At 44.0% G+C, this 62364-nt stretch overlaps 5 protein-coding genes across 16 annotated transcripts in view; 3 read left to right on the top strand and 2 right to left on the bottom strand.

The window, feature by feature from the left end:
- SPAG9 (sperm associated antigen 9) overlaps positions 1-290 on the bottom strand; it is a 58808-nt gene extending 58518 nt beyond the window's left edge. For both annotated transcript variants that reach the window (XM_042832868.1, XM_042832869.1), the window contains exon 1: positions 4-290. In XM_042832868.1, the coding sequence (XP_042688802.1) occupies positions 4-290 (287 nt within the window). The remainder of the gene's footprint in view (positions 1-3) is intronic.
- Positions 291-4205: 3915 nt separating this feature from the next.
- On the top strand, positions 4206-6431 carry LOC122167956 (nucleoside diphosphate kinase-like). The gene is made up of 4 exons (XM_042832930.1): positions 4206-4410; positions 4901-5002; positions 5697-5809; positions 6103-6431. The coding sequence occupies exons 1-4, from the start codon at positions 4282-4284 to the stop codon at positions 6218-6220; spliced, it is 462 nt and encodes a 153-aa protein (XP_042688864.1). The 5' UTR covers positions 4206-4281; the 3' UTR covers positions 6221-6431.
- Positions 6432-7732: 1301 nt separating this feature from the next.
- LOC122167954 (nucleoside diphosphate kinase) lies at positions 7733-9727 on the top strand. The gene is made up of 5 exons (XM_042832929.1): positions 7733-7810; positions 8049-8181; positions 8567-8668; positions 8978-9090; positions 9478-9727. The coding sequence occupies exons 2-5, from the start codon at positions 8053-8055 to the stop codon at positions 9593-9595; spliced, it is 462 nt and encodes a 153-aa protein (XP_042688863.1). The 5' UTR covers positions 7733-7810; positions 8049-8052; the 3' UTR covers positions 9596-9727.
- Positions 9728-10241: 514 nt separating this feature from the next.
- Positions 10242-38468, bottom strand: MBTD1 (mbt domain containing 1). 11 transcript variants are annotated; one of them, XM_042832917.1, is made up of 19 exons: positions 38364-38468; positions 37393-37543; positions 36695-36886; positions 34393-34575; positions 31304-31505; positions 30098-30237; positions 29030-29144; positions 28856-28941; positions 24466-24583; positions 23543-23677; positions 22976-23064; positions 21520-21754; positions 20341-20396; positions 19984-20088; positions 19055-19202; positions 16724-16806; positions 16172-16406; positions 15463-15540; positions 10242-14076 (listed from the first exon to the last, which is right to left on the bottom strand). In XM_042832917.1, exons 4-19 carry the CDS (start codon positions 34507-34509, stop codon positions 13958-13960), a joined length of 2061 nt encoding a protein of 686 aa, XP_042688851.1. In that variant the 5' UTR covers positions 34510-34575; positions 36695-36886; positions 37393-37543; positions 38364-38468; the 3' UTR covers positions 10242-13957. The 11 variants fall into 11 exon arrangements, with proteins under 11 accessions (XP_042688851.1, XP_042688855.1, XP_042688856.1 ...); XM_042832921.1 differs by having other exon boundaries at positions 28856-28938; XM_042832922.1 differs by having other exon boundaries at positions 30101-30237.
- Positions 38469-39072: 604 nt separating this feature from the next.
- On the top strand, positions 39073-47186 carry UTP18 (UTP18 small subunit processome component). Its single transcript, XM_042833108.1, has 14 exons — positions 39073-39384; positions 39498-39625; positions 39723-39818; positions 40345-40424; positions 40641-40726; positions 41287-41412; positions 42214-42388; positions 42692-42792; positions 44000-44090; positions 44395-44518; positions 45236-45410; positions 45825-45967; positions 46405-46461; positions 47059-47186. Exons 1-13 carry the CDS (start codon positions 39073-39075, stop codon positions 46427-46429), a joined length of 1662 nt encoding a protein of 553 aa, XP_042689042.1. The 3' UTR covers positions 46430-46461; positions 47059-47186.
- Positions 47187-62364: the final 15178 nt, after the last annotated feature.

Raw genomic sequence — 62364 nt, 5'->3', positions numbered from 1 at the left:
CGCAGCGCCTTCTCCCGCTCGTACTGCGTGAGGAGCTGCTCGTTGTCGTCCCGCAGCAGCTCCAGCTCCACGCTGGTCTCCTGGCTGTGGGCGCACACCGAATCCAGGTTCTCCAGCACGGCCACCACCAGCGGCATCAGCTCAGCCACCACCTCCTCGTCGTAGCGCCCGATGAGCCGCTCGAATTCGCGGTAGATGGAGCCCGCCAGCCCCGACACCCGCTCCGACATCATGGCGGGGCCGGGGCCGCCGGGGTCCTCCTGGTACACCACGCCGTCCGCCAGCTCCATGGCGAGCGCCCGGCCTCAGGCGGCGGCGGCGCGCGGCGGGGCCTCGGCTGCGGCCGGGCCGAGGGAGGAACGGAGACAGGCGGGGGGGCGGAGAGCGGCGGCGGCGGCGCGCAGCACTGACCTCACCGCCGCGCCGGGCCGGGCGGGGCCGCTCGTCACGTGGCGGGGGCGGGGCCCGGCGGTGAGGTCACGCGGGCGGGGCTGGGCGGGAAGCGGGGATCGGCTGAGGGTGATCGCGTGGGCGGGGCTGGGCGGGAAGGCGGCCGGGGGCGGGGCTGGGCGCAGTGCGGGTTGGCGCTTGTTGTGAGGGGGCCGCTTTGCGGCCGTGAGTGTTGGGGCGTCACGTAACGCAGCGCGGGGCGTAAACGCATCGAGTGATTCACCTAGGGATGACTGACGTGGCTAAAACTAGTTTTCAGGGCTTAGCGGCACTGAAACGACGCTGCGTTCGCTGTTTTCGAATCCCTGATAGGAAAAAAAAAAAAAAAAAGGCCTTGTATTCTGATAAATTAATATCGGAAATCCAAACTGTTAGCAGGAACCTTCAGTGGAAAGCAAGGTCGCGCTTGCTGATAGAGATGGATTTCGTGGGATTTGGGGTGGTGAGTTCTGTGCTTTCTCAAGGGAATGCTGCCAGCTATTTCTGGCATTCGTTGTAAACTGGAAAGCATCTACAGCGACGTGACAGCGTTAGAGATCTCCGTGTTCACAATACAATCCACCGCTGCGGAAACGGCTGCCTTCCCTCAGGAAAATATCTTGCGTGTCACGGAGGGCGCCGGACGTGCGGCGGTGAGGAGCGCCGCGCCGCGCTGTGGTGGCCGCAGTGATTCCCGCTGCCATTCAGCAGAGCGGCGCGCTGTGCGCCCTCCTGGGCCGGCCGGCACGGCGCAGCTCCGCACCGCACGGAGCGCACAGGGCGCTGCATGCAGGGGATGGGCGCGGATTTCTGTCCCTGTGTTGGATTCGCGTGTGATTCGCGATGGACTCGCAATGTCGGTGCTCAGACATCACTGATACTTCACATGGAAGTGAAACCGGCATTGAACGTGCCGCAGCCGGGGCAGCTGAGAAAAGACGCGATGTATGCTGCCCTGCTCACATCTCTTCACGGGAAATTTTCATTTACATTTCTGGAAATTGCCTCTTTGATGTCGTTTCGCATTTCTCTTTAGCAGTCGTGCACTGAGAGAACGGCAGCTCCTCCCTGCTGGCTGGCAGGCCAGCTGCTATGGACAGCAGCCCTCTGATACTGCCTGCCCAGGGGAGCTGGCTGAGAAAACCTCTCTCCTTCCACATCACGCATGGTTTCACATTTACTCCAGTTGTTGGTATTGAGGAAGACGCTGAGAATTTGGAATGGGTGTTATTGCCTTATGTTTGCTGTTTTTTCCTTCCTTAAAGTGATCCTGAATAAGCCTTGCAGGAGGAACGCAGGCAGTTGAGAGGTAGCCCCTTTGGCTCTACCTGTTGGAAGGTCAATCCAATAGTGGGGATCTTCCAAGCTAGACCTCACTGCACTGTTCAGCATTGCTTCTGCGTGATGTGGACAGCTATAAACACCCACAGATGATTGTGAGGATAACAGTACCAATGGAATTGCTGCAAAGACTCTTCTGTCTGTATAGTTTTAGCAGCATTGCCATCATACTTGGCTAATTACACAAATACATTAACTCCTTTTGGCAGAGAGCAAAAGTGGGTCAAGGTGTCTGCTGACAGCCTTTAAGGGAAGGGGTCTCTAAGGATATACTATTTTTATCCTCTTTCTATTAGCAAAGTTGATAGATGTGGTTTTATTTTCAAGTAGCTGGAGTGAGTCCATCCCAGAGCAGGCAGGCTGCTACCACTGCAGTCAGACGAGGAGCACAGGGAGAAGGGGCTGTTTGTGCTCCTGTTTTATTTCTGGTCACCTGGAAGTTTTCTACTGCAGATAAACGAAGTATTTAAAAATACGAAATTTTAAAAATACGAAGCAAAACTACTTGGGGCAAAATGCAGGTGGCATAGGGATCTTGTTGGCAGTCTTACTATTTCTGATCATGTTTTATCATGCACACAATCAGTGTGAGATCGGAAAATTGGGGATGTATTAAAAATGGAGCAAGACTTGGAATTGTATCCTAGTTGCTTGCCAGCAAGTTAAGAAACATGGAAGGCCCCATCAGTTTAGTTAACTAATGGAGCATATGAAACAGCACGGAGGTGTTGCTCTTGTTACCTGAAAGCAGTGACAGCATGAGTAGAATGCAGTTCACACTCGTGGAGAAAGAACTCCTTGAAAAAGAAATTTTGTTTTGGATAATAAAATTATATTCCACATCTCTAGAAATAAGTTTCTTTGAAAGTAAATTGATTTTGATTTACCAGGGAAGACAAATCAGTTTGGGATAAGAAGAACTTAGCTGGGACTTTATCCAGAGGAAGAAATTAATTCTACAGTCCTTTTTTGTCTTAAAGCACCACGGGGTTCAAGCGAGAATCGGGTGAAGGATTATGGCTGAAATAATCAGACAATAGCAGTAAGCTCAATGGAGGGCAGTCAATGGAGGCTGGCAGTGGGGAGCAACAGGGCACAGCACAAAATGTAAGGTGGGGGAGAACTCCCAGATTTGGGGTGGTATGGAAGCAGGATTTCAGCCGAGATCTTCACAGAGCTGTGCACAGAACGAGGCTGGGAGCTGCGTGCAGATCCTCCTGAAGGTTGGAGCCGTTCACAGGCTGTTACCTCCGGCTTATTTAAAAGCCCTGGTTTTAGGTGAGTGAACAGCTGGGGCTCAGTGATGGTTATTTCACTCATTCATTCAAACTCTGTTGACTGAACGCTTCGAAGTCTCCTTTCTCTCACCTCTCTGCTTGGCTGGGCTGCCTGGGGCAGGGCAGTGGTACATGAATAACAGTTCTGTGGTGTTTTATGCACTACATAATGAACAACGTGTGCTGCTCACCACGGACTAGCTCAGAAGTGCCGAAGACGACCCCTATTTAATGAGGGTACGAGGCTTGGCAGGGGCCACACGCAGCGCTGGGCTGAAGCTGCCGCCTGCATTGCCCACCCCATGGCAGCCCTCTGCGTCTATCGCCCGGCAGCTGGGCTGTAAGCGGCTGCCTGCTGCTGCCTTTGCCTATATTTGCCAGTTCGTGGGGATCTTTTCTGTTTCTAAATACTGCTCTGCCTTTGAGAGGACTACAGCGTTAGGAGCTGTAACAGCAGTGTGAAATGTCTAAAAAAAAAAGGTCTATATATCAACAGAACGTAAGCGGAAAAACCGTTCGCTTTCAGGCAGGCCCGCGGAGCACAGCCCGAGCATCCGCGCCGCTCCACGCGCTGCTTTCAGCCGCGGGAGCAGCGGGCTGCCGGCAGACCCGACGCGCCGAGCGCCCCCTGCTGGCGGGAGGCCGCGCCGTCGCCATGGCAACCGTGCGGGCTGGATGGCCCGGGGGCGGCCCGGGGTTAAGCCGGGCTGGACGGCCGCGGCAGCGCCAGAGCTGTGCGGGGCTGCCAGCAGGTGAGACGGAGCGGCGCGGAGCGGGACGAGGAGCGGGGCCTGCCCGGGCTGGGCGGGGTCTGGCTGTGCTCGCGCGTTTACCTGTGTGCAGGTGTGTGTGCACGTGTGTGTGCTGTGCTTGAGCGAGCTGTGCGCCGAAACTGGAGAGCAGCCATTGACAGATGAAAATGATGTTTATGGATTGATATTTTGCCCTGAATCGCAGCCAGCAGTCCCTCCGTGGTCCTTTGTTTTTGTTTTATTTACAGCTCTTCTGCTCTTCGCGTTTGCTAATTGCACGGTTCTGTATTTTGCAAGCTTACTGTTGCCTAGTTACTTCTGTAGCATTGTGCCCATCGTGCAGATCGACCTTCAGGTGCTGCCGATGTGCACAGCTCGCCAGGTAAGAACTTCAGGTCTAATGATTGCAGCAGAACACCAGACCGGGGCTGGGGCTGCGCTTGCTGCTGACCCCGTGACGGTGGCTGCCCCTGGCCAGGACCATGGCTTCCATCTCAGAGCGCACCTTCATTGCCATCAAGCCTGACGGCGTGCAGCGGGGGCTGGTGGGAGAAATCATCCGGCGCTTCGAGCAGAAGGGTTTCAAGCTGGTGGCCATGAAGCTGACACATGTGAGCTGTCCTTCTCTTGTGTTCTTAATAGGAATATCAACCTGAAAACAGAGCAGCAATGATAAAGAGGAGTGCTCAGAAGAGTTAAACCTGGAATTCTGATAAGTCTTTGGGTGTTTTGGAGAAGTTCCAGTTGCCAGCTCTGGCTAAATGCTTTAGACATGCTAAGCACGCTAATTTTAGTAACTTGATGTCCTTAGTCTGAGGAGAACATTCTTGTAGGTGCACCCTATTCTCAATTGATATCTCTGGATATATTCAACAAATGCCAGGTCACATAAGCTACCTGCATTGGCAATGGAGACCTTCAGAAGTTCAGATATAGCTAAGGCCAACAATTGAAACCCACATTTACTAACAGTTCTAGGAACTTAGTAGAAATGCTGATTTCGAAGTGTGCGTTTGCAGCTAACCTACGTGATTACAGCACACTCTTACAGAAAGCTTTCTGTTGTTGTGGGGGTTTTTGATTATTTGTTTTTTAATGCAGGCCTCTGAGGACCTTCTGAGGGAGCACTACATCGACCTCAAGGACCGCCCGTTCTACGACGGCCTGGTGCACTACATGCACTCCGGGCCTGTTGTAGCTATGGTGAGTCCTTACCAATGGCGTTTAGCCGAGGAAAACATGGCGCTCAGCTGCCTCACATAGAGGCCTGTGTTACCTACTGGATACTAGCTTACCTTTAACAGAGATTTTAGAAACTTAGATTTAAACAATGTGGCTAGGAAGCATAATCAGGAAGATGCACTGCAAAGTCAGTTTAAAAAAACATATGTTTTTCCATAGTCTTTCTCACAATTGAAACAATGTGTTGAGGAAGAGGGCAAGGGGAAATTGAGAACCAAAGGTGAGAGAGTAAAGCTGCACGAAAAATCCACTATGGAATAGCATGTGTTAATCAAGCAGAGAACCGATGGTAAAATAGACATTACTTTCAAGTTAAAGTAACTTTGAAAACCTTGTTTAGTCTAATTTTATTAGAAGGAGTTTTTTCCTTTATGATGTAGTTGTGAAATAATTGAACTGGATGTCAAGATCCTCAGTGAGCAGAAAGCTTTTCTGGAAGAGTGCTTCACAGCCTGAGAGTCAAAGTCATTCTCTTCCCATGAGCATTGCAGATGGGTACTGGGAATCTCAGAAAAACTGGAGATAAATAAGCCTTGCTGTTAGGATGGTGGTTTGTGCAGTGATGGACAGCACTGCGTTGTTCTGGAACACATTATTAACTCTACTTCGTCTACAGATAAGATTTTATCATCTTAATGCATTTTTTTTCCCCAAGGTGTGGGAGGGTCTTAATGTGATTAAGACTGGAAGAGTGATGCTGGGGGAAACTAATCCCATGGATTCCAAGCCCGGCACTATTCGTGGCGACCTCTGTGTGCAAGTCGGAAGGTATATCTGCACAGCACTGATAGCACCTGAAGATAGGGCAGCGCAGCGGTGTCACGGCGTGGCAGAGCTGTGCTGCAGGCTGCCCGCCCTGGGGCACTGTGGCAGCGTCCAGAGATGGAGAGAAGGCTGCAGTGCTCTCAGTGACAGAAGCGCTGAGCAAAGCTGGCACAGCCTGCCTGCTGCTGCCTTACCGTTACGTACAGCTTCTGCGTGCAGCGGAGACCACTTAAAGACGGAGTGTTCTTTGCTTTCAGGTTGGAGATTACATTGCTTTTGTATCAATCTTTTCCTAGGAACATCATCCATGGGAGCGATTCTCTAGAAAGCGCCGAGGCAGAGATCAACCTGTGGTTCACTCCTGAAGAACTGGTTGACTACAGGAGCTGCGCTCACGAATGGATCTACGAGTAGAACTGAGGCGGCCTTTGGTCTCGTGGCTCCAGTTAGCTCCAGTCCTCCACACCACCTCCTCAAACCTGCTTCACAAACCTGCCACGTGCTCCGCTGTGAACGCTGATCGGTGGTTGCTGTTGCTTTGGTTAGAAAACTACCGAGCTGTAGATAGCAACGTGCTTTAAAAAGCGTCTCGGATGTTCATGCGGGTGATAGAGGTGAAATTAAATGGTAGAGAAGCAAAACGTTCCTCGTTAATAACACAGAAGGCGGCTTCACGAAACGCTTCGCAGCTGCAGGGAGGCAGAGAGGAGCGCGGGCGGGGCGGGGCGGGGGGCAGCGCGGGGTGCCGCGGGGCTGCTGGGCTGCGCGGGGCGGCGCTGCGAGCGGGGGGGGGGGGCCCACGGGGCGTCCAGGCGAGGGGACGCTCAGAGCCAAAGCAGCTACGGGAAAAGAAACCTCTTTATTTCTCATTCCAAAACGTGCTGTGCCTGCATGCAGAGCTCAGTGAAATGGCAACTTGCCTCCAGATTGACGTGCTTTCTTTATTTATGCACCGGATTTATGTAGCGTTTTAAGGAAGGATTATAGGTCAGGCTTTTTGAAACCCCCTTTTTATGTGAAAAGAAGATTTAATATGAGAACGGATGAATGTGATCCACTTTCAGCCAGGAAGCACACGGGGAAAAATGGGATGGAGTCTGCTTTGCTGCCCAAACTGCTAACAGCTGTGATGGCTCTGCCTGTGATGGCTGCACGTCCAGCAGCCTGCTTTGGGATGAGGTGTTTCAGAAGCGACTCCAGAATTGTTTTTTATTTAATCGTGTAAAGAAATCCATCCACAATGATGCTGAGCATCTTTCAGTAGGGACGGCTGCTCCTGCTGGGGAGAGCATCAGGCAGCAAGCATTCACTGACTGCATGGGTGTCGATGCCATTTATCAGCTCATTTATCCACAAATGAGTTTATCGTAGCATTCCTTAAAAGCAGCACTCGTGTGTCAGTAGTTGTTTGCACTCCGCAGCGCTCAATTATTTCAAATACTGAAGCACCATGGAACTGAGATCATCTCTCTATGGTCATGGAGGCGCTGAGTCCCGCAGAGGAGATGCTCCAAAGTAAATGTCTGCCTTTTCTTACGTGAAATAAAGGGTTATTTTCATCACACTGCCTTAGGGCTAATTAATTAATGAGTCTAATGAGCGGGAACAGATTAGGTACCAAAGTGCGGGTGAGGCCGTCAGGCTCTCGTGCCGACACGCGGTGCTGCACGAGGTGCGTGATGAAGCTAAATATCCTGCATCACTTCGCTTCTCACTATGGGGGGAAAAAAAACAACATTTTGTCACCTGGCTGCTATTCGCTGCTATTACCGCGCTGTCCATCCCCGAGCTCCGCTTTTCATCCCTCATTTTCACCGCAGAGCGCAGCGCTGACTGCAGCCACCGCCGCAAAGCCGCAGCGCCCGTCCCCGCGCACGGCCGCATTGCAGCCGCCCCTCCGCCCCTCCCTCGCGCAGGGCGGCTTCCGGCGCACGGCCGCCTCCCCCTCCTCTTCTTCCTCCTCCTCCTCCTCCTCTTTCTTCGGCGGCTGCGGAGCTGCGGGAGGTGAGCGCGGCGCTGCGTCGGGTCGGCGCGGCGGGAGGGGATCCGAGCGGGGCGGGCGGTTCTGTGCGGGCATCGGCCCGGGGGGGGACGGGATGGGAGCGGGGCGGGGCAGTGCGGGGCCGTGCGGGGCAGTGCGGGCCGGGCGCCACGTGGGCCGTGCGGCGCAATGGCGGAGGGGCCGCGGGCCGACCTTGAGCCGGGGGGGCTCCGATTGAGGCTGTGCGCTTTTGTTCCGCAGCGCCATGGCTGCCAACTGCGAGCGCACCTTCATCGCCATCAAGCCCGACGGCGTGCAGCGGGGGCTGGTGGGAGAAATCATCAAGCGCTTCGAGCAGAAGGGCTTCCGCCTGGTGGCCATGAAGTTCGTGCACGTAAGTCGAGGCCGGAACTGCCGGCCGAGCCCTGCGCTTTCTTTCCGTCGCCCCCGCGGGCCCTGGGACACGAGTCCGTCCCGGCGGCCTTTCGCGCTCCCGACGTCGAGTAGCGCAGCGGCGGCCCGAGCGAACCGGGCGGCCATCGGCGCTCCACCGGCCCGAAGCGGCGAGCGGCACCGCGGGGTCAGCGGGGGGGGGGGAGAGGAGCCAAGCCGGAACCGCTGTGCCCCATCGCCACCCCGCGAGGAGAACGGCTGCTGCAGTGCCGGTGGCGTTACGGGGCGCTGAAAACAGCCGCGGGTGCTAAATCTTACAGCGGTGACCCCTTGGTGGGATGGGGTGGGGGCTGCCCTACTGACATACTCCCTTCGTCCTCCCGCAGGCCTCTGAGGACCTTCTCAAGCAGCATTACATCGACCTGAAGGATCGGCCCTTCTACCCCGGCCTGGTGAAGTACATGAACTCCGGCCCCGTTGTGGCCATGGTAGGCAGCATGCATGTACTGAGGGAAAGCTTCCTCAGATCTGTGAAAGATGCGCGCTTAAAGTTCCTGCTGAAATGCTTCCCCTGTGTTAAGATTCCCCAAAACTTATTTTCTGCACAAAAAAAACCCCTTAAAGTTTGGGGGTAAAAAAAGGAGAGAAGGCGAGGGTCACTGTCCCATAGAAACCCACCTGAAGGGGTTTCTGTTTTGTGGTGAAGCCCTCACCTTGGACCAGCTGTCACTGCGCAAGGTGTGCAATTCTGCATAAGCATGGACTGATGTTGGTTTGCTGTCTTTTCTCCCCTGTAGGTGTGGGAGGGGCTCAATGTGGTTAAAACAGGCAGAGTGATGCTGGGGGAAACCAACCCTGCGGACTCGAAGCCCGGCACCATCCGTGGGGATTTCTGCATCCAAGTGGGAAGGTTGGTGCTCAGCTGCTTCTCTATAGAGATCACACTTAGCAGGGGTAGGGAAATCAAACTGCTGGTGGCTAACCTGGTCTGATGGGGTTTTATTTGCAGGCTGCAGCCTATAACAACCACTTAGGACAATGGCTGGGTACAAAACCTCTTAAAATTCAGCTGCGTGGCAGAGCTCCATGTAAGATCAAGCAGTGGCTGCTGCAGTAGCATAGCCCCATGCCCCCACCCTGCTGGGTGTAGTGAGCAGAGCTTATAGTGGAGCTGTGCAAGTGCTGTACCTGGGATAAGGGTTGTAGCTTTAGGTGCTTCATCCCCACTTCTTCCATATGGCGTTTCCACTTGTAGAGTTTTTTTCTTTATATTAAACAACGTTGCATTGGTCCACAGAAACATCATCCATGGCAGCGACTCTGTAGAAAGTGCCCAGAAGGAGATCAACCTTTGGTTCAAACCAGCGGAGCTCATCGACTACAGATCGTGTGCACATGATTGGATCTATGAGTGATGCCAGTTTCCACAATGAATTGTGCCTTCTGACTCTCATCTCACTCCAGCTAACAATCTGGGAGCAATTAGCACAGCGGTTATCTTGATGACTTTTCAGAACCATCAAAAATAAATGGATGATATAAATGAACTGCTTATGGTGTGTTCATTCTAGAACAGACCTGTTGCGCTGAACTCAGTGCGGTGCGAGGAGCGCTCGGTTTTCCTTGCAGAAGGAAGAGCTGTGTTTCAATACAAGCTTCTCCACCTGGGTGAACGGGGAGGGAAGGGATGCTGCATCTCCTGGCACAGAACTGCACTGGAAGGAAAACCCAACGCTCCCCCATGGCAATTTCCAGCGCACTGTGCAGCTATTAACAGCAGCTGTGAAACCTAAGGCCAGGAGTAAAACCTGCGTTGCATAAAGCCTCCACCTGACACTGCATGGCTCACACAAACGCCTTCCCTACCCCCTGCTTGCAGGCTGCTCAGCTGAGCCCTCACAGCACCTCCGGGCTGTAAGAAGCTCCTGGGTCTGCACTGTGAGGGAAGGAAGGAGCTGCAGTACAGCTCTGTGCCAAGGAGCAGCTCTTCAAGGAAACGACATTCAAGAACTGACTTGTAACGTTTTTATTTTGTGTAAAAAAGGCAAATTTAGTGAATTATTTTCATCTTGTACACAAAGTTATAATTTTAATGCTTTTCACATCCATGCTGAAAATCTGCGGTCTCATAAAAATGAAAGTAACATTTAATTTCTCCAAAAGCATTTTTTCCACTTATGTACATTGCATGAGAAAGTCTTAAATACTCTCTCATTGACCACACAAGTTACCAAGAAAATAAAAGATAAATTTGTACAGATATTGATTTATATATCAAATACATACAGAAATGATGTAAAAACCCCATTTGTTTCACCTCCATTCCTGCCCCAACGTTTCCCCAGGGCCGGAGCTGACGCCCATGTGTATAAATGGCTGTGGCTTTAAATATGAAAATTAAAAGGAAGAAAAATTCAGTTTAAATCACAGTTTTTAAAAATCCCTTCCCAATAAAGGATTGTTACCAAATATATTAGCACCATTGTACAAATATTGACAGGAGAGGGTATTCACATCACATAAAACAACAAGAATAACAAACAAACACTGAAACCCGTGTTAGTATCCGTAGAACAAAGAGTTGATAACCGCCTTTGCTTCCTCAGGTGCAGCAAGGAAAGGGTTTGAGCTGTGTTCAAATGACAGAACTCAAAGACCACCAGGAGGGTTCCAGCAACAGAGGGGAGCTGCACGGCACGGCGTCCTGCTTTGCCAAATGCTGCCAGCCTGACCCCAGCAAAAGCTCCGCATCGGACACTGCTCTGCCTTCCGCCCACCAGGCTGCTCAGAGCAAAGCCAAGGACAGCAGAAGCATTCTGCTGCTGATGCTTCCATGCACAGCAAAGCCTATGTCATGGGTTCCAGCAGGGACCTGCAACCCACAGCCAAAGAGACATCATCCTCTGAACACCTCGTGGATTTGCTCAGGTGTCCAGAAACCTCCCGAGGCAACGACCCGAATCCCTGACGGCTTTGCTTAGGACAGATTCCAGCACAGCTGACAATGAACAACGCCGGTATCTTCTGAGTACGGACACAAACGTCACTCCTGCCTCAACACAACTCCGACAGAGTCCCGTGCACACCAGAACGCAGGGCAGCTCACACGTAGTGTTTGATCAAAGGAAACTTGTTTTTAAAGAACACTTTAAAGACCGACAGACTTCCAACCCCATTCCTACGTTTCTCCAGCACAGGAGATGCGTTCAAAGTGCCATCTTTGCCTCTCAGCAGTCTGAGCTCACAGGTCGGCCATGCCTGGGAAGCCAGGCTCTGACCTGGGCAATGCATGGGAGCCCAAGGTTTCCTGGCTTGGCAACATCCCTTGCCATCATAGCCCAAATTTCACATCAAGAAACAAATTAATGCATGTTTTTCTACTGTACTGAAAAGCAGCTGATGAGAGAAGAAAGCAAGGATGTGCCCAACTCATTCCAGCTGCCAGTGGCAATTTGGAAGTTGTCACATCAAAAAACATGAATAAAATCAACAGCGATGTACTTACCAAATCAAATCAATGTTTGCAGAACTGGATTTTATGGCAGCATAAATGAAGAGCATAGGAAAAATAATAAAATTAAGGTTCAAAACATCATTAACAATGGTCTCTAAACCTACTCCTCCAACTCAGGGTGATCAGAAGAAATGCCCCATGAGGGTCAGGCTCCGAGAGGACGGATGTGAAGCCTACCAAACAAGAGAAAGTCCCTTTGCTATGGCTATTGCAGGGAGCCGAAGAGTCACCACCTGAAGTTCCAGATACCTATAATCCAGTAACCAGGTGCTGTCCATGTACGAAGCTGTTGTTAAAAAGGGGTCATTATGGACATTTTTACTGGTAAGGGAAAATTCCAGACATTCCTATGCTATACAGGACAGCTTGTTTCTTTTAAATTCCAGTAGTAAATACAAAACTTTACATAATTAACCCCTCTTGCATAGAATGAGGTAAACCTGTGCATATTACCAATACTTTGTACCCAAAGTTAGAGCAATATTTTAGAAAAGAACCAACTTGCTGGTTTTCAACTTTCTATGCACTTTTTTCTGTTTTTAGGTTTGGACAACAGTATACAGAAATGGTCTCCTGGGGCTCTGTGGGTTGATGTCCTTAAAGCATTTCTTAGGCTGCAGGAACACAGAAGCTAACTGTTTCGACCACCAATTTTCTAAGCCCTACCTTGTGGTTAAGAGTCAAATAATCACTGTACTGCTCTGAAGGGGACCTACTAAGATCCAGAAGCACTTATAGAACATACGCAGTTAATTCCTGAGAGTTTAGTTAATGAACCTTACTGGTAAAAGCTAAAGCTCTTGATGCACATTTTTCCAGTCACAGCTCTGCAGGGTGATTGATAATTTCACTCATCAACTCCATCAATGAAGCCATCTACAAAAACATACAAAGTCTAAAACCAAGGAAGGAAAATCCAAATAATTAAGGGCTCACGTGAAAATACTTCGTATTACGCTACTAGTCAGTCATTTGCACCCTTCTGCTTAACTTTTGCCTTTAAAACATCTGGACAGAAAGCAGGTGGGATTAATGGGATATCTGAAGCAAGACGCAAGGATCGAGGCAACAAACATCCAGCTGGTGAGTGACGTCTACGCTGTGTGCCATCCGTGTAACGTTCTCAAGTCTCAATTTCCACCTCACAACACTGCAGCAAGAAAGGAACACTGCAGGCTGTGCAGAGCTGAACATCTGGCTCCTTTTAGGTCAACCGAAACCACAGGGAACATCAGTTCTGAATGTTCAGAAATAAGCTTTTCAGATGGTAAGGAAACGAGGTCTTTCTGAATGGAAAGATACAATCAGAAGAATACAGAGAAGTTCCTTCCACCACCAAGGGAGGCCCCGGTTGCTGTCTAGGTTAAATCCATCGTTATTTCTCATCTTCCAAAGCAGGGAATCCTCTGAAGTTCCAGTTTGGCAGAGATAGGGCTCTGTAAACATTTGCTGGAGCGTTCCAAGACAACAGATATCCACGTGGAGACAAGAGAGCTGCAGTCCCAATCCAGTGCCCACTGCGGCCAATGAACACAAGGCTACTGATATCACTGGGGACTGATTCAGACCCTAAGGAACTATATATTTTAATTTAAAAAGCATCATATAAAAAAACGCATTTTAAACTAAATAAAAACACATTGAAAAGTTAAAAAATCTCCCCAGGTGATGGCTCCATTGCAGCTGGGGCTACTCACCAAGTAGAGCTCTACAGGGCGATCCTCCTCATACCATCTGTGCCTCCAGATCAGGGCTCAAATGCCTTATTTCACAATTAAAAACAAACAAACAGAGGTGTGACCAGTGCAGTTCACAAGAGTTTAAGTATCTCCCAATTTGTACCAAAAAGGTTCATTTGTCGTGACAGTTCATTTGTATTTGCAACTGCATCTTCCTCCAACGCTTCCCACGATCGTGCTATTTAAACTCTAATCTTACAAAAAAATTAGATTTTCAGTTCTTGTTAACAATGCACAATAGATCTGAACTTGAAAATATTACAAAACTCTTGCAAAAGCTTCAAATGCAACACAAAAAGTGTCCGCTCTCGTTTTTAATAAATTGAAAAAATCTTTTTTCACTAAAATAGTTTCCCCGTCCTTCCAAAAAATTCTGAACCGAGTCTAGCTCATCTACAGATAGCAAAGTGCCCCCGGTGCAGCCATCCACGCTGCACCATCAAAGCGGGAACAAAACCAGTCAGACTTGGAGAAAGGCTCCTTTCCTATCACCAATCCTGCGCCCCTCGCTTCCTTATGCTGCTTTATGGTTCTTGCTTTATGTAGAAGCTGGCAGATCCGTTGCTCTCCTGGTCAGACGCTCCTTGCAGGAAGCTGTACTCCTCTCCATCCAGCATCTCCTCCTTCAGCTGCAACGAAGTCACTGGAAGCAGATGAACAGGTAAAGTCTGTAACATCCCAGTAAGCACAACTCTTCATTTTACTTCACATGATTTAAATTGGGAACAGACATCAGATTTCCCATTTTAGAGATTCATCTTTTAATGCATGGTATCCCACAGAAGGCAGATGCTTCCTGATCCTCAACTGAACCTTAAGTCCTGCTCCAGGGTTTTTCCCTCAGTAATTCAGTATTTTAAAACCCTGGTTTAAGAAAGCTACAGAAAATACTGCTAAGAAGAATGCTTACTTTACTGTTGTTATTTCATTTTACTGCCCCCTTCCAAATTTAGTCTTCATCCAAGTAAGATGAATTACTTGCCATTTACAATCAATCACATTGTCTAATTACTGTAAGCAGTCCATATGAGACAAGAAAAAAACACTGACAAAAATTTTCCATCACAGCCTCAAACTGCTAAAAGTCCCTGAGAAAAATGTCATTCAAGCAAACCATTTTTTGTAGTTTTAATCTTCTTTCTTTTGTATAAGGAAAATAGAAATGTGATCAAAGGCAGAAATACTGATGTTAGGAGAGCAATAATGCCACAACTGCTCCTCCATTTCATTAATGGACAAGGAAATTACCAAAGTATGGAGCAGAGGGAAAAAAAACACTGAAATAAATGAAGCAGACCAGCACTTCCTTTAAAGGTGCAGTACCCACATTTAGGGGTTGAGCATACAAAAATATACAGGATTTTGCATAAAAAATTCTCTCCTCAAGTCAAATTAGAGGACGGTTAAAGATTTCTGTCATCCAGGATTGCTGACTTGCACTTAAAGTAACTTTCAGCATCCAAGACATTAATTTTTGCTAGGCTGTCCCAGCAGAAAATACCTTGGCACAGAAGCCAAGCAAATTGCTGAATGGAGACAACACATTATAGACCTTTGCTGTAGCTGATCTGTCCTTGTGCTGGCAGCACGAAGCACTGCATCTTTGCACTCCACTCTTCCAAGACAGCACCAAGAGAATGAGTCAGCAGAGCGAGCTGATGCTCCAAAAATAACAGACATAGTTGGGTTGCCTGGAATGAGGTCATCGACTTCTGTGAAGACAAACTACTCACCCCTGCGTGGCAAAAGAGCTGCCACAAGTTTTTAACTGGTTCATCATTAAAAACGCTGTGGCTCTTAGCAGGGCTGAGGGCTCACCCTGTGTGCTCAGACTGCTACAAGTTATAAAGAAATAATTAAAAAAAGATATTCTGGGTTATTTACAAAATTCCCTTCATGGCACACTGCACCTTTTAGCTTAACGCCTGCTTTACATAGAAACAGCACTTCTAAGTAGAAGAGAGACTGAGGGAGAGACCACAAGCTTTTTAAGCAACAGGGAAATGGCAAGCACTATTTTGTCACCCACTTTTCTTATGTCCTTTGTACTGTTGTGATTTTGACTTTTTCTTCTGTTTTGATGAACTTGACTGGTTATCTCTTGATGCTGCAAAAAAGCGTGGAGTACAAAATTTAAGTTTATTATTTTGGAAATACACTTCAGAACACCACAAAGCTTTTCTGAGAAACCTGCCATTAAACTGCAATCAAACTGCTATCAGTAGTCAGCACTACTAACAGTACTGGCATTACTCTTCCTACCTCCTTTCCATTAAACAAACATTCTTTAAAGCTATCAATTACCATAAGAACTGGCCCAGCACGCCAAGTTTTGATGAAATGTAAATGTCCTAAATGAAATGTAGCCTTCCCACACAAACACTTCTGCACAGCAATAGCCAAGCACACACTGAGGGCCGTCACATTCAGCACGCAAAGAATATTTGTTTGCTAACTTCAACCACTACAAATTCTCTCTCCAGACTTGTCAGGTCATAGGGCTTTTTTCCTACGTGAAATAAACATCTTCCAGTAACAAAACAGAAAACTGCTGAGTTGCCACAGAAACGCCCAGAAATACTTTAAGAGTCAAGGTGGAAGAGATCAGAACTGCGTACTTCTAAGCGATAGCAATGATTTGTTCTATTTCTGTTACACTTAGTGACCTAACCTAAGAAGGACGAAGGCAGGAAAAGCATCACATGCGATTAAGGATCAGCGCACAATGCAGAACTTACACTGTGGTGCTGGAGGCTGCAGCTGATACCCAGTTAGCTGACACCATCCCACAGGGTAGAGGTCTGGGGACTCGCAGTCCACCCACTGGTCGTACTCATCTTCCCAGCCATCAAAGTGTATCCTCAACAGACGATGGATAATGCGAGTTACTGTGGCCACGCAGACCAAGCGAGGTTCCATCAGATCAACGGCCTCCAGTTTCATTCCAACATGAAACCCATGGTTTGGAACTTCCTGGAAAAGCAGGCACATCAAGGCACCAACCACGTTAATGAGATCAGTTGAGCACACGGTGCTGAAGCAAACATTTCAATCGCTTTAGCTTAAGACATTTTCAAGCATCATTTATGAAGTTCCGTGCAGTCCTGCATTTAACATTCCAGAAATACTCAGCCCCTAGAAATAAGGGCTGTTAAATTATATTAAAATCTGTTGGCTTAGTTTTTCCACAACTGTACTTGAAGAAAGTGGGTCAATCCCATAAGCACACAGATTGAAATGTGAAGAAAATCCTAAATTAAATTTCAACATGGATGCTTGGTGCTTATTACCTTATTGAAGAGCTTTACAGGTGCTGCTATTGAGTCAGTTTCCCTGAGGTAGTCAAACCATTTGAACGGGAGTTTTGTATAACCTGTGAATTTTAAACAATACTTTCATAAATCAACTGTGAGCTTCCTATGTTAGAACATCAACAAGAATACAACAGTGGCACTGTGCTATGGCTAAAAAGACAAAGAAGCAAAACATTAACATCAGAAATCTCCATTCTCTGAGCTCTGGTCTAATGGACAACACAGTCAACTGGACACTGCCTTTGTGCAACAAAGATGAATGAATTTCTGGATAATACACAAAGCATCATTTGATGTAAGATCAACTGTCGACACTGGAAGCTCTCTGCTCACGTAGATCCTTCATGTCTACAATGCCCCACACAAATGACCCAGAACACATAACGTAATTAAGCACATCCAGTGTCTTTCCTGTGGGGAAAGAGCTCCACTACTGAAAAATTTGATGCGTTAGGAACAGGTTCATGGAACAAGTGTGGATATGTAAAACCTTAAATAATAAAGTTAATGTTAGCAATAGAAGAAAGAATTACAGGATCTTTTTTCCCAATCTTTTAAGTTATTGGAAAGGTAAAAAACCAATTTCTTATATATTCAGCTTTGGTTCATCTCCTGAATGTGCCTAAAAGTCTTATGAGTATTAAAGCATCTTCAGCTTCTGCTGGTCTCAGCAAGAGATGAAGATATTAGAAAGGAATAAACCTAGCAGCACGAATTGCAGGGGTTTAACAGCAACTTATTTAATGTACCCACACTGCTGGATGTAATCTAACAAATGGCGTTCACTTGTGGTACATAACTGTCTGCAGGAAGACATGCAGCAGGAAAGCTTGGGTCATCTCTAAGTTTTGAGAATTAATGCTTGTGAATGTACAGCTCCTGTGGCTGGACTAACATACACAAGGCCCTTAGGCATTAAAGACGTGCACGTGGTCCTAATTAAACAGCCAAAATTAAGAAACTGTGCATTTGCAAGCTCATAACTTGGAGGGTAGAAGATACCTCTCATAAAAGCTAAGATGCTTTCATCACTTCAATCTTATTAAATCAGTAATAAAGCTGTGTTAAAGGGCCTTACGTTCTGTATTTTACTCCTAACTTCTCTCTCAAATGACTTTTAGATTATTGCATGGGTGATTCTGTGATTTTAAGATTCAGTCATCTCTCAGTGGATGATACAGCACTGCTGTGGAAAACTGCAATATAAAATGGGCAATAAGGTAAACAAAGCTGCCAAAATATGAGAAACACAACAGTATGATAAACGTGGTAACAGAATTTGCACACTGTTGTGTAAAGTCTTTGAAGAGTGAAAAAAAGTTTCATCTTAAAAGGGAATTTGATTTCTGTATCTTTTAGCGTAGCCACTTCTAAATTAGCTGCTGTTGATATGGACACTTTTTGCCCCATGCAACAACTACCACAACTGCAAGAGACTCCTGCAGCACATTTTGCAGGTGTGGCCACGCTCATGAGTTTCTAGGCAATACATTCACTAGATGAGTTAAATGGAAAATAGTAAATCTGCCTCAAATGCACTGAACGCATACTCAAGGATGACAAATTCATTCGTGTGCAATAGTAAAAGTAAGACATTCCTCATGTTGTGTTATGTAGTTATTACCTAGAAAATCACTCAATAAATACAGGTAGAAGCCAGCAAGGAGAATGAAGAAAAACCATCTGCTGCTACATGCCTAATTAAAATCCTCTCTACAAGCTGCTGGACCTCAATAATACAAATCAAAAGATGGAGGCAGTAAGAGCCTCCTGTAGGCACCCATGTGGTGGACAGACAGCTTATCCTCACAGAAGGGATTATGTGGCAAACAGCTCCAATGGCCACTTCCCTGCAGGTCAGGTTTGTGCACACCCTACAGAAGTTTACAGCTTTGTCACTATTCACCCAAGTCTGAGATTCTCTACAATGTCCATTCAACCCTCTGGAGGTCTGGACTCGCCAAGCAACAGCAATTTATGAGCAGACCATGCAGCGACTTGCATATTTATACTTCCCATTCACATCAAGCTATGCTGCTCAACTAGTGGCTGTCCTCAACTTACAGCAGTAAAGGCAAATTATTTTAGCCAGTGTATCATAAGGAGGTTCAATTTCCCTTTTTCTCAGAAGTTTGTCTCTGTTTTGAAGATTACTTTCAAGTTGCACTGTTTTATTTGTTTCTGACTGGAGAGTGTCCTAAAAAGTGAAATGAATTTTGTAGACTGATTTAAAATACAAAGCATATGGCACATACAATATCACTGAAAAATATTCAAAATAAAATGTGGTCAGAATTCTATATGTACCTCTGGGTGGAGTTAGTTCAATCATGTTAATTTCACAGAAACCAACAGGGAAAATAGAAGGGGAAGTGGCATGGTAACAAAACCAATCAGACCCATCTGCTGCTTCTGAGCCATCAATCCCAATCATAAGATAGCCATCTGCTAAAACCTTTGTAAAGAAAAACAAAATTTTACATTAAATACCTTTAACTGTGTGATAAGGCTAGAAAGAAAGCATGCCATGTTTCAAGAGTGAAAAATAACTAATAATGAAAGTACTCAGAAGAACATTCAATTACAATAAAACAGGAAAAGCAAAACAAACTGAAATCATACCTGTCTCCAAGATTGTGTGCTCTACTGTCAAATGTACCTTTGATAACTGCAAAGTTATGAGGTGAACATTTCCTTTTTCTGAGCTCTAGTTTATTTTTTGTGAGTATATCAGTTCTATCTTAAAGCTTTATGTTTCAGTTTACTCTAGCTTGAAAGATATTCTGCACACTATTAAGAAAAAGAGATTTGAAATAATGACCACACTCATTGGTAAGGTTATGCAAAGTTGCTAAGCTACTCTTTTTGTCCATTCTCTTTCCCTTTTAATAAAGACTTAATGTTGATGAGATCCCTTTTAATCAATCTAGAAAAAGCTTATCTTCATAGATTCCAGCAAGCAAGCAAGATGAGGCTTTTATTTTGAATACAATGGCAAAATACTTGGGATAATTAGCAGTAGACTGTCTTGAAAATTAATCTCACAAGCAAAGCATAAATTAAACGTAAGGCTGAATCTCCAGAGATTAAAATCAAACATACATGAATATGTTCTTCTTCACAGTAGTTGTATATAACTTAATGGATTCATTTCCTGAGCTTTGTTTCTAACCTGAACAAAGGTGAATGTAAAATGGTCCTGCCTGTCTTCTGACAACAAACACTGGCCTCCTTACCTTCCTAATAGTTGCCACACATATTGCTGAAAGGTTTAAGGGGTCTATAGCTTCCAGTTTCATTCCTTCTTTAAACCACTCTCCAGCTGTGTCAACCTCTTTCACCTAAAAAAATAATCATGAAGTCAGATGACAGCACCAGAAGCTCAGAATCCAACAGCCAGACACAGCACAGGAACAGGGTGAAATACCTGCACTGTCACCTCTGCTTACGACAAGAAGGACAGATTATTAAACTGTGTGAATTAAAATTCACCAGTGCTTCTGCTGGGCATATTTCCACGACTTCCAGGTCTGTTTCACACACACCAGGTCCTCAATCGACTGACATAAGAACATTCTTGGTAGCAAACTCACCTTCATAAATAAATGTGAGGGTGCATCAAAGTGTCCTTCCTGTTTCTTTGTAATATCTGTAAGGAACAGCAGTGCATATTAACAACAGTTTTTGGTAACAGAGCAGGCAATACTTTTTTCTTAACATATTAACTGCTGGAGTGCAATCACCTGTTAGTGTGGAAAGCCTACGATGAGACTCCACACAAATCTGGGGAGCACTCTCCATTCTCCCCACTGACTTCCATCTGAAAAACCTCTATAACACAGCCTCATTTACAGAAAAAAATCCAAGACTGCTTAACTGCATCACCACTTTGCTACCAACATATAGAAGCTTTAAAAAAAAAAAAAAGGCAAGACTACTTCTTTTCTAACAGATTACATTTATATAATCACAGTTTCTACACAGTATGTCTACTCTCTGCACACATATACAGCTTATTTTTGCCAAGTGTTGAATCCCACCTTGCAAGGGAAGTCCTTGAAATCCTATTAGAGACATTAAGACATTACTTCTGGAAAACAGCACTGTTCTTTCTGTCTCTACTCTTGCTTATAAACAGCTCCAGTGAAAATTTAAGTAGTTAGAAAACTGTCTTGAAGGGCTGCATTGGGAAATCTTCATGGAAATTCTGTTTCTGACAAGGTGTACATTCACAATGAAAGACAGAAAGATTCAAAAAAACTTTTTCTTACTATTTATGGACCTTAAATATTTCAAATTAAAAGTATTTGAGATAACAAGGATCTAAACCATACACCATCTATTAAACCATCGTCTTCCCTGCTCATTTCCTAACAGCCCCTACAACACCTAGGTCTTGCAATACAAAAACAGAATATTCCTTACACTTGGAGAGACAGAAATTAGTATCCCATTGCATACTTGCTCATGTTGCAGTGTGCAAAAGAGACAAATGCAGGAAGTAGTAGAGCAGAACAGTATAATTCCAGGTTCATTTTTTTCATAAAAAAATGAAATTTGTAGCATGCTTGAATATTGCAGTTCAATTTCCTGCAGACCAGTTGTACACTGAACTGAAACTCTACAAAGGCAGTGTAATTGGTAAAACCATTAGGCATCGTTAGAAAGTAATTAGCCAAACTAGTTTTATTAACTGTATAAAGCAACAGTATTGCTTAAGTCTCCCCATGCCACTACTGCCCACAGACACCTCTGACAAGCAATAGGCTTACCAGATCTTTTGAACCTGTGTCCTATGCTTCGAGACCAACCAATGTGGTGGATGAGTGGACTGTACATATGGCACCAGAAATCATCCGTTTTGTCTTCGCTCTCTTCATACACCAACCTCAACCTTCCCCCAATGACATTCTCTACAACAGCCACCCTCGTTCGACACAGGTGTGTTTTGTCAACGACTTCCACTCTCATGCAAGTTTTGAATGGATACTGCATGCTCTCAGACACCTTAAAATAACAGGAAAAAGATTCTGTAAAGATATATTGTTTTGGCTTAGTGATTTGTCTTCTACAAAGCGCAACATTAAAGAACTTCCCATTTAATTCAGGCACTTGCTAAGCAGCTGGCACAAACGACACGTGATTTATCTGCCACCTCCTTGCAACCGCAGCAAGATGCAATATTTTAACAAGACTAACCTGAATAGATCCTACAATGGCATCATTTCATTTAAGTACAGCCTCATACAGCTCTCGTGGGGGTTAAATGATTCCCTTGGTTCGATGAAAGCTTGTTCAGTTAGTAACAGATTAAATTACCTTGACCAACAATTTCAACAGATTTATTTCTTTATTATCCACTCAGAACATAGCTCTTCAAATGCAAGATCAAAATATTTTAACGTATTAGCAATGAAAAATAAAATTCAAACATAATGAAAGTTTACCACTCAAACATTCCCCATCGTACACCAAAAATAAAGGAACAGAATGACAGAGCGACTACCCTGCACTGTGAGAACCTATTTTGTTTAAAAGTGCTTTCCAGTCAACTCAGCATTTTGTAATCTCCACCAGTGCTTGGGCCTTGCCAATTTGATTTGGCTTCCACTCAGCCATTTTTAAATACAAATGAACATCTTCAGAAAAAAATGGGGAGGAATACTAGCTGCAGAGCGAGACAACAGTACTTCTTAGATTCCCATTGAAAAAGCAACATGCCATCTCACAATATCAATAAATAAACACAGAAAACATTGTGCAGGCAGCTATCATACATAACAAAGACAGCAAACAAATCTAGCTGGGAGCAGATGAAAGCTATTAACATTTGAAAATATCAGCTTCATTGCATCGAGACCTGCGCACAGCAACAGATGGTTCAGATCCCTGAAACACTTCACAACTGAATCATTGCTGATTTAGAGAAATCAGATTTTTTCTTACATATTACAAGGTAGCTTATTAGCATTTTTGAGTACTTTAAAATTAAAACAGACTAACTAGTTTTTAAAGAAAATTACTTCTGCTAGAGGAAACAGCTTTCCAAAGAGAACCGCCTTCTGATAAACATGGAGATAAATGGAAAATAGAGATTCCTGTGAAAACTGCACTAAGAAATTATCATCCTCTCTGCAGAAGGAGCTAACATGCCACTAACAAATACAGCTCTTCTCTCTGCACTGCCCCTTTGTTTGCAGTACATCACTGATACTGCACCAGCCTTACCTTCTGAGAAAAGTCCGGAGGAAGTGTTTTGGCACCAGTAAGTCGTTTCACTAGAAAAGCTTTCCAGTTTGTGTATTTGTGTTGGATGGCTGTTGCAAATGAAGGGGACAAAATAAGCCACTGGTTTTTTTGTGTGTCCATTAGAGACAATGTTACAGTCTGGAATAGGTAAATAAGAAATCCTAGATGACTTTAAAAGTCATCTTTAAAAGCTTTAAAATGAAACTTTAAAAGCTCAAATGAAAACAGTTCAGTGAGGAGTCAGAAGATTAAATGTATGGGTATGTTTGGGCAAAGAGTTCAATCACAAAATATAAATAAAACTTCTGGATATTCACAACACTGATTAGCTAAGCAATTCCACCTTGATCTTAAAAACAAAGTCATTCTGGAGGGGTACCACAGGAAGTGCTTTAAGTGTGAGTCAAGTCCCTGTTTTTCCATTAGATCAATGATTTATGAACAATTGTTGGCAGAATTGCTATGGCAAAGAATGCTGATATCAGAACCACCAGCAAATTAAAGAAGACTTAACTGTAGCAATCAGTAAGACTACTATTTACATACTTCGAGGAGGGACTAAAGGCTTCCCACTGGTTGCACACCAACCAACTGGGTGGATATCAGACCCACAAACGTTGCACCAGAAGTCAAGGTTTGAATCATTTTCAAAGCCTTCGTATCTTAGCAGAGCGTTGTAGCCTGAAAGGAAAATCACATGAAAAACGTAAGATTTTAAAAAGATCAATTAAAACTTACCAGTCATAACAGATACTACATTAGATTTTCTAGACTAGAACTTTCTAAAGAATGTTATTCTTAAGGCACATGCTGCATGTTATCAGAGCATTTTAACTAAAACTCTTGTATCATAAACCTTCACAAGTTACACACAGGCAAAATCACAGGATTGTAGGACTTGGAAGGACCCCTAGAGAACGCTGAGTCCAACTCTTTGCTAAAGACTACAGGCCACATAGTTGGGCGCCCAGATGAGTCTTGAGCATCTTCAGAGGAGATTCCACCACTTCCCTGGGCAGCCAGCTCCAATGCCACATCATTCTGACAGTAAAGAAATTCTTCCTTGTGTTAGCATGGAACTTCCAATGTTCCAGATAAGAATTCCTTTGTTACTCACAGCCTCTGCTTTTTGATATTTTAGCTATGTGAACCTTGAATTTTCACCTTCGCTTTTAGCCAAGGTAGTGATTTTTCTAACGAGACTTGCTTGCTATTTTTCAATTTTTTATCCTTCATCCAGCACCATTACAATGAAATCTAGCAATAGAAAAACAAACCGACCAACCCAATGTGAAGATATTGTAAAACAGCTCAACAGTGATAATGGTGGAAAATACAATCTTGTGATACAGCTCTGACCTCTTAATGGTGTCAGCATTCTGTTAACCAAATGACTGCTGACTACACTATAAGCTACCTTTGCATAATTATTTTGACTACTTTAGTAATTGCAATCAAAATATATTCACCTGCTAATTTCACAATTCCAGCTATCCAGAAGACTTTGGTAGGCAGGCTGCAGTCCGTGTTGGGAACCTCCACTCGCACTCCTTCTGAGATGTCACCCCAGCACGTCCCCATAGGTGCCTAGCATTTAAGGTAGGAGGAAAGTAAAGAGCTCACCACTCTGCTTACAGCACAGGATTTGTTGTTGATGTTGCTGATTATTGTTTCATAAGTGACTTAAAAAAGATGACTATCAACATACATGATAACAAACATACGGCAAGAAAATAGCCTATGGAAATCTAGCTTGGTTTTGATCTGAAGCTTGTGCATAGTGCTGGTTTACTACTATTACAGTCTACCTTCTACAACCACCATAGGCTTTCAAGGTCAAATATCCATAAAGCACACATTTTCATTGGTACTCTTCCTTCCACTATGCTCTGACTACATGATACCTACTAATTTTAGGTAGGAATGGTATAATTCCTCTGCAGTTCTCTTAGCAGAAAATTTTGGCACTTAATCCATTCCACAGACATCAAAACATTTACGTTCTGTAAATCTGTAATACGTCTGAAAAAATGCTTAGAAGTTATTTCTCAAATCTATTCTGAAGTTTTATTCTGATGGGTTTTTATCACCCATAGTTCACACCCTCTCAGAGCACACAGGCTTCCAACTCACCTGCATGTCATCATTCTACTAAGCAGCCAAAAAGAGGAGGTAGAGTTCTACCACTTTAATGAACATCAAAGGAAAACGCCCAGCTAAATTCCTCACACACTGTCATGAAAGCTTAGACTAATATGTTAACAACAACAAGAAATACAAGCTCGATAAAGTCTGAAGTGTTTTTGGAAACTGGAGATAAAAAAAACAACATTTAGTTTGATTTCAGGAATTTTTTTAACAGAGCATCATGAAAAAATTGTCAAAGATTCTATAGTAGAGATACCAGAAACACAGTGTTCAAGGATCTAAAACCTTAAAAGCTACTCAGCTGAAGCTAACAGTAACAAAATATACAGTGAGCCAGTCTAAATGAAACTCCACCAAGAATGGCAATGCTTGGATTTTGGTTATGTTAGGACAACAGTCATAAGAAAGATTTCACATTCTGAGAAGAGTCCTGATCAATCATTAGAACATCCACATAAAGGGACAGCTGAAGGAATCTTCTGGGATTTTTTTTGTAGTGGGCAGACAGTACTGTACGGCCATGTTTTGTTACAAGGCTATTTGGAAGCACAGAGAACTGACAGCTTTCTGGGAACAGCCTCCAGCTTCATAGATTTTTTTGCCTGTTACCCACAAGTGAAGAAAGCTGGATTAATACTTCCTGAAAGATTGGAAATTACAATAAGGGAATTTTGCTGGAATGTCCAACTTGCAGCTCCAAAGTCTTTGAGGGGCATAGCATCCCCTTATGCAATATTTGAGGTTAGGCATGCAAAACTTAAATCAAGTTTTAACTATTAAAGGAAAAATCAGTCACAGCAAGTTTTCTTATTCTTGAAGCCTGGTCTCTTCATGCACTGCTATGTCCCATCTACACCAGCCCACCCTGCAGAGCTCTTTTCTGCCATCTGGTAGACAGAAAGAAAACAACTTTCAAGATGATGGTTTATTTTCACACACAAAGTATGCAGATGCAACTTCTTAATCAAGTCCTATTACATTTCCACTATCATCTCTAAATTGACACTTGTGGCTTTTTGAATTGAAATGGGGAAATAACTTTTCAAAGAGCATATTTTAGAAAGTCTGGTTGCCTTGCATAGAGCCACAAATCTAAATCAAAAATAGCAGAGCTGAATAATTTTCTAATCCAGCTGCACTTCACTAAAATAAACGTTACTGCCTGCTCATCTACTCCATTGATTCAGAGGAAGAGTCTTTCAAAGCAGTTCTTCCCCCTTCAACCGATTAAAAAATGTCACAAATGCTTTTATTTCTAGAACATGGATTGGTATAGAGGGAAATAGCAGAAAGTTAAATTTGTCCTTGTCTGTGAAAATATTGGTTCTGCTAGTTCTCCTACACCAATCCTTATGGCTCACCCTTCAGAAGGAAGCCATCCTGTGTAGCATCACTACTGAAAAGCCAGATAACATTACTGTCCTGAAGTGATGGTATACCTGGTATACTGTGCACAGTAACTACTCTTAAATGAGGAAGACTGGATAAACCAGGGCTGTAACAGCCATCTTCCTTAATGTCTTCTCTGTATTTGTGCAATTAAGCAATTAATGTTTGCACAATGCTTTGGAAGAAAAAATAAACTAAAAAAAATCAAAGTACTACATAAGTGTAAAGTCTTATTCTTCTGCTGGCTGGCAAGGTAACTCTGAAGTCTGGATTGGCATAGCATGAACTAGCAGAACCATAATTTACAGGTAAGAACAAATTTACCTTTCCGACTTATGATGAAGAGATCCATTTCATGTAATTCCCAACAAGGAAAATCTGCTTCACTGCTTCCTGCTCCAGGAGAGGACTTGGGAGGGTTTATCTGTGAGCAGCAGCTGCCTTCTCTGCAAGGTAAGTCGTAATCAGGAAGGTTCAGTTGGACAGGGTTTGAAAAGAACGCCTAAGCACTGCCTATTCCCATATGCTTGACCCAGGAAATCTTTGTTCAGCTAAATAATTGACTCCTAATGGCCTTGGATGGCATCAAAATTACCACGACTCCAGATTTGAAAGCAGACTCAGAATTTAAACGGCAAAGAAATTCTACCAGTCCCTGAACCATAGGGATACTCTGCCACTGCAGCACAACAGTACCTGCACCTCTGGCCTTACCATTGAAGACAATGTGAAAGTGATGAAAAATTAAAGGCAAAGCACCGCCACCTAGTGCCAAACCCTGGAAATGCTCCCCTCGAGCAAACTAACAACAAAAGAAATCAAGAGAAGAAAAATACTGAAGGTGAGAGGAAGAGAAATATCTAACAAGAGGAGAGGACCAGTGTGCTTCCAGATTCTGACTGGTTTGGACACGTTTTTCAAAGACGTGGAATAAACAACACTCATCAGCATCCACTGCCATACAGCTTGTGAAAGATTTCAAGGTAGAGTACAAACACTGGTATTGTGCCCACTCACATTACTGCTGTTCTACTCAGGCTAATGAGTGAAGCTGTAAGAAAGATAAGGCTCCTTTTACTACGGAATGTTTGGGCTCCATTTATCAGTGGTGTTACTGCTGTAGATGTATCCTAGTTAAGGACAGGGGAAGCATTTGCTGTAATAGCACAGGTTACAATATCAAACGTGGCCTTTTGATACACACTTATGAAATTACTTGTTACAACACGTACATAATTATGAAAGCAAAGTGCAAACATGCTTAAGCACATGAAATTCAATACAAATTAACAAACCTATCCTAATGCAAGACTGTTCTGGGCTCTGTTAAGGAGCATAAAGGGTTCTGTCAACTGCCAAGAAAGAGCCCTTGCTCTGATTTAGGAACAACAGGGCTCAGCATGAATTCCAGAGCTGGAGAGAATTTCTCTCTCTTCTCCATTATGAAAAACTTCTAGGAAGCAAGATTTTTAACTTGATACAAATTTTTAACAGATAACTGAGCAAAACCAAAACTCTCATTGGAAGCCACAATACTTCATCTTCCCATGTAATGAAATAAACAGTATGATGAGAAGTGAGACTTTTTCAGAATGTTTTTACTTATGAGATGATTTTAGACAATATGTTAAACAATACCTAATAAGTAGATTTGAACAAACACATTGAAGACAGATGCTGGCAAATGCTTTCCTAATCCCCAAGCTACACTCTGTCATGATTTTAATAGCTGAGGACCTTTTGTTTGCCATTTCACAATTGTAACACAAAGGAAAGCATACTTTTTAATTTCAGGTTTAGGAAGAGGCCCCATCTTCCTTCATTCCTACACTAGCCAGCAGCAGAGCTGACAGGGAGAACTGACTGAAAACTAATAAAAATAATCCCAAACCAAAATAATTAATGAAAAGATCAGCTCTATACACTAGAGCAAGTCTGACTTGATCTAAACAGCATTTTGTAACTATACAGCATAGTGTGACCTGGTTGTGTGATACCCTAACACTGTACTCCATGCTTTTGTGCCCTGAAGTGAGGAAAAAAACAACAGTATCAGAAGCATTTGAGACTCATCCTATATTTATGAAAGCAAGCATGATGAGAGTAACTCACAGCATTCAGAATGGTTTAAAGAACAAACAGAAACACAGGTTTGTATCTATATGATAGTCATACTAGCAGAGTTTACAATAAAAGTTTCACAGTGTGAAGCTTTAAAATGTTTAAGATGTGTTTTGTGAAAATGAATTTAAGAATTAAGGTGGATCCTCTCTCTGATACAGACATGCACACAAAAGGACAACGCACTGAAGAAGTACTTACGTGCTTAAAACAAGTGACAGGAGCTGCTGTAAAGCTATTGCTATTGATGTAGCTACCCCAGCTGAAGCCTTCCACGGGGACAGCTGCTGAGAGAAAGTTACTGCATTTAGGAAACTGCCAGTGACACCTATTTTGTATTCCTAGAAGTGTTTCAGCTCTTTTATTTGACCATACCTGCTTTAGTCTTTGCCTGGTTTTGTAAAGTTGCTTGGTACTGAGCATAAGCTGCTAATTTAGCCACCAGTGGCTGTTTTTGTAGAACTTTAGCCTTCTTTGTTGGAGGTTTGCCCTAAAACAAACAAACAAAAAAACCATAAGTAAATAAAACCTTCCCAAACTCCCAGCAGAAGGATGTCCTTATGCTTGACAAAACTATTTAAAAGCAAACAAAAAAAATCACTGAGAAACAAACAGCTGCCACTAAAATAACTAAAAAATAATCTATCAAATATTTTTTTTCCAGAAAATTCAACTAAAATTGGCACAACACAGAATGGAGTTGATCAAGAAACACAAAACTATATATATAATATGGAAGATGATTAAAAATCAGCAGCAAAACAGTCTCCAAAAATTTACTTCTCTAAGAGTACTCCAATGTAAAGAGCATACAGACTCACTGCTCTACCTGAAAAACAAAATAAAATCTTTTGAAAGCAGGTTAAGAAGGAAGATTTTTCTTTTTAAATCTGATTTATACCAATGCAATTTCCTGGCATGTTGCATATGCAATGGAACATGAGATAGGATATAATGATATTCTTTTTATTAAACGTTACATAAACATTCTCACGATTATTTGCTTCATATCCTAAGTGAACAGATCAAACCTCATTTCATGTATCAGCATAGTTAAGAAAACCCTCAGAAGCAAACCAGCAGTGCCAAATAAACCTTTATGCTCTCTAAAGCCAGAAAGCATCCTGGGGATGACATGCATGGATTTTCAAATCATACAAATGTAGGTTGAAAGTTTTTTCTGATCTTTTCATTGCAGGTGAAAGTGGGGCACTGCAGCAGAAATGAAATAAGGAGTCAAAATTGGGTGGAATTTGCTCTGCTCAGCAAGGTAACGTGTGATCAGTGATACAGCTTTGAGTCCTGTCTCACAAAATCATGAGAGAATTTTACTACATTAAGAATTTTGACTTAGTTCTTTCAAAGCACCACAGTCGTTTTACAAACATGCACATTTTACAGACACAGACAGCAATAAGTATAAAAAGAAAATGGTGTCTGTACCGCTACCTGAAGTCTGGCCAGAATGCTGGCCTTCTTGGAGTTGGATGAATAGCTTCTAGAGCATGATACACTGCAGAAACGTTTTGTTTTAGAGTAAAAGGCATCACGGACACCAACCATTCCACACATCTCGCACGTAGCTAAGCAGAGGAGAGAAACAACACGGTAAGAGTCTAAGAAAAACCTCTAAAAATTCTGAACAAAGACGGCGTGACGAAGGTCCTGTAGGTGGCACCATCAAATCAATTTCTTACAGCTTTACCCTGAGCAGATCTGCACCAAAAGCCAACTAAAAGACAACCGCCACCACCATCGGTGATACGGTAAGAAGCCCAGGTTCACAGGCAGAAGTGCCTCTCCACTTTCCTGCCTACCAGTTTCACCACTGAGGTCAATCATCAACCCAAAGCCAATTTCTGTGTCTTAATGGCTCTCAAGAAAATGCCTACTTCGAATCAGAGCCAACCAGTTCCTGTTTTTCTCTAAATATTTAACACTTGCAAACAAATAAAACCAGATGTTTTTCTTTAATCTTAAAATTGGAATACATCCAAAGTACCTTTGCCTACCAATAGTTTCACCTATAGCTGGAGTCATATGCTTTAGAGGTTGATGGCACAGTGCACTAAGTTGTTCCATGCTCAGTAAGAGTTTGAGACCAACTCACCCCAGCAAGACATACCAAGATTCTACCCAGAGGGATCCAGTAACCAGGCCAAAATATTTTCCCCCCAAGGGCTAAAGCAATCTCTCTGCCTCTCCAATCTTTTATTTTTTGGTGTATACCACAGTCAGTAGTGAATACATACACACTGACGAGAATTATAAAGTAGTGGGAATGAAGTTTTTTTTTCCCCTAGTATAAGAAATATTTTTCTATATTGTAAACACACACAAAAAGAGACAATATGCTTTTGTGTAAGAGAGCACAATGACATTTTCAACAAAGCTCAAAGAATAAAAACAACACGCGTGAGAACAAGCGTGTGTATTATACACAACATACACTAGATAGGGAGGGTATTCATATAGTGCTTTCCTGATAGCAGGATTCAAATTTTATCATATTTCAGTCTGGCAAAATCAAGAAATCCACTGTATTGGTCCATTTTCAAGGGGACCAACAGTTGGGTCTGGAACCCCACAAAACACAGTGAGGGCAGAAAAAGCAGCATCAGTGTTTGTACTCACACACCACATACTCACCCATGCCAGATTTACCATCTGGGTAAGTATAGACCTGTCCATTGTTCTTTATGATTGGGAGACTGGATGGCAAAGGAGAAACCTCTTCTTCACTCTCATCTGAACTGGAGCTGCTGCTGGTGTCCTCACTACAACTGTCATAGCCGTCAAACATCCCGAATGAATCACGTCTCTTCCTTTCTGTTTGTGAAAGATGATTTGTCTAAAAATTAAAAAAAAAGCAAATAATGAAAGCAAACAAAAAGAACACCAGAGCATCGTGAACACAGCTATTTCAACAGCAAACTTGAAAATTAAAGGTCAGCCCTCAAATGGAGATACACTACAAACTGCCCTATCGGCATATAAATATCAGCACGTATTACAAATCAAGTTAGTAGAGTCAAAACCAGGTAACATTTGGTATTGGTATAAACAAAACAAGCTCAGTCCACTGAGCATACACAGTAGCAGTCCATACATTTTTTCCTTGGTTTCTCCAGAGATCATTAATCCTGATGTTCTGATCAATGACAGCCACGCATCTTATATGCAAATGAACATATTCCAGATGGCTGCAGCCAATTTCTGTAGAATTCATTCATTTGAGAAAGCTCAGCAGAGAAAACAGTGCAGCGAGGAGGGCACTGCTCTCCAGGAATGGAGCTGAGCTGCTCTGGGCCATCAGTGGCTCACAGTGCTGGGGATCCAGCTCTCAGCTTCTTCAGGATTCAGCTGCTCACGTGCAAAGCAGAAACACTTTTCCACCTCACAGGGGTGTTCTGAGGATTAATACGTTAACAATTATGAAGAGCTCAGTTACTATGGCAATAGGGTCTGTATAAATGCTAAAAGATAGAAAGGTGACTAATTTGTAGGAAAACTCTATTATGTAACAGGTTTCTGTACGTGGCAGTGGCAATGAAAAATCTGAGGTCGAGTGCAAACACTGCTCTGAAAAATGCCCAGCAGCTGAGCACTTTCCAAAGACAATAAAGACGACGACAAGCAACAGATTAACTTTTTTTTTTTTTTTTTTTTTTTTTTTTTTTAAATGGATAACTAATAAATGCTTTTTAATACAGGAACATTTTTACCTTTATTGCCACCTGACACGAGCCTACTGCTACATAAGCAAGCTGCTCTCATTAAGCTAAAAAAAGAAATCTCAAAGTATTTATATTATTCTTAACCATGCCTACAAAGGTTGAGAGGCATTAATAAAGCAAGAAAAGACATACTACAATGCAAGCACAAGTTAAGAGAATATAGTACAGCAAGAAGAAATAAATAAGAAAGCCTGTGCCTCTACTTCCCTCTCCCTTCAAACCCAGGAGTAAGTTTTATCTCAAAACCGTAGACAGAAAATATGATTGGACTTGTTCTTAAAGTGCATTTGGATTCATAGCTTTAAGACTTCATCACAATAATTCCCCAAATCCCCTTCCTGGAGAGTATCATTTGAACATCTCTATTGTTACATCTCATCCGAGCCTTCCTGTGCCACATTATCACTTTATTATAACATTCTCTATTCTCCTTTTCAATCTAAATCTTATTTTAGAAGACTTTCCTCATAGTTAAGAGAGAGAACTGATTCCTACACGGACCCAATCCCAGCATCCAACTACAAAAAAAAGCGCAAACAGTAGAAGGTTATGCAACAAAGCAAACACCTGTAAACACTAAGAACAGCTCTGAAACGTTAAATCGGCAGTGTTAATTGTGCACACACCCCATAGCCAACCATATAAAATTACACTAAAACAAATCAAAACTTAGGGCAGGGCATGACATGACCTCTATTCCTGAAGTAGGCAGAACAGCAATTGCAATCATTAAAGGAACACTAGCGGAAGGCAGAACGAAACCCAGCCCTGACCTGTGCCAGGAACGAGCCGTACCTGCACAGCACTGCTGGTACCAGCAAGATGCTGGCTGCGTTGTGCACGTGTGTGCAGATTAAGGCAGAAGCTGAACACATTGCCATGGATACAGAGTTCTGCAAAGTGTCAGCAATTCACACATGAGAACATGAAGACCTCGTCACAAACTCCGTAGTGCCTCACAGTGTTTTACCTTCAGTGACCACAGCCTAGGAAATAAACTGCAGTGCCATACTAACTACTCACAGCAGAACAGCCTGCTGCCCCCCACCACCGCACACAGCAGCTGACTGGATTTCCCTCAGGGACCAGGGCCTGGACCCACATAAAGAAGGACTGGAAGCCCCTCCTGGCGGTGCAGCACCAAGCAGCCCCAGCCCTGCTCTTTCCTTCCAGACCAAAGACCTCAGGCCTACACAGCAGCTTGGCTTCGCCCAGAACTCCATTGGTAGAGGCCTGAAGTGCTGCTACATCTCACAAGAATGAAGAGAAACAGCCCAGTCCCAGTCCTCCCATTCCCAAGGGCACAGCAGACACTGCCCTCCCAGCACCGCTCTCCCTGCACAGGAAGCAGCAGCAGAAAGCTGAAGGCAGGCTGAAGCTCCTTTGGCACACAAAGGAGTCAGGCTGAAGCATGGCTCAAGATCACAGTCACAGATACCATGACAATATGTTGGCTCTCACTTTTTTTTTTCCTTTATCACAGATTTAGAATCTCAGCAGCACTGCCAAGGCTCTTTGCCAAAATATCCATAGATGAGAAAGAAAATATTTCTGCTTTCTGTAGGAAATTACGGACTCAAAAGAGAAAAATCATCCTTCAGCATTATAGAGGCTCCAAAGTCTCCAACTCATCAAGAGTTTGTTTAGCTTATCTAAACCAAGGAAGTCTCACACATCACCTTTCCTTCACTTTACATTTAGTCACATTGTCCCAGCTGAAGTTATGAGCAACTCAAACATGTAAATGTGTAAAACAACCCTCTAGTTTTTATAAAACATCTTTATGTGAGTGCTTGCCAGAAGATGAGCATGTTTGCCAGACAATTTACATAGGATGTTCCTGGTGTTAATTTATAACTATTATTTGGATTTTAATTCTTGGGAAATTTGCTCAAACTGCATTTTGTGCAACTTGGAAAAGGTTCAGATTTTCAGTACAAAAATACAAACTGCTTTGTTCACAAAGGCAGGTGAAAGTCAGGGCAGAAAATACACAAATACCTTCGCTGGAATTTTGCTAGAGCAGATCAAAACATTTCTATTTTGATAATAAACACCAGTAAGATTCTTTTCGGCCCATGTTGAGGCAGCATTTGTAGAAACAAGCGAGTGATGCATGGAACCTCTGATAGCCCTCCCTGCAGATCTCAGCAGTCCTACTCTTTTGTAAGCCCTGTCTAATGCCTGAAACAGAAAACAAGTGGGTTACAAGTCTGGACTCACAGGTCAAAAATCACAACCTTACACAAAGGCCGATATCTGCCTCAAACAGAACCACAACTAAGGACAAGTTGCTGCCTCAGCCACAGCAGCAGCTTGCAGCTCCTGCCCAGCTCCTGCCAGTGATGAGCAGCAGCAATGCCATCAGCTGACAGCGCCCAACTGTGGCACCTGCAGGGCCTCTGCACAAAAATGCAGCCCTGCATCCCCAAACCCATCACAACTGTTACTGCACCAAAGCGTCCTGTTGTGACCACAGAACTGCGGGCTACCATGGGTACAGCGGGGATGGATTATGTGTAGTTTTCACATTCACACACTTCTATGACCAACATTAGGTGGTGACTCTCCCAGAATTTGTTTCTGGCTATCGCAGACAGAAATAATAGATTGAATTATTAATTTAACAATTACAACCCTAAGATCAACCCATGCATTTCACAATACATGCATAATGACAAAAACTGCCTGCTGCCAGGAGCTGGATTTAGCATGAAAAGCCACATTAGGGTTAGCATTTATTTAAAACTGAAATAGATGAGCGCTCTTCGCCTCCCCGCAAAACACTGAGAAGGAGCCTGGCTCACTGCAGAGCTTACAGCTGTGTAAGTGGCCAGCAGCAGAACAGCAGCTGTTCCACCTCACGATAAGCACCACTCATTAAGCAGAAGCAAGGCGTATGCACACAGAACAGGCCAAACTTCTGTGCATACTGGGCAAGGCTCATTTTCCTAGTCAGATTACCAGCTCCTCAATAGGAAGGATTTTTAGAGCGATACAAAATCGAGGTAAGTGAGACTGGCAAATAAAAGCCTGGGTCACTACTTGTTTAGGGGATTTCTTGCATGGCTCTTTTTACTGAAGAGATGGGTGGAGAGAGGAACTTTTAAGAACTGCTTTCTTATTCCGCCCAACTTCCCATTTTCCTGTTCTTCCTCTCCCCCTTGTGAGCACTTGGCAGCAACGTATTTTTAAGAAATATTCTTAATTAACCATTACACAAGGCAAATGGTATGATAAAAGAATATCGTTAAGGAAACCGGTTTTCCAAAAAGCTGGAAGGCAACTCCAAACAAATACGATTAACAGCCACTTTCTCACTCCTTTAGCATACACAGCTGAATTTGGTCATCACATCATAGCTCCCTGAAAATAACTGCTCTTCCAGCATGAAAGGTTGGTCACAAAGGATGTACACTGCGTGGCCAAATTGCAAAATAAAACAATTTAACCTTAGCTGGGCACGAAATGCTCGGGAAATTGTTTTAGTATATCAATGAAAACTATGCTCAAGTGTTGGCAACACTTAAGAGAAAGCATTTCAGAGGTGAAAACTTGCAACAGAAAATACCCCGTATTATCAAGCAGCCAAACTGTGCCTCCAAGTCAGCACATCCTGACCAAAGGCAGTTGGTATAAAACCATCAGAGAAACGTTTCAGCCTGCTCAAATGGGCAGTCACTACCATTCAATCAGCTTGGTGCTTAAATTCACTAAGACAGCAGTTTAGAAATACAAGAACTGCAGCTCAACCAATGTGTCCCAGCACCTCATGCAGAGAGGCACCAGTTTCTACACTCAGCGCTCACAGAAACATGACAGAAGTCACAAGGCAACCACCAACTTCCAGCCACGGGTGTCTGATAGAACATTTACTTTAATCACATAGCCTTAACAAAGCATGCTTTTCCAATAGTGTACTTCAAAGTCGGTGTTAAATTTGATACAATAGTTTTGTATTTGAAAGTTCATTAATGTTTTATGCCACGAGTGTGGTTTTGGCTCTGGATGTCAGCATTAATGCACCAAGAACAAAAAACTCGTTGATTGCAACCCTTCTGAACTTAAGCTGGCCAGAACCACCCTGTGCAGAAACACCAGGCCACCGCCCGCAGAACTGAAGCCCTGCATGAGCCTCATAGCATGGCAAAGCAGAAAAACTCCAACATGGTACCGATTTAAAGAAAATATACTTTCAGCTTTCATGAAAAACAAACAAACAAAAAACCCCAAAGCTAAACATCTTGGGATTCCTGGAAATCAGAACTAGCCAAACTTAGTTTTTTATATATAAGCAACTCACCTCTATTGGGAAATGTGCCTTCCACTCTTATTACAAGTAATATCTCAGCTGGAAAATTACAGAAATGTTTTTTCCTGTCTCTTCATTTGCTACGTATGACAGCATTTTGTCTGAAGCCAGTTTCTGCTGTTTGCCAATGGTTTTGTCCATAGCCTCTTCCCCAGGGGGTTTCACACGAGAAGAGGGGAGACTCTTACAAAAAAATATATCAAATTAGCAGGCAACTTGGAGGGGTGGGGGTGATGTAAATATGTGAAATATTTTCATTTGAATAAAATGTGTTTACATTAAAAACTTCATTATGTTTTTACAAAGCCCTTACACATAGGAGCACCTGGAAGAGGCAGAGTCTAGAAGTCAAATACTTGGTTCAAACAATTCTGTTAACATTATAAACAACGACAAAACAACAGTAAAATAACTCCAACCCCAAGCCAAGATTTGCTACACCTGAATCCCTCCTGTGTGCTTAGGGGCAGATTCAGGAAAATATCACAAGTCCAATGTGCACCAACTTACCTGAGAAACGAAGGTGTGCTGCAGCAGTTTGCAGAAGGTATCGAGAACGTTGTGAAATTACATCAGGTTTTAAAAGGCAAGAGAAAGGAAGGCCAGCGTGGGATTTCCTTTCCCCCGAGTTACTGTTACCACCACAGCTATTTAACTCTTTAGGGAACGACAATGAAGATAATCCTTACTTTCAGCCTACAATCCTTGTGCGCTCACAGGTCTCCGCACTCTCGGGAACAAGAGCCAAACCATGCACCAACAACAACTTCCACCCAGGAAAGCATACACCTCTGCTGTGCCTCCCTGCGGCTTACGTTACACACTTCCTCAAAGCGATCCCTAGGCAGAAGTAACAAGCACAGATTACTGCCTACATCTGTTAAGTCCCACGGATCTCGTAACGACTGCATTGTTTTGGTCCCCGTTTAAAGGTCCCGATTAGGATCTCCTTTAACCTTTTCATTCCGTTCCGTGCAAGTTAAAACCGGACCGTTACGAACAAACGTAACCAAGCAGTGACTGAGCGCAGCCCCTCGAACACGCAAAACTTTCGTTTTTTTTTTTTTTTTTTTAAAAAAAAGACAGAAAACCGCCCCACAGCTTCCAGAGCCTTAAAGGGAACAGCGGCGTTACGGGCACCGTTCTCTCCCATGAAGCAGCGCCGTGCAGCGGGACGCTCCGCAGAGCCGCCGCTCCGGGACACGGCGCGGCAACGGCCCGAGCGGGGATCGCCGCCCGCGCCGGGAAGCGAAACGCGACGAACGGCCCCGGGACGAGTAGACCGTGCGCATTCCGGAACGCTGAGCTCGGGCTGGAAGGCGGCAGCGGCGGCAGGGGCTTTAACTCGGCAGGAAGGATACAGGAACGCGGCTCCGGCAGGGTGACGCCGCGCCAGGGCTGCCCCGAAACTTCTCGCTCCGAGAAGGGCCGGCGCCGCGGGACAGTGCGGCACAAAGGGCCCGGGGCCGCCCCACGTGTGGGCTGTCAGGGCCGCCCCGGCCCGGGATCGGCGGAGCGGAGCCACCCCCGCGCCCCGGTGCAGCGCCCCGGCGCAGCTCCCCGCCCGCGCGGCCGAGGGAGGCGCAGCCCCCGCCCGCCCCTGGGGGCCCGTCCCGCCCCGGCAGCCCCTCCGCCCGCCCTGGAGCCCAGCGGCACTCACCGGCTCCTTTGTGTTTTCCATCAGGCCCTCGCGGGCAGGAGACGCCCAGCCGCCGCCTCTGCCCCCTCCCCTCGGCTCGGCCCCCTCCGCCCGCCGCCTCCCCCTGCGAGGGGCCGGGCCCGGCGGGACGGGAGGCGGCCCGCAAAGTTCAGCGTCTCCCTAAGAGAAAGGAGCCCCGCTCCGTGCGCCGGGACATCAACAACACGAGCATCGCCGCTCTGCGCAGGCGCGGCGCCCGGCCCCCCGCGCGCCCTCATTGGGCTCCGCGCCGCTCGGGGCTCCTCGCTCGCCGTACCCACCTCGGGGGGAAGCCATCGGGGAATGGGGCGGCTCAGCGGCACGAAATGGGCCGAACGGGGGCGGCAGCCCCGCTAGAAGCTGTTTTGCTTTGTAACGGACGGCGCGACAAGGGAGGGGGCTGCTGGGTCTCGGCTGAAGGCAGCTCGCCGTCACGTAAGGTAGAGGACGTCCCCCCTCCACCCGTGCGGAATAGAGAGCGCCAAGTCACGTGGAACGCGGAATGGGAGAAGGGGAGGAAGGAAATAAGGCGAAGAAAGGAGGTCACGTGACAGTTCGTGCGGACAGGGGAAGCTCCCGGCTCACGTGGTGCGGGGAGGGGCGGCGGCCTCCAATCGGGAGAGGGGTGGGCACGAGCGCGGCCGCGTGGACGCTCGGCCACATTTCCGGTTCCGGCAGCTCTGCGGTAGCGATGCGCGCGGCGGCGGCGGCCCCGGGGGTTCTGGCTGCGGCCCGGCGGCGGCCGGCGGAGCTGAAGCTGACGGCCAAGAAGAATAGTAATAAGAATAAGAAGAAGATGGTGAAGCGGGCACGGCCGCGCGCCAAGGAGTTGGAGGCGGCGGCGGCGGCGGCGGCGGCGGAGGAGGAAGCGTCGCGCCGTGCCCGGCACTTGCGAGCCATCTCCGGCGCTACGGCCGCTGAGCGAGAGCTAGAGGAGCTGGTGTTCGGCGATAGCCTTGTCGCGGAGGAGGCCGAGCTGCTGCAGCGCCTGGCCGGCCCGCAGGTACGGCTCGGACGGGGCGGCGGCTTTGGCGCTGCGGGGCGGCGCGGCCCCGGTTCCCCTGCGGGAGGTGAGCGGCCCGCCCCGCGCTCAGCGTCCGTCCCGATGCGTTTCAGACGAGCGCCGCGCGAAGCGGGGCACAGTCGCGCCGCTCCAGCCATTCGGAGTCGGAGAACGAAGTCACAGGGGGATTCCCGTCTAAAAGGCCCGCCTGGGTGGATGAAGACGATGAAGCCGAGGAAAGGTGCGCGCAGGGCACGCGGCGGCGGTCGGCCGCGTCGGAGCGGCTGCGGACTGCTTCCACTGCAATGAGTTGTGCGGCTGTTGTGTTCTTGCTCTAGGGTTGACATGACCCACAGATACAGGAGGGAGCTGATGAAAAGCGATGCCGAGAAGATACTTACTAAGAAAAAGCTAAAAGCAAGACTTGAAGAGCAGTAAGTTCATTGATGCTTTTGTGGTAGACTGTGCTAAGACGTCTATGGATGCACACGGCATTCTGAGTCCCTTTTGTCTTTTTCCCCCCTAACTGCTTCAGTCCTGGAGCTGTTCTTGCACTCGGAGGCACTGTTCAGTTAGTGCTTCTTACAGTGTTTATAGAATCTTTAAATCTGGAGTAATATTGTTATTTGATTTTTTTTTTTAATCGACTTAATGCTTGTTTACTAATTAGAAATTACTCCATAAAACATCTGAGGTGACGTGCTGTTTTTTAGTTGGGTGATGGAAAATGTTAATTTGATACATATGAGTGATTGAAGCATGGATAGAGTTGGATGCTGTAGTAAAAATTCAGATCTGCTGGGGTTGCCTGGCTGTGGAGTGCACTGCTTAAAGAAGTCGGAGTCGTCTTGTATGAAATGACAATGTAGCAATCTCTTGTAAGTGCCTACTGGGTAGAAAGAAATGACTTTGTTAAACAAGGTGTTCCTTTCTTCTCTCCCCTTCCTCTTCTCTTGCTAGATTTCAGCGAGCTATGGGAGGAGTTCCTGCATGGGCTGATAGAGAAAGCAGGAGGAAATCCAAGCAAGCTGCAAGTGATAGTAAAGAAACCTTTTACTGCTCTAATGCGATTTGCTGTGCTTGTCTATTCAACTTGTGGAAAAAAGACTTGTTTTGGGGGTTTGATGAGTCTTTGTGTGAAAAAAGCTGGATGGTCAGCTTTATTCTTTCTTTTGGTGTGGTTTTTTTTTTCTTATCATTGTTCCTGTAGGGAGTTCATTGAGCTCCCTATTCCAGTGTGCTCTGTTTTTAATTAGGTGGCAGCGATGAAGATGACGATCTGCTGTGCAGAACTGGCAATTTCATATCAAGCTCAGAATCCCTACCAAGGGGTATTTTGGAGGTAAAGGGAAGCCTGTAATTGCACCTTAGTTTGGTCTGTGAACGTGCTTTGATTTCATTATTGCTGTTCATGCAGTAAAATGAGCTCTTACATGAATGTCTGTTCCTGTAATTGTAACGTTTAGATATTAATGCTTTAGAGAAAGTGGGTAGTTCATGTTATAAGGCATGAAACAAATAGAGATGTATTGACAAAGGAATTATTTAATGTACTCTTAAATAGCACTTTGGAGTAGGATTTCAGTCTCTGGGGGGAAGATGAAGTTCTCCCATGCCTGGGTGATGAAGTGGTTCTTGAAGGGAGCCCTCAGATGAGTGTTTCTTACAGTACCTCCTTTACAGCTATTTCAGATGAGCAGGAGTGCAAGTAGTCTCAGCTAGCCTTCCTTCTGACTTCAACAGGCTGACCAGTTTTATGCCTACCCTGCTGTACTGAAGCAACTTAGCAAACTTATTTTGTTTGTCCTGCTGGTGTCAAACTGTTGAAAAGTCATTGTAGGCATCAGCATAACTAAATGTGTAACCTGTTATTTTGTTCTTTTTGCTTGATCTGTGTTGTAGATGAAGAGCTGCTTGCCTGCTAATCAGGAACGTCTTGCTGATGGAAAACTGTCAACTGTGCAGTTCCATCCATCTGCTCAAGTTGTTCTGACTGCTGGCCGCGATCGATCAGTGTCACTCTTTCAGGTGAAAAACTTTAACTCACACTATGTGAATGTGTTCTCAAATGGAATACTCCTCTGATAAATGTACTGGAAATACCTTGGCAAGATAGACTCTCTTTTCGCTGTTCCTATGACGGTTTGCACACAAGGCTTGTAATATCTATGGTTGGAATGGAATTAGCTTGGAGTTTTCTTGGAAGATTTCCCTGTCTTCATACCAACTATCTGCAAAATGTAGGCAAAGTAGTCTCATCATCTGTAGCTGAAGAGTGATAAGGAATATTGAGGTTGTGTTTCTTATTTTTAATTAGTTTGCAAACACTACATTGTGAGGAGCACTCTGCTTATGTTTACAGCTGCAATATTGCTCAGAAATCCTTGGGGGGGGTGGAACGGCTGTGTTGTAGGAGGAAGTTTCATATCCTCAGATACTTCTTTTGTGTTCCTGTGAAGACTGCAGAGCCCAGCTCTATGAGGAGTTTGATGTGGCCTAGTATGAGTGAAGTGGTCAAAGGCACAAGCTGTGTGACATCTGTGAGGCTGCAGGAACAGCATATTAGAAATTATAGTTTATTTGAATAAAGCATGGGCAAGACAGTAAGGAGAAGGGGTTTGAAATATGTCCAGAAAGTCTGGGAGAGCCTCATTTACAGGGTGAGGGGTGAGAGGTGGACTGTTTGTAGATTGGGAAGGGAGAGAAAATGCTTTTAGCTGGGTACACTTTTTACTGTCTCTCTTGTACTGTTGAGTCAGTAAGAATTTTTCTGTGTAAAAATATTTGATATGTTCATTAATGTTATAATCTTTTAATTTTTATTTTAAGGTTGACGGCATAAGGAATCCAAAAATACAGAGCATCTATTTAGAGAGTTTTCCAATCTATAAAGCTCGTTTCAGTGCTGATGGAGAGCAGGTTATAGCCACTGGTACTCACCATAAAGTCTTCTATGTGTATGACATGATGGGTGGAAGTATTATCCCTGTACACCAAGTAAGAGGTAAGTTAGTGATCTAAATGTCTCAGTGCATTTAAAGCTGTCCAAAGTAGCAAGTGCACATGGGTTTGCTTTAAAGGAAATGAGTTCTTGGAAGTAGTGATGTCTATTGTTTTACTATGGTGTGTTCTAGTTTCTTGTGTATAACCCCAACTTCGTGTAATGTCTAACCCATAATGTTATCTTTTAGTATATTACAAAAGTGAAAAGGTGGAGTCTGGTCTTCCTTATGTTCATTGTAGGCCTGAAGTTCAGGCAAGTGAGTAAATCTCACCAAGATTAAGTTCTGTATCACTTATTTTAAAGGAATGGAGGAAAAATTTGTCAAAAACTTTGAAGTCTCTCCAGATGGATTGTTTATGCTTCTCACTGGAACTTCAGGATATCTCCACTTGCTGTCAATGAAGGTAGCTTTTTCCATAATTCATGTAGTACCAAGGAACTGAAACCCTTTTCCTTTTGAATCTGGTTGCTTGCCTTTTAATTTGAGAAGCAGTGCAGCTTTTCAGTTAAAACGGGTGTGATGTACTGTGACAGCCTTTGAAAGTGAGCTGCTCTGTGAACTAACTGTAACTATGGAAAATGGCTTGGGGATGTCAGACAGCTTTCTTTGATGTTCTTTTTGGGACTGGTGGTGGAGAAAGTCTAGAGTTTTCTGGTGGTGTCTTTTGGGGAGGGGAGAAGGTGGAGGGTGGGTTACTGGAGAAAGCCATTTGTCAGTGATGTGTTACAACTGATGGTGCAAACACTGTGCTGAGAAAACCAATAGCCTGAGCATGGGAACAGGAATCTGAGGGTGGAAGGAATGTAGGACTTGTTTTTTGGGAATAATGTTAGTGTGTGTTGGTGTACCGTGGTCATGAATCACTCCATCTGCTGTGATTCATAAGGAACCTAGAGTTTTTTAATCTGCATTTTAAAATGCCACACGATGGCAGCTGCACTTGTTTCAAGCTTGGAAATAACTAGGAAAAATAGTTTTAAAACAATTTCAGTTCCCTTTTGTATTGAGACCCCTCTGTGAGGGAGCAAATGAGCATTTATTGAACTGGGTAACAATAAATTGGTTGAGCATGAGCTTGTGTGCTGCACTGCGGGCTCTGAAAACGCTGATCTGTGCTTTTAATGCCAAGCCACTGTGGCTGACTTAAGGTTTGTGTGGGACAGGAGTATGGAAGCAACTTTCCTACTGACCTTACCTTTAGTAGCACATCTGAAAGCATCAAGGATTTGTTGAATGCTGCCTGTTAAGACAGGAGGGTGGTAAAATGCCTTGTCACACCTCTTAATCTGCATTGTCTTGGTCTGAGTGCTCATTGCACTCATGTCAAACAAAGCCAATGCTTTGCTTAGGTGATTACATGAAGCTGAAGGACACCAGTTCCTTTCTTGTAATGTAGCACTTCTCTTAGCTGCTGGCTGTCTGACATTATGTTGTGTGATAATGCTGCCACTGCAGGCAAAATAGCACAAAACTGGAGGTCCTTCTTGAATTTACATACAGATATTTCAGTGTAGACTTTAGAGATGTGCTTTAAACAGACTCAGGAATACCTCAGGCTAGGAAGGGTTGAAATGGCAGATTTGGTCACCATTATTGATTTCCTCCTATAGACAAAAGAACTGATCAGCACTATGAAGGTAAATGGAAGAACCACTGCATCTGCTTTCACTTCAGACGGCAGTAAAATATATAGCTATTCCAGTAAGTGCTCTGTTTAATAGTACTAATTGTAATTCCATTGGAATTGCTTAAGTTTTTGTAAATCAGTCAGTGTTGTACAAAGTTAGACCTCGTCTGACCTAGAAATCCTAGCAGGTGATCCATCATTACCGATGAACTGTTCCAGTGTGCTCTTCTTTTTTTAAAAACAGACAAAACCTCCTTATTTGACAGCTGTATGTAAGTTTACAACTGTCTTTCTGAAATGTATTTTAACAATTCTGACAGATCAGTGTATGTTTTGTGTGCATGAATTCTGTAATCTTCTCTTTCATTCTGCAAACAGAGGAAGGTGAAGTTTTCATTTGGGATGTGAGAAGCAGGAAGTGCCTACACAAATTTGAAGATGAGGGCTCTTTGGAAGGAAAGTGTATTGCTGTTTCAAGAAATAACCAGTATGTGGCGTGTGGGTAAGTGAACAACTTGGGTGTTATGCTTTCTTCCTGTCTCATTTTGAAGCTCTTCAGAATTTGTGTTTGGTAGGAGTGGAATAGGAATAGGAAGATAGAATGTTTTAATAAAGTTATAGTACAAGTGAATAGGTGAATGTTGCTGTTTCTATGACAATCATGTATTTTGTTCCACGTACATGTCAATTACCATACATGCTGAATACTGGTATTGCTCTTAATATGTTACTGTTGGCATGCAGTGATTTTAGCAGTTAATTTTGAAATTATGCAGCCAAAATCACACAGAGTGAACTTCTGTAGTAAAGTGTCATTTTGGGGCCTCATTTTTTCCACCTTTCTAGTTTACTCTCTTCTGTGCTCTTAATTTGATTGCTGTGAGAGTGCTGTTAGCATTTGTAAAGATGTTTTGACTCCAACAGTTGCAGCAACAGGGCCTGAATACTTCTTGAAAGTATTTCTGAATTAATGGTTGCTGGCAGCTAGTGTGTCAGTCCTTGGAACTACCTGATGTTTAAGTACAGTATGCATTTCCTTTGGAAAAACTTCGGGAACCTTAAATGACTTCAGACCAAAACACAATCTTCAAAATGTTGTAACAAACAGCACTAAGCAAATACTTGCTGATCTTTAAGTTGACTACTGGCTGAGATAACAAGCTAACGTGTGCCATAAACGCTGTCTCTCAATATGGATTTTGTTGATTTCTCATTGTAGTTCAGTTTCTGGAGTTGTGAACTTGTATAGTACTGATGTTTGTCTCAAGGAAAATCGTCCTAAACCAGTTAAAGCCATAATGAACCTCGTTACCCCTGCTACGTCCGTGACCTTCAATCCTACCACAGAAATCTTGGCTGTGGCTTCCAATGAAGCTGATGAAGCTGTCAAATTGGTATGGTCAGCTTCTTTTCTCAGTGTAACACTATGTCTTCTTTTAAAAAATGGAGTGCAATCCTGCTGACGTGGTCAAACTGATTCCGAGTGGGTGCATGCACTACAGAATTTGCTTGATTGGAATGTGTACGGGCTGCTGTACCTGTATCAGAAAATGGTTTTTTTCCTTGGAGAAAGTTCTTCAGATAACCTTGTAGTCTAACTTGACTCTTTTTTTTCCTCCTCTTTTTTAAAATGTTCTTGTTTTGTTGCTGCAAATACAATAACTTAGCGACAATTCTTGATTTTCAGCATCTGTTAACTGTAACAGTCTTTCTGGGTGGTGACTTTTTCTTGCTAAGAAATGTTGCCAGCCTTGACAAAATTCTGGGTATTTCCTACTTGATGTGACTAACTGTATCTTTCTTAATAGGTACACATTCCATCATATACTGTATTCTCAAACTTCCCAGTGTTTAGAAGAAAGCAAATTTATCTTACTCAATCTATGGACTTTTCTCCTAGAAGTGGATTTTTCTCTATAGCAAACAACAAAGGCAAAGCTTTGTTGTATAGGTACGTACTAAGTTTGGTTGCTTAATCCCAGGTAACATTTATATTCAGTAAGATGATGCAGATGACTGTAAATGGTGAAATTTGACCACCTGATCTGATCTTTACTCCATGAGTTAACAGTGTGGCACTGAGTTCCCACTCTGGAGAATGAACCTTGTTGTTCTTTTGATTACTGACTATGCATTACTGCAGACATGCCTGTGAAAAGTGTTATTGTTCCTTGCTGAATAGAAGGAGGAAGGAAATAGCAGATAATGGATGGTTTTTGCCGTTTTGTTCTCTTTTTGAGCTTTTACTACAACTGTGTTTCAGATTAGGAGTGGTAGTAGATTATTGGAAGATACTTGGTGCTACTAAATATTTATTGTTTGTTGTATTATGTTTACAGCAGGTTATTGAGAAGCTTTACATCTGTCTCAACTATGTTCTTTCTTCAGGTTGAAACATTATTCAGATTTCTAGAAGATACAGGAGACAATGGACTAGCATCTCAGGTAAAAGTAGCACTCAAGCTGTTGACAGGATTGTCTTGGCATTTCTTTTTGTTCAGCTACCTCCACCTCATCAAAGGTGGCAACAAGAAGTTCTCAGTGTGTAAAAGTGAAATGGTATTGTCTGGGTTGTTAACAGAAAATGTCCATTACAAGGGACAGGCTTATTTGTTAGCTCAGCTTTTCTAATAATGCCCTTAAGGGTGGTTGGTAATTCAACCAAATGTGCCCAGTCCTGTTGACAGCTGTTTTAAAAACTTGTAAGCATTAAAAACAAACTCCTGAGCAGTGATGGTAAAAACAGCTGTAAGCTGCCCTAAATTGGCCCTGTTGTGTGGACACACTTACATGAGTTCACAGGTCTGTGTGATTGAAAATTTAGGTTACATAACAAGTGAAATTTCAAGTGCAGCTTGTGAGAATTTTTGCCTTTTCATGGGAAACTGGAATGTCCTGTAGCCTTGTCAGAAACACAGTGGTGCTGCTTGACCTAAAATCTGTTAAAGGTCGGAAGCTCAGCCCATTGCTTATGTAAACTGCTGTGATAGGTAAATGTTCTGAGCATGCTAACAACATTCTCTGTGCTTGATCCTTCCCCAGGTGCTGTAACCTGCAACTACAAGTATGCTGCCAAAATCGAGCAAACTACTTGCAATGGAAGTTGAATATTAATATAACATCTGTGATTTGTGAATGTTTTTTCTTAATAAATGTACCTGATAAATTTCCAGGCAAGTTCTTTCAGCTTTTTTCCCATGCTTTGTGTAAGCAAATGACTAGACAGAATTTTGATGGTTGGTAATGAAGTTAATGTCTTCAAGAAACACTTAAATGCTCTTTAGTTATTATGAGAACACGATGTGTTCCAGTATTGATACTAAAATATATAGAAATAGTACAACGTAGAGGCATTGAGTTGACTGCTGTTTATAAACTTACTATAGTGATAAGCCTAAACTAAATATCCCAGTGCAGAGTAAGGAAATTAAGCTGTGAGCACAGACAAATCTGACTAAAAATCCAGTTGAGAGATGGAAGTTTTGTTGAATTCTAGAAATCTGGAAGCTGGAACTGGTTTGTACCTTCAGAGGGCAGCACTCAATCGCTTCAATGCTTTATGTGTCTGTATAATAATATGAATGTAATGATCAGTTTTACTTGTGATAGCCTCATGACTAGGGTTTTGGTTGTAATTCTCAGCATAAGTCAGTCTTTTTTAATCCTTTCTATACTTCCCTGATAGGTTTAAGTAGTACGATAGAATCCACAAGACCATTAAATCTCTTTTTCTTGGAATTCTAATGACTTTTTTAAAAGGGTAGGCTTCAAAAATAAGAAGCAATATTGTCTTTTATCAGTCTCACTTAAGTAGCTGTTTGCTTTAGTACTATTGGATCTACTCCCAGTGGCTCTGCCCCTCTTCTCCCAGTGTGTCTTCTCTGCTCTTTTTCCTATGAAGAAATAATCCTGAATCTAGCAACTTAAAGCTATGGAGCAAGTCATTAACAGGGCTAGAACTTGCACTCAGAATTATGGGGTTCCTGGCCCTGTTAACAAGTCCAGCAGTTTCTGATGCTTGTCTTCACCCATCCAGCTGATTTCTGGTTGAGGGAAGAGGCTGAGAATGGAGCTGAATGGAAAAGATTTTTTTGAATAACGCCAGGAAGGAGAATTTAAACACTTAATAAATTCTGTGACGAAAGCTGCAAATATTAATCTCTTTAATGAGTTGAGGAAGGGGAATGCTGGAGAACAAGAAGTTTTAACCTTTGCACTCAGTGTCGTCTTGCTATTGCAAGAATTGTGATTGTGTCTTCTGCAAAGCATAATTTGCAACTCCATCTAGAAGGGAGCAGTGAAGATTTGCCTTTTGAGAGATGAAGGAATCCTCAAGGTGGTTGTGTTGCTGTTTGTGAGGAGTTACGAGCAATGGCACTTCCAGGTGCTGGCCAGATTCCTCACAGGTGATGCTATTGCAAGAAGTTGATGTACTGATGTGTTGCAATGGGACGCAATTACCACACCTGAGCTGTTTGTGCCACAGTTCTCATCTCACTTTGAAAAATGCAGCCTAGTCCATTTGTTATGTGTTAATAGTACTTGTGCTTCTGACCTATTTAAAGCATTGGTATTTAATTCCTTTTTTCCTAGCATGGCTTTTTTTTTTTCCTGACATTGCTCAGCTGAAGTTCTTTTAATGAATTATTTCTCTGCTTTTCCTCTTTTGCCATTCTCCTTAGCAAAACAAGTTTTATTGATGTGACCCATTAAATATTTATTACTGTAGCCTTTCCCCTTCAGGCTGTGATCTTGTCCAATTTTGCAAGCTAGAGGCAATTAGTCTTGTGCTTAGAAAGGAAATCTCCAAGAAAAAAAGCCAGCCTGGATGGCAGTAACACTGGTTACTTGAAAGTTGATCAGCTTTGCTATTAACTGTCTTGAAACTGCTGTTTGCCTCTGTTCTCAGGGCTGGGTTTGGGGTGGAGGCGGTTCAGCAAAATCTTAATGGACTGAAATTTCTTTTTCTTGTCTCATCCAATGCTCAGGAGCGCTGTGCTGAGCTCCTGTCAGTCTTGGCCTTGTGGAGCTGTTGCAGTCCCTACGTGATTTTTCCAGTTGAATGGAAAACTCTTGATTTGCCTCCTATGTTTAAGTGATGCGTGGGATCTGATCTCATAGTGAAAAGATAACTTTACAGGTGGCGAGGGATCAGGTAATAGACAGGTTATAGTGCAGTCAAGCAGAGCTTTAACATTTCATGTAGTTAAACTTCCCATGCAGAACTATGTGGTTTTGGAGTGTGAGTTGTTGAAGTTTATGAAAGCCTCTCTTCAGATCTGGGGTTTTAGCCAATAAATACTCTTTCCCATTGTAAGATGGGATTATCAATTTGATTGCTTTTTCCAGGTGCTATGGCTTCTGACTGATCCTTCTCAAGGGTTGTAAAGTTGTCACTCTCCTAACATTCCTCAAGGTATTTGAATAAAAAACACGATGGGCATGGACCAGTGAATGTGCAAATGGTCAGAAATGAACCCCGGGTTTTGCTTCAAACTCACTCTGTGTGATTAATGTAATAGCAGGTCATGCTTACTGTCAGTACAATGTGCACTTTATCTCCAAGCGAAGGAGATCTGCCTTTCAGCATCCTGAGTGTAACAGGGATAAATTATGGAAAGCTGTACTGCCTGCCTGCATGGAGGCCCAGGAGGACACAGGATGGCATTTAGCAAGTGACACTAGGCTTGTCTCAAGGAAGGGGGGGGACTGCAGGGGTGAAATGACATTCTGAGTTAGAATGGGGAATTTAAGCTTAGTTCTTGATTCCCTGTCACTCCCCTGAAGCTGCACATTAGCCCATCTCATTACAAGTTTTGTTTTGCTCTGTTTTTCACGTGCACCTGCAGTTTCTGATGGTACTGTGTCATTCCTTCTCCAATCTGCTCTTTCTGCCCATACTTAAAGTGACTCTGCTGATGAATTTGGTATGTAGGTTGTGTGCACAGTTCTGTGAGAACAGACACTTGGTGCTTCCAGCTGATGTGCAGCTTTGGGAGGTTTGGCAGAGGTGCACACCAAGGCTCAGGTTGGTGCAGGAATGTCAGACTTGTGCAGAAATCCGTCGGTTCCTGTGGTCCTTCTGGGAGTCAGTGAGGAGGCAATCCAGGAGAAGGGGGGAGTAGATGTAATGAAGCTGGTTGGAGCCATCTAAAAATAATTACCTTAGTTATAAACGTACATAAATATCCTGCTCTCTCCATGTCTGATAATGCTCAAACTGCTTTTGAACAGAATTTTTATTTGTCTGAGGTCCTAAACATTTTGAGACCATCTGTCTTTTCTCTGTATGTGAGAAATTAAGTAAAGCCTTTAAGTGCTATGCAGCAAACTTCCCCCTACATCTCTGAGGGTTTTTTTACACAAGGTGAAGGAGATCAGCTGCCTGCTTTCTTGTCAAGAAAGCAAATTCCAGTGATGTTGGAGGTATAACTTGGCCCCATAATCAGCCATAATCGGGATAGCAACATAGTGAGCAGCCCAGCACTCAGCAACAAGTCCCAAAGATGCTCTGTGCCAGAGATAGAGCGTGATGATCTCTGTAGCCCACATGGATGCTCTGCAGGAAATACAAGTAATAAAATTAAGAAGTGTTCTGTAATACAATGAGAATTAAACTTACTGCTAAACTATTTGATTAATTGTTGCACGCTCGGAGGATCTCAGTAAACCGATGTCTCATGAGGACTTGGAGTGCTGCGGGGGCTGGACTCCCTCCTGGCTCCTCACCATGAGTTGCTCCATCTCTTCTGAGCTTTGCCTTTTCCTCATCTCTCCTCTGATCTTCCTTGGTTTCTGGCCACCTCAGAGGAACCCTGCAGAAGAAACTGAAGTAAATCTGCAGCTCAGCCAGTGCTCTTAATCTAAATATGAGGCGCATAATTGCTGGTAGTGCTCGTAACAGTTTTAAATCTGTGGAAAGTTAGCCAGTGTTTTTAATGGAACTACTTTGCAGCTAGATGATGTTCCTGATGAGCGTGTCATGGCTTCATTAGGATTCTCCCCTCCTCGTTTTCCTGCATTTTGTCAGCAAACGATTGATTGCTCTCAAGGATGTGGCTGGAGCTCCTGATTCATGTCTGCACTGCACCCATGGCTGCGGTCCCTCAGCTGAGTGCCTGTGCTGCTTCCACCCAAAGTCCTCTGGAAAGGGGCAGGGAAGAAAACTTGCAGAAAAATGTGTGTGTATATATGTATATTTTTTTTTTTCAAGGCAATGATTTTGTATGCTTATGTATGGAGGTGGTGAAAATGATGAGATTGATATACTCCAGACAGTAACTTATCCTTCATTAACTTTATTAGGCAAAATTGCTTCAGACTCCATAAATACCAAATGGCAGACTTTGCACACGGTGCCAGCACAGCATTTATGAGCACCATTAACAGCAGAGAGCATGGCTGTGTGTGTGTGAGGTCACACTGAGCAACTCCATGTATTTATTTGCTGAATTCCTGGGGGGAGCTTTTGAAGGAATTCAAGGGTCTTCACACTGTGTTATCATGCATATGAAGACCTTTTCTGAAGTGTTTACCTGGTGAAATACCAGTTGGCTGTGCTGGGTGTTGCTGTGTAGATGGGGGCTCATGGGGTGTAGTGGAAATGCTGAGTCAGGGCCTGAAGCAGTGATGAAGCACCTGGTGGGAAGGCAGGGCCAACCCAAGGGAGCTCAGCTGCATGCAGTGAACCTGATTTCCTGGAAGGGATGGAGCCAGGATCCTCCCCAGCCTCATGTAAGGGCTGACAGTGGAGGTGAGGGGAGATCGCTGTGTACCTGAGGCTTTCCTAGGGTAAGTAGATTCTTGCCTTTGTTTCTGTGTCCGTGTCTGCTGCTCTCCTGCTCCTGATAGCATTTATTGCAAAGCTAAATTTTTTTGTGATAAATTCGGCCTCTTTTTCCACATCTCAGATCACTTTCTGAGATCTCTATTTTTAATATAACTAGCACAGGTAGGATAAAGGCAGACAGCGAGTTGCTGCACCCTGGGTGACACTGACAGCCTTTGATCAGCTTCTGTGGCTTAGGATGGTCGTTCTGATCTGGGCTGTTGCTTAAAGAAACAGCTTTTTAATTACCTGAGCTGGCACTCTGCTGCTTGTGAGGGGAAAACCTCCCAGCCTTCCCCAGCGATGCCCCTGTGGTGTCTCGAGACAGCGTTTTGGTTATGGCACAGAACCTGAAGTGTATTTAAATCCTAAGAATAGTCCCAAGAATGCGTATGTGTACCAAGAGTGGCTTGGATTTTTTCCAAAGTTTGTGCTAGGTTTAGTCTGTAATAGTGAGGCAGAGTGGTGATGTACTGGGAAGGGGTGGGAGGCCTCAGCATGGCTGTGGAGCGGACGGCTGCCTGCCTCCTTTTGCTCTTGCTCTGCCTCCTTCCTCCCCAGAAATCCAACTCTCCTTGCCACGCGTTCCTGTCCTTCCTTGTGGGAAGTCCCCTTGGTTTTGCCTGGATTGACTTCCCATGTATATTCTTATTGTGCTTAAAGATGGGATCTGCAGTGTGAAGTGATATCTCCTGCCCCAGAAGGTCTGCAGGGCTGTATCTTAGCAGAAATCAATCTGGTTCTGCTGTTTTTATTTCTTGTTCTATTCTGTCCTGCTGCTCAGCCCACTGTGAGTCTCCAAAGTTGTTTGAGGAGTGTGGAAGAGGGTTAAAAAAAGTAACAATCTTCCAAAACTTAAAACGAGCAGGTTTTGTGACCCAGCAGATTCATTCAGAGGGAATCAAGTGCTTCGTGGCAGAGGTAAGACATCTGATGAACAGCTCCAGTACAGAAGGGCAAATGATGTCAGCTTCATTTGGAAGTAATTGTTTTTGTACGTGGCTGGCATATAAACCATGGTAACCTGATGCTACTGCAGCCTGGCACTACAACGTGCTTTTTGCTACAAATAGGTGCTGAACACAGATGTTTTGTTTTAGTATTCAAGCAGCAACATTTCAACGGCACCTAATTAGCTTATAGATAGATACAGCCATTAGAGAGGAAAGTATTGTACAGCAGAGATGTCTCTAAGTACTGCGCTGCAGCCCCAAGTATTGGTGTGTTCCTGGGGCAGGTGTGTGGGGAATGGTTAGTGGCCCCAGAGCAGCCCAGGAGGTCGGTTCTCTGGGGGGATTTCTGGTTGGTGGATGGAAAATAGTTGCTGTTTGCTGGTTGCCAAAGGAGCTCTCAGTTTCGTGATGTGCTTTAGCAGACTGGTATGCTTGTGCGAAAAAGCACTGATCAGCTGCTGCAGTGGAAGCTCTTGCCTAGAGAGACAAGATGCAAGAGGGCAGCAGGTGTTAAAATGTCTGTTTGTCCTCCATTTGCTCACTTTCTGTCTGCCTTTTAGCTTGTCATTTATGTACGTGTGGTGAAAGATGTGGGGCTGGGCATGGTGTTTCTGGGAGAGCTGTAGGGAGATGGCTGTAGGTACAGTTCATGTGACTGCCACTTTGCATTCAAGGCATCAGACCTTGTGTTGGTAAAGGTGTACTGCTGTTTTTAGCAAGTCTTGTCATCTGCTGGGCCCAGTGGTACCAAACTGGGCTGAGCACCTGCTGCAGGGTGGATTCTGCAAGCTCTGCTGGAGCCAATGCACCCAGCAGGATGTCTGTGTTCCTCCATGTCATAACCTTATCACAAACTGAAATGGATTCATCTTGCTTTCTCCTTCCTCAGACAGAGCTGATGAGGTCTCAGTTTTTCAAATAGGTTTTATTTGTAGGTGGAGAAACCTCTGGGGAGGCTGTGTTTGTTCTCCCACTTGAAGGCCCAGAGAGTGAGCAAGTAAGTGAAACAAAGAACACAACCCAGAGCTTTGCATTTGTGAAGCCCTGTGTTAATTAATGTGCTCTATTTAGGAACTTCTAGCATAACGTGGGCTTGTTGTTTTCTGTAGTGACTGCTCTGGCTGTGATTTTGTAGCCATGTGGTTTTTTTTTGTTTTTTTTTTCTGCTATAGGGAAGGAATCATATTTTTACAGCAGCATAACCCATTTTTCCTTTATTGTAATTGTTTTGGAATAAGAAGTAATCATCCAGGACTGACCAACTTGCTCTATCACACGTTCTATTCTCAATTCTAGTAAATTGCTTTGAGAATTGAACAAAGCTCTGCTCAATCATGCAAGATATCCATTCTGAACAGCACCAGGCAAGTAAACCTACTTTAGCCTGTTGCAATCATCTTTAGTTCTACTTCTTAAAGATAAAACTTTAAGAGCATGATACCTAATGTGCAGAACTTACGAATTTTCATTCATTCAATAAGGAACTTAGTCTTCATGTCCCTCATTCAAATTTCCAGCCTTGGCAGGTATTTAACTTCTAATTTATTGCTAATAGACTCAGGCTTTGAACTTCCACTGGTGGATATCAGCATTCTGTGGTTATGTCTGTAGCTGCCAAGCTCCAGCTGGGAGGGCCCTGTGCAAGGCTGGTGGGCAGCAGCATCACACGCCTCTGTCTCTCTGGGACATCCCCCTGCTTTCCTGTCTGAGATGCTGCCAGCCTGTGCCTACGTGAGTTAGGTGGTGGTTATCTGCCTTATCTGCTGTGTGCCTGCTCACGTGGGCAACCAATCCTATTGCTTGATGAGTTTGTGCTGTTAAGATGTCCAGAACTTGGGAACTTTGTGTGTTAGTGTAATGTTAAGCCAATGTAGATCAAACAACAGCTTGCAGTACTATCTGTTGGCTGGAATCTAAGAGGTAAGTTCAACTTAAGTGTTTCACAGGGCTAGGCAGGGCATTTTTCCTATTCGCGTAGGACCTTTTGTATCCAAGTTCTTTTGAAAAGTTCTGATGAATAAAGAGTATTGTTTAATCACTGGTGCGCATCTCAGGGTTCAGCTTCACAAAGCAATGGGGCACGTGACAATGGAGATTTTGTCTTCTGACTCTATTCGTTGGTTTTATTTGCTGTTTTATGTCATAGTTATGTCTGAGATGAGATATGCAGGCTTAAGTGCCATACTGAATTCTTGTTCTGATGCGCAGAGTGGCATGTGGACTTTCCAATTTTATAGGAAGGAGAAAGAGCGATGAAAGCTTTTGTAGGAACAGTAAAAGGAACACCGAAGGTAGTTACTGCACGCAGAAATGCTGCATTTGTCAGAAGTATTACCATGGTTCTTATCTTGTATGGAAGATGGGTAGTGACTGCTTGAAAGAAACCAACCATCTCCTGAGTAAGTGGTATTTATGGGCTTCTATAGACATTCTGTTTTTTTCTTCTTCTAAAGATAATAGAACAGTGGGAATAAAAATTAGGGCTTTGCCATCACTCATCTGTGACAAACTAATAATGATAGAGCCTTTAAAAGGGCAGCACACCTGGGAGAACACGAGCATCCTCAGGGCCAGTGTAAATTCAGGTTAGTAAAACTAAATGTCATTAATGTTACCACTGTGAGGGTCTGCTAACACTCGACAGAGCACTGCTATGCCTTTTAGTTTCTTTTCTTTTGAAGGAATGAAATAAGGAAAAACAGGCCTGGTTGTTGTTTTTTGTGGTTTTTTTTTTGTTTGTTTGTTTTTGTTATAAATAAATCCTTTAAAGATGGGTAAAAGTGTGTTTATTAAAACCAAGTATTTTAAGGGTTGCCCCTTTAAAATGGGCACTATCAGAGCCATTTAATGATGGAGGTAACAGATGCCTTCTGATGTGAAGCTCTGGGATGGCTCCACACACGGCAATGTTTTTGCACTCTAACATTGTGAACAACTGAAAGAAATCAATATTAGAAAAGGGGAAGACACGTTGTTTCAGCAAAGCAAATATTGTCCTAGAAGAGAATCCTGGGGGGGGTGGTGTGGTGCTGGGCCAGGCGCTGTGCCCCCAGCCCAGCTGTGCCCACCAGGCCCTGCTGGAAGGTGCTACGCCTGCAGCAGGGCAGGATGTGCAGGGCTGGGAGATGTTAAGTAATCTCTAAATACTAATGTGTCAACAGCCAAATTGGGAGCTGTCAACAGAGTGTCATAATTTCCCTTTAGACTTTGGATAATGGGAAAATAGATCATAAAAACAATTGAATAAACTTCTAATGCTTTCAACTAATGCTTTTTGTTTCTTGCAATTAAAATTAATTGCACTGTTTTTCATCTGTGTAGAAAAATGGGCTGAATTGTTATGTGTTTGTTACTGCCAAGGACTTCTCTTTGTTTTTATGCTCTCCTAGGCAATACCCCTCTGCTTGGGGCAGGCCTTCAGAATGGCGCCTTTGTGGGGTGGTCCCTGCAGTACTGTCACACGAGGGGCTGCAGCAGGGCTCTGCCTGGTGCACTGTATTCAGGACTTCTTTTACTGTCCCTGCTAATCATGTTATTTTGGAACACATCACGTGTCTGGGTGCTGGATGCTGCTAATCCCACTTTGGTGTTTATGTTCTCTGATAAAAGTTATGTTATTGCACTTCAAATGTACTGAAGAAAAGCAGCTTATGATTTGTGCTGTGCTCATGAAGGGGTCCTTGTTGCTTTCTGGTTTAAACAGTGCTCATTGTCTGAACTGCGAATGTGTTCCTCATTTAGATATGGTAAGTCCTCTGGACGCTGCACTGTCACTGTTGTAACTGGGCTTAGGGATTCACCTGCTGATCTCTGTTGTGCTGCTCTCTTTCTGGCTTCCTGCTGCTGTGTGGCTTTAAGACCCCAAGATTTCTCTTCCCTGGGGACACAGGGAGTGTGAGCCTGAGGAGGGTGGCCTTGGCTCTCGTTCCAGCTGTCCACAGCCTCCAAAACTTGTTCTCACACAGTGACTTTCTATTTAGAGCCCTTGATGATTTTGAGCTGTGGGGACCTTTCTGAGCTGGGCTTTGGTGGTTGATGTCTACCCTGCATGCTCTGCAGTCTGTGTTCTTGATGTGCTGGGCAGCAGATGGGCAGATGCTCTTTGCCCTCTCTGGTTGTGCTGTGTGGAAGAGGGTATCACAAACCACTGTTAGAAGTCCATGGTTTTAAGTCAATTAAAAGTATACTTTTAAAGTGGAGAAAAAATGATGCAGTTTTAAGGAAGTAGTGCTGCTGGCTGGAACCTGAAGGCTGTGCGTCCCCTGCTCATCTCTGTAGGGAGAGTTGTTTGGGAGAGACCACAGAAATGAGGAGGGAAGTCTGCGTGTGGTCATTGCCCTTCCTCGGCAGTTGGCCTAACAGTAGGCTGAGTTCCCTTGTGGCTGTGGGGCAGGTGAGGGAGGGTGAACCTGAGGAACTACTGCTGTCCTGTTTTGTGCTGGGTAGGGCAGTGCTGACCTCAGCCAGAGGCCAAGCTCTGCCTCTGTGGTCTTCCGTTACTGAGGAAGCACTGCTGGAAGATGCTGGAGGAGAGAGAAATTGGGTGTGTGGGGCTGGGGGAGCTGGCTGAGCTTTTTGCTGGGATGTTGCAAGCTGGCTCTTTAACAGCCAAAGTCCTGTGTGATCCCTTGTGGCTCAAGGAATGCAAAAACACTGTTTTCCAAAATGGATTTGTTTAATGCTGAGGAGAACTGGTTTATGCGGCCACAAGATGGCAATCGCAGAGCAAACTTGTGACGCTTCTCTGCAGAGCCTGATGGCAATGAGTGCTGCACTCCTTGAACTGCAGATGCCTATAAAATAAAAAATAGCATTGCAGGTGAGAAGGGTGCTGTGCAATGGATATGTAAGATGTACGTGTGTTTACTTAAATGGTGTTTCTTCTCTAAGCCCCTCAAATACACAGTGCCTTTTGTAAATGTCTTTCACTGATTCATGCAATCACCAGGGATAAACTCTTCCTGCTTTCTCTTGGTCACTTTAGGACTTGGGCAGATGGAATATCTGTGTGCGTGATGATTCTGCCTGGCTGTAGCTGCTTTAAAGCTGTTTAATAGTGGCCTTTTTATTTCAGCCTTTTCAGCAGAAGCTGCACAAATCGTTTGGTTACTTTCATACTTCGGTCCCAAAGGGAAAAAAAAATCACTGTAAAAAATTGGTTTGGAACGTTTCCTGTTAAACTATTTTCATGGGTCAGAGGCATGACGTGGAATATTCCTACAGAGAAAATAACAAATTCTGCAGTATGTCACTGCTATAGGCTCTGCTCTCACATTCTGTGAATTAGTTCCTATCCTTTTTCCCCCGTTATTGCTGTGAGAATGGAGACGGATCCAGGTTGGCTGAGGTGCCGTGTGCTGGTTTTGATGAAACTATTAAAGAAACAGCAGTTCACATTAGCCCCTTCTGTGGGGATTTGAGTGGAGGATTTGCACCATGTGATCACTGCATTAAAACAACTCCTTTTTGCATCTGCTTCTCTCAGTCTGCAAAGGCCAGGTATCATCTGGTGTGAGAAAGGAACGTTGATAGGTGGTACCTTCCGGGGGGTCCCTTGGAGCCCTGATGCCATCCTGTTGAAATCTAAATCAACCAAAAGTTAGCAGTGTAATAAACAGCGGCAACCCAAGCAAGTATCAGTTATGTAAGTATTGTGTTTCTTTAAATAAATGTAATCTGAACTCTAGGAAGCCTGAATATGGGAGTGATAATGCCAGTGTTTCCATCCAATCCTACTGATATCTCCTATCTAACTAGTTATGAGGCCATGTAGGATAGGAATCAAGGCACAGTAAGCATGAAGGTCTTGAAAGAATTAACTTTTTCTTGATTGCAATATGGCAGGTATGGGAAGACTAGATCTTTGTCTTTTGCTTCCTTGTTTTGATTGAACAGAGTTACAGAAGTAAGTTATTGCCTTAAATCCTCTCTGCTCTGTGGGATCCAAGCTGTAAACAAGATAGAGTGAAAAGTGCAGATAAAATCTGAATGCTGAACACACTTGATCTGTATCTTTCACTGTAGCTGCTACTCGGAGCACATCTCTATTTTGCTTTGTTTTTGACATTGAGTGGAATATATATATAGCTCCCTAATAGAGCTGGCACAATTTCAGGTTGACATGGCTGTCCTGGCAGTGTCAAGTCTAGCTTGAGCCATCAAGGCACAGTGGCTCGTTACATACTTGTTTTTATCATCTCCTGCTTTATTCTGTTGGAAGCTTACAGCAGAGGTTAAAAAACATCATCTGCATTGGGACTCCTCTCCAGCTGCTATGGGCTCATTTTCTCCCTGACCCTTTATGGTACTAAAGCCAGCCTGCTTCGTCTGTCACTGGCTTGAAAGGAAGCCTGCTCCCTAGACATGCTACATCATTTATTCCTGTTTTTCTTTTTGATCCAACAGACTTGAAATATGTTCTATTTCCCATTAACAGGGTTCTACCAGATGCACAGAAAGGGTAGGGACCTTCTGACGTTAGAGGAACACCAAACCTCTGCAGGGCTATCAGATTTTTTTTCTGCACTGTGACACTGACTAAAAAACAATCTGCAGCTTTGTAAAGAGAAAATGTACTGCCAGATGCTTTAACTAAGATGGTTGCTTGTTAGTTCTGTTGGTTTATCTTTTCAAAGTATTTTATTGTGAGCATTCTGTAATTATGTCTGTGCATGGTGAGCAGAGTGGTGTGTATACTCTTTTGGGCCAAAGCCTTACTTTATAAGTTCCCAGTTTGAAGCTGATGAGAAGAGAAGCCTGAGGCTCATGCAGAATAGCAAGCTTAGACATTACAGTAAGAATGACAATAAGCATGGCTATAAAAGAGACTTTAAATCAGCAGTCCTTCTCTTTCTTCCCCCTCCCTGTGAATGTTTTGTTTCCTCAGTCTTCTGCCAGTACTGCTTTTAGGTGCACTTAAGGACTTCAGTTCTTCTGCTTGTCCAATTACAATATACATTAAACTTTTTCTGAGAGGTCCATTGGTTCTCATGGCTTCACCATAAGGGCTTATATTTGTAATAACAATAGCAGTTCCCTTGAGGATCCTTTTAAATAGAAAATTGGCCCAAATCATTGGAGTTGGCTTCAGAAATTGCACCTGTTTTTCTGCACGACTTTAGATAGCGTCTTTCATTATGCACGGTACGGTCTGGGTTCACATGAGGCTGAGCAGCTTCCTGAATCTTGTAAGCATGGTAGTCACTAAAGCCAACAGTATATAGATGTGCATGCAATGAGATTGATTTTCCAAGTCACCAGTAAGGAAACAATCAAACTTGCTTTCAAAATGTTTCTGTGCAGAAGATGATATGTGGTGGTGGCTGGGCTTTCCATTCCTTCCTGCTTGCTAAGTGGGTTTTATTTGTATGCAGGGTAAAGCTGAGGAGAAAGGGAGCTCTTTTCTGAAGGCATTAGTTCTTCCCTGCGTGAAACAGGTCCTCAGAAGACTAAAAACAGGCTATGGAAGGATTAGACTCATGCTTAGTCTTTTTTCACTATGGTTTTGTGACCTTGTATGTGTCATTTCAGCCAGTGGTGCAATAGCTGGTCCTCAGCAAGAAGGGAATAAGCTTTCCTTTCCCAAGAGGAAAGTGTCACATTCCATCAGTACGGAGGAACCGCTACTGCTGTTTTTACACGGACAGCAGATAGCAGCACAGGGCTTGGTGCTGTAACTGAGTTCATTGCTGTGCTGCCAGCTGCATCAGTGAACAGAAGGGAGGGATCCTGGGTCTGCATCTGCCTACATCCTGTTATACTATGTTGTGTCCAGCCAAGCACCAGAACTCTGCCAGTACAGAACTCCTGTGGCACATCTTTAGCTGGGGAATCTCCTCATCTCAGTGAGGGACTGATGCCTTATTTCTGGTGCACAGAATACTTACTGCTCTGTTGCTGAGAGCACACGAGTTCGACTTTGAAGCCATTCCCAGTGTCTTGGTACAGTTAGAACTCTAAAAACATAAACCTGCTGGTCGTGGTAATGACAGTAAATGCTGAGGACTGTGATGCCATTAGACGAGTAATCACATAGTTTGCATTTCCTGGGAGTGTCTCTTAGGGGACCTCGAAGCACCTCAATGATGCCTTTAGCATAGTTGTATTAAGGGTTATTAAGTGCACTCTTTCCTGTTACAGGAGTGAGGCCCAAAGTAGTTAAGAAAGCTGACCAGTGGTGCTGGGAGAATCTACTGAGCTGTGAAAGCTGCTCTGCAGGTCTTGATCCCATTTCTGTCCCCTAATCTGAAGCCCGCATTTGAGCTTGAGTTGCAAAAATAACTACAGCAGCTTATTGGCACGGAGGTCTGCAGCTTCACTGGTACTTCTGCCAATGTTGGTGCTCAGTCTCATAGATAGAAATGGTGGAAAAACATTTTTTTTTTTACCTGCAGTAAGGATGCATTGTGTCTGTGGAGTTGATGCAACTTGTAACTGCGATCCTCTGCTGGAAGAAATCTAAAGGGAGAATGGTGTATTACATCAGGATCTGATTAACTTTTAATTGGGAAATGATGAGAGTAGAAGATTTCCCCGAATAAATATGTAAGTGTCCATTGAAACACTTAAAGAGAATTCTAATTCAAGCATTGTTAATAGTCTACAGCATGTAACATGCTATTAGTCACTCAATAAATGATGATTAAAAAGTATGGCAAAGTCAACACCTTGTATGAAGGTTAGAATTTATTCTGCTTGGTAGAGGAACAGAGATGAAAACAGAAAGGAATCCCTTTCTCTTGACTGAAAGCATAAGGAAAACACCCTGTTCTCGGCTGTTCTCTCTCTATTGCAGTTCTCTGTGTGTTGAGGCAGTAAAGGCTGGTGAGCTTTAGCACAGTTCCCATCTTCTCTGCATGCTGTGGCGTCTCTGTACCTCCCTGCAGTTCCCTTTTTTTAACTGCCAAGGAATAACCAAAACAGCATTTATATTAATATCTAAATATTACAATGTGTTTATACATTTTTTAATATACAAATGTGTTTGTATGTTATTATAATTATAAAATATAGGAATAATGTGAACTGTGACCAGATCTTCAAAGCAGTTAGGAAGCATCAGGAGTGGTGGTTCCCCTGCTGCATGCTGTGCTGCTGTTATCCCCTGAGCACAGCAAATATTGGAATGAAAATGAGAATTGTCCAGCTGAGAGCACCTGCTGGACTTCACTCATGAGAGGGCTCTGTCCTTAATGCATCTGGTTCTGCCCATGCTGGGCTTGCTGTAAACTCCATCAGAGCTGAGGCTGAGCCTTCTGTGTTTCTAATTCATTTACTTAGTTGACTTGTGTGTGTGTGTGTATGTGTGTGTGACAACAATTATAAGCCTCTTTAATAGACAGAGATGTGAGCTTCTCTTTAGGGGCTTCCTGAGTTGTTGCTGCTGTTTGGCGTTTATATACGGTATCATCATAAAACAGAAATAGACCATTTTGAAAGCTTTTATAATGCTGGGAAATGAGTTGGCAGGATTTCACATAATGATCATTTATTAGAGAACTGGATCTGTGGGGGGGAAATAATTCAGGAGTTCACATGCATTGGCAAGGTCCTGGAAAGAAGGTGATG

The sequence above is a fragment of the Centrocercus urophasianus genome, unplaced genomic scaffold (assembly GCF_019232065.1).
Source record: "Centrocercus urophasianus isolate 14NV4802_14NV808 unplaced genomic scaffold, USGS_Curo_1.0 seq_40, whole genome shotgun sequence".
Classification (NCBI taxonomy): Eukaryota; Metazoa; Chordata; class Aves; order Galliformes; family Phasianidae; genus Centrocercus; species Centrocercus urophasianus.
This window is presented reverse-complemented; position numbering and strand designations above follow the sequence as displayed.

Coding starts and splice junctions, on each gene's coding strand:
- MBTD1 (XM_042832917.1), bottom strand. CDS start 34,509: ATGCATCACTCGCTTGTTTCTACAAATGCTGCCTCAACATGGGCCGAA. Junction 30,238..31,303: donor AGATGGTAAATCTGGCATGG/GTGAGTATGTGG, acceptor TCCTCTGCTTAG/CTACGTGCGAGATGTGTGGA. Junction 16,807..19,054: donor TGAACTAACTCCACCCAGAG/GTACATATAGAA, acceptor TAAAATTCACAG/GTTATACAAAACTCCCGTTC.
- LOC122167956 (XM_042832930.1), top strand. CDS start 4,282: ATGGCTTCCATCTCAGAGCGCACCTTCATTGCCATCAAGCCTGACGGC. Junction 5,003..5,696: donor CCGGGCCTGTTGTAGCTATG/GTGAGTCCTTAC, acceptor TTTTTCCCCAAG/GTGTGGGAGGGTCTTAATGT. Junction 5,810..6,102: donor CTCTGTGTGCAAGTCGGAAG/GTATATCTGCAC, acceptor ATCTTTTCCTAG/GAACATCATCCATGGGAGCG.
- UTP18 (XM_042833108.1), top strand. CDS start 39,073: ATGCGCGCGGCGGCGGCGGCCCCGGGGGTTCTGGCTGCGGCCCGGCGG. Junction 42,389..42,691: donor CCCTGTACACCAAGTAAGAG/GTAAGTTAGTGA, acceptor CTTATTTTAAAG/GAATGGAGGAAAAATTTGTC. Junction 42,793..43,999: donor TCCACTTGCTGTCAATGAAG/GTAGCTTTTTCC, acceptor TTCCTCCTATAG/ACAAAAGAACTGATCAGCAC.
- LOC122167954 (XM_042832929.1), top strand. CDS start 8,053: ATGGCTGCCAACTGCGAGCGCACCTTCATCGCCATCAAGCCCGACGGC. Junction 8,182..8,566: donor TGGCCATGAAGTTCGTGCAC/GTAAGTCGAGGC, acceptor GTCCTCCCGCAG/GCCTCTGAGGACCTTCTCAA. Junction 8,669..8,977: donor CCGGCCCCGTTGTGGCCATG/GTAGGCAGCATG, acceptor TCTCCCCTGTAG/GTGTGGGAGGGGCTCAATGT.